Genomic DNA, 72,089 nt, shown 5'->3' on the forward strand with positions numbered 1-72,089 from the left:
TAAAAAACAAGGAATAAAAGATTCTTAACACTAAAATCTTATCTATTTTTAGGAAATTTTAACAAAGGCATTTATCTAATGTAGTATAGTCGTGATATAATTTTTAATATCTTTTCGTTAATGCAAAAGATTTTTATTAGAATGACGCAAATAAATAAAAATTAGAAAATTTTATTATTTTAAACAGAAGATTAGAAATAAAATAAAAGATTGAACAGTTAATAAAAACACGATGCAATATTATTAAAAGTGTTTTCAGCAATGAAATTTGGTACAGCATAAAGAGTATTTCACATATTTATATAATACAATATTTCACAGTTTATTTTGTACGACGATGGTTTTTAGCTTCTTCAAACAACTTTGAACTATTTTTTAACAGTGGATTAAATTCGTAAACTTCTCTGGTTCTATTCAAAGCCGCTTGTGCTTCTCTTGCTCGACGCTTCTCTGCTTCTTTGATAGTAGCAGCTTCTTTAGCATTTTTGAAACCTTATAGAACAATAAATATAAAATAGAACGGAATAAAACACACACATATCTATATAAATAAATATATCGGGGTGCACAGTGGGCCAGTAGGTGGACAAAATGGGAAAAATTTTAGTTGTCTAATCTTGAAAACCTATTTAATTTTAGTATCTACATATATTAGGAGAAATCTATTGATAATTTATTTATATTAAATCCCTTAGTTACCAGGACTCTAAGCATTTGAATATTGAGATAAAATAAAAAAATAAAAAAATTATAAATAAGTAATTAACGGTGACATCAACGTTGTGTTATATTTCAATTACATCTACGTTTTTGAAACAAAAAATTAGTACATGTTATTCTAGAGTATTTAGAGATAAGAAAAACCAATGTGTGAAATAAATTTGTCATAGCATGTTATCTCAGTTATACTTTGAAAATCACAGATTAAAAAAAAAAATTTCTTAAGAAACTTATTTTTTGCCGCACAATAACTAATAATTACCACAATTTGCCATGTGTTGTCTTATATTTATTTGAGCTATATGATGCTTCAATCGAGTTTTAATTGATTGCTCGTCCCCTTAAATCCCCGTTCAGATTTTATGTATGTTTTAACTTGGTTGCTATGGTACTAAATTTTGCATAGCAACAACTCATTTTTACATTAACGTTGTTTTAACAGTATTTTACTTGCGCTAAATACACAATATTGGGGGTATGTATTAAAATGAGATTCAGAATTCTTATGAGGTTAACTTTTTTTGGTTACTATGGATACCTTACTTTGCATAACATAGCAACAACATATTTTCGGTAGTTGTTAGTAATTTAATTACTAACACTGACAGTAATTTAATTACTTTTAATTTTAATTACTAACACTTGTAGTAACTTAATTACTAACAAGTATTAGTAGTCCAGGCGGCATATATATTATAACATTTTACTTTTAAATACAAAATACTTGTTACAATAATTATTTAGATATGGTTTTGTTAAACTTAGACATTCATAATTTTCTCCAAAAAAAACAATCTTAGTATTTCAAAACAAAATATTACTGAAGATATATTAAAATTTATTCAGCCAAAATTTGCTGATTTTAAAGACGTTGATTTTAGACATGCTGTTCAACGATTTGTTTACTTGTATAAAAAAAAGTGGAAATCTGCAAACTATACTGTGAAAAATTTTGAAAAGAAGTTTGTGAACTGGCTTAATGAATATTTAATTGTCAGAAAAAAAGACAATGAACCAACTGCAAGTAGACGTGGTCGAAAACCAGTTGCATTTGATAATAGTTCTAATAAAACTAAAAAACAGCGTGTATCTTGTTTAATTGAATCTCATTCATCTAATGAATTATTTTTTGCTGCTAATAAAAAATTTAGAGATGAATCTGTTGTTATTGCTGCCAAGAATGTTTTAAATATATCAAATACAGATAAAGCAACTAAATATTCAGCAGACGAAGCACTGGCTTTAATAATTGATGCAAGTCTGACAAAAGCTTCCTATCAATTGATTAGAAGCGGAGCCTTGGAGAAAGAATATAACATCTACCCCGCTTACAATGATGTCAGAGATGCAAAATTGAAATGTTATCCTGCAAACAAAACAGTGGAGGACTATTCAGCTTCAGTTCCTTTAAAAGATTTAATGACTCATACTTTGCAAAGAATCTGTGCAGTTCAGGAACCTGTGATAAGGCACTTGATATTGAACGACAAAGCAATAAAAACAATGACACTAACGTGTAAGGCTGGTTTTGATGGTGCTACTGGCCAAAGCATTTATAAACAAGTTTTATCAGAACCCGACATTAACAGAGATTTAAAGCGTGAAGAATCATTATTTATTACTTGTCTTGTCCCATTGGATTTGACTGGATTTAACAACAGCAACGAAAAGGTGCCTATTTGGAGAAATCAAAAGTCGTCCTCCACAGCCTATTGTAGACCCATAAGATTTGCATACAAAATGGAATCCAAGGAATCTGTGATTGAAGAAGATCAGTACATTAAAAGTGAAATAGAAAGCTTGGGTATGATTTTATTAGAGGTTTGCGGATCTTCTATTGAAGTGAATTGTATTATTGAACTTACAATGATTGATGGGAAGGTTCAAACAATATTATCTGAAAAAAATAACTCATACCAATGCTGTTCAGTGTGTGGTGTCTCTCCAAAAAAATATGAATAGTCTTGATATCCTTAATATAGATTATACTAACAGAGAGTTCAAATATGGTCTTTCCAGTCTTCATGCATGGATTCGATTTTTTGAGATGTTATTGCACATTGCATATAAAAAAGAAACAAGAAAGTGGCAAGCAAGATCTAAAGAACACAAAGAAAAGGCATCTGTAGCTAAACAAAAGATTCAGACTGATTTTATGAACAAAATGGGACTTGTTTTTGATTTCCCTAAAAGTGGTGGTTCTGGAACAAGTAATGATGGCAATACCTCAAGGCGTGCTTTTGCAGCATATGAACAAACAGCTGAAATTCTGGGTATTGACCAAAACCTTATATTCAGATTTTACATTATCTTGGTAACGCTCTCTTCAGGATATGAAATAGACTGCTTAAAGTTCAAGGATTATTGTTTTGACACTTTTAGACTATATGTGTCCCTTTATCCATGGTATTACATGGCTCAATCAGTTCACAAAGTATTGATACATGGACATGACATAATTAAAAGCCTTACATTACCCATCGGACTTATGTCAGAGGAAGCTCAAGAGGCTAGAAATAAAGACTTTGAATCTTATCGCAAAAATTTCAGCCGAAAAACATCCAGAAAAGCAACAAATACTGATCTTATCAATAGACTCCTAGTTTCCAGTGATCCTGTTATTTCATCATTGCGTAAATCAACATCACACCAAACAAATCATAAAGCATTTCCTTCAGATGTTTTACAATTACTTAAACAATCTTCAAACGATATTATTGTTTTATAATTTTTTGATGTAATTTAAAATTAATAACGTTTTCTTGCACTATTTTTTGCTTTTATTATTCCTAAAACATTATTTACCTAAATACTCAATTTTTATTCAATATAGGTGGGTCAAAAATCCGATAAGATATTCAAATATCAATTTACCACTTTGTAACTAAGGAAAGTATCCGGTAACTAAGCAATATAAGTATCCATAACAACTAAATTTAAAAAATTATCACTTTTGTAAGAAGTGTGATCTCATATTGGTACTTATGCCAAATTTAGTGAATATAGAACTTATAAAATATCTGCAGATAACAAAAGTAGGTTGTTGCTAAGCAAAATAAAGGTATCCATAGCCACGAAATAAAAAAATATTACCTTCATAAAAAGCGCAGACATCATATTAGTACTCATACTAATTTTAGTGAATATAGCTCTAATATTAAATTAGTTATGAATTTTGTCCAGTAAAAGTGCATTCTGGCCCACTGTGGGGTGGAGCGAAAACTATATTTTTTGAAAATATCTTCTGTTACACCACTAGATTTGTTCTATATAATAGACAAAATTTTTCAAAAAATTAAAAATCAATTAAAACCTAAAATAAAAAAAAACATTTTCATGACAAAAACAGTTTTCATACAGCAGCAGTTCTCATTACATGTTTTTTTAAATCATTTAAGATTAGGCCAAAAAACACTTCAAATAAAACAAATTTTTTATCTTATTCAGATCTTGAAAAGGGTCAAATTAAAAGACTGTGTACCAATGCTGCATATTTAAAATCATTTCTGATTGGAAATAAAAATTTAAAAAATATACAAAAAAATACTCGTTTATTTTATTATTTTGAACATTTTTGTTTACTTATTGTAAACATTCATCTCTGCTTGCAGATTGATCGAATTTTTTTTTACACATTCCAGTGGTAAAAAACAATTTAGTGAAAAATTTTACTAAAACTTAGATAAATTTTACATAAATTTAATGTCAGAAATGATTTTCAGATTTTAAAAAATAAGCCTTTAGCCCATTTAATCATTTAGGAAATTGCAATTCCTGAAGTAATAATAACCTTGACAGCCATCTATGAACTATTATATCTCAATATTCTTCGTTATTAAATTTTAGAAAAATTTGAATTGAAATTATCAATTCTTAAAATGATGGAAATATTTAGTTACCCAATTTATGAAAAATATTTTACCTGCTTTTAAATTTTCCATAAAAGTTCCGGTTTTTATGTTAGGGTCCATCTTTACAGGTACTACTTTAGGAATATTGAAAAATGTCATAACACCTGGCACTTTTAAAACCATAACTTGTACCAAAGATAAAACATTTGACGTCATCCAATAAAGAAAAATTGCCTGAAAAAGAGAGGGCAAAATTTAAAGCTTAAATCAAATTTTGTTTTTGTAATTTACTAAAACAATCACGTACAAGACTTAAGATAAAACAAAAGCGATCGCTCAAAGCAAGTGCAGAACACACACAAATGAAATCTCTAAGACTTTGTGAATAACTTAAAAAATGCTTATTAGTATATAACGAGAACGCAAAATGATACTATAAAATTATGCAGGGTCTCAAGAATTTCCGGGAGATTAAAAATGATCAGTTTAGTTAATTTAAAAAAAAATATTTTTAATAAATTTTTTTTAAAAAATACTTCAACTTGCCTAATTAACACGTAAAGTTTGCATATTGTTAAAAATTCAATACATTAATGCACTATATTAATAAAAAATATGGTTAAAAATATAAACTTTCATCATTCACTTTAATATCATGCATCATTCATTCAGATTAAAAATTTCTGCTTTGTACAATGAACTGAATAGAAAATTTTTAAATCATAGTAATAGTAAAGATATTTTCAAGATTTTGAAAAATGGAATCTTTACTATTGACACGGTTAGAGACCATCCTACAACTGATACAATTGTTTAAATGGTCTCTTCAACTCTTTTTCCATTAAATGTCTACATAAATTAGGAAAATCATTTTATAAAAATAACATTAAATTTACTATTTTAACATATTATTTACTAATAAATACTGATAATGATTTAAGATTATTTTAAATCATTATCAGTATTTACTTATGTGTTTAATCTAAAGTGTGTACACGAAATAAATGTGAAAGTAGAAAAACAACTAAAAAAGAGTACTCCTCAATTTTTATTTCGAACCAAGTAATAATTTTAATACAATAATATAAGAAGATCAAACATTAAAAAAAAAATTAATTATTCCAGTGGGAATTTAATAAAATTTCGATTTTATTAGATTCCGACAGGAAAAATTAATTTTCTTTAGTGGTAAATTTCTTTAGTGGTACCCATAAGCTTGCACACAGAATATGAATCAAAACTATTTAATGCTTTTTTAAATGATATTTTAATATCTTTAATGTTTCTGCAAAGGTTTTTTTTTTTTTTTCATTTTTCTTTTAATAATAGCCCAGTACTTTTCAATAATTCTGGGCAGTTTGGAGGATTTTCTGTTTTAGGCACAAGTTTCACATTATTCTTTCTATACCATTCCATAGCTAGTTTACAATAATGAATTGAAGCTAAATCAGGAGAGAACACAGGCCTGTTATTGTGTGATTTAATGAGAAGTAAAAGGTGTTTTTGTAAACATTCTTTAACATATATTTGACCAGAAAGTGTGGACTGAGAAATACAAGGTACTGATTTTTTTGCCACAACTGCAAATAGCTTACCAAATCCAAGCTTTTTTAGCGAACTTGTCATGTTCTGTGTATTTAAATTTCTTATCTGCTTTTCCTCTATATTTGGCAATATAATAAACAGCACCAGGAATTTGCTGATGATCGTACTTGATATAAGTTTCATCGTCTTCAATAATACAGAAATTTTTAGAAATAAAATTGTCATACAACTTTCTGCCGCGGGTTCTTGCACTTTTTGTTGAGTTTCAGAACGGTTGGGGACTTTTTGTGCTTTGATTGAAAGCCATGTTTGATTCTAACTTTTGCAACAAAACTATGAGAAAATCCATATATTTTTGCACATTCCCTTAGTGAAAGACTTGGGTTATTCTTAAAACTGTTAACCAGTTTTCTAACTAGTTTTATATCTTTAAAACCTTCCTTTCTTCCACCACCAGATTTGCGTTTGATCGATTTTGTTTGAGAAAAACATTGAATAACACGACTAACGGTGTATGGATGTATTTGCAACAATTTTGCTATCAAATTGTAGCTACTATTAGGATTTTGTAAGTATTTGTGCATAATTTTTTCTCTTATGTCTTGTTTTGTCATTTATAAAACTAATTTCAAGTTAAATCCAAAAACCAACATATTTTTTTGAAACCACAACATGTTGTAAACAAAATACAAAACAATTAAAAACATTTTAATACAACCACTGAAAAAAAATGTAGTGCTTATTCTTTTACATTTATTTCGTGTACACACTTTAATTAATTTATTTTCAGTTGCAAAAATAAATATAATTAAATATCAGTATGTTGCCTATGGTATGGTTTCATATAAGATGTCCTCCATAAAATCATTTATATAAGATGTCTTAACGGTATTTCATATAAGATGACCTCTGGATATGGTATGGATATCTTAGATATGGTATGGATATGGTTTCTTCTTATCTAACTAGCAAATAAAACATCTTCTACATTTTAGTATTTTAGTTTCAGCTTCCCGGCTCTGCCTAAACATCAAGCTGAAGATAACATATTGATAAAAGGAAGAGTAAGGACAATACAAAAAAAAATTACCTTTTCTAAACATGTTAATAAATAGATTTAGTAAAATTCTTTAACAATATCGAAAATAGTAGAAAACAGGGTAATTGCTAAAATAAGAGTTCTTAAAGTAGCGAGACAATCTTTTTCAAAAATAAGCATTAGAAAATTATTTTAGAGAACTTTCCAATAAAATAATTTATTGTGATATTACCAAAAAACATTTCAGATTTAAACAAAGGATACTGTTTTCTACTTTTATTTTTTAAGTATATGGCTTTATCTACAACCGCCAAATCATACTCATTTTTCCATAAATTCTAAAAAATTTCTTTTGGTTTTTTAACAAACGTCAGAATGTCAACACAAGATGTTCTACAGCTGATTTACTAACAGTAATAACCGATAGGTTTCATCGAGCATTAGATAGAGGTTAAGGCTGTCGCTCTTGACATTTCTAAAGCTTTTGATAAAGTTTGGCATGCTTGTCTTCTCCATAAGCTTTCTTCTGACGATGTATCAGGTAATATCTTTGAGATTATTGTCTCCTTCCTTACTAATCATAGTATAAAACTTGTCCTTGCTGGACAGCACTCTACATTATATCCTGTAACAGGAATTCCTCAAGGTTCTATCCTTGGCCCTATACTCTTCTTAATTTACATTAACGATCTTTCGGATATTCTCACATCTAAGGTGGCATTGTTCTCACATCTAAGGTGGCAAAATTCATTCTCATACTTTTACTGTGACTGTTCTTAAGTCTCATACTTTTACTGTGACTGTTCTTAAGTCTCATACTTTTATTGTGACTGTTCTGAAAACTCTTATACATGTAGTTTTTTTCCTAAAACATCAGTTCTTTGGAATTTGCTTCCTTCATCTTGCTTTTCTGATTTATATTATTTGCAATCTGTTAAGTTGACTGCCAATCGTTATCTTGCTCTATAAACACCATCTTTTCTATTTCAGTTACTTCCAACTCTAATAGTGGTTGCTTACAGCTTTGTTGGAAGCAAAGATGGCCCCAGCCTTTGCTAAAAATGAGACTTTTTGCAAACCTGGCCATGGCAAAATTGTAAGATTTAGCTGTGGTTGAATGACAGGGCTAGAAAAAATTTATAATACTTATTATATTATAATTTTTTTACTTACATTTACTGTTTATTAAATACTGGCATATATTTATATATTTTTAAACTCTAAATTACTTCCAACAAGGTTGCAAGCAACCACTATTAAGTTATGAGTCATTTCAAAAGAGAGGATAAGTTAAAAAGCTAGAAAACGGTTAACTGAAGACATAACAAGTTGCAGGTTGTATAAAAAAGGAAAACATGAAAATGAGTATGAGTTATAAGGTTTCTTTTATGCGCAAATTATAAAAATGGATTAATAAAAGTTTTTATAGCATGAAGGGACAAATACAGTAAAAAGATGCAACTTATTGAATAAAAAGCCAAGCAAGAATGAGTTTTGGTTTACTGTTATAGAGATAATAGCTCATTTGAGCATTGACCATGATTGTATTTGTAGAAAAAACTAAGAAATGCAACCTTACAACAATGGGAGAGTGGCTCAAACTTGGCTGATAAAGCAGGTCTAATTACATTTACAATGAGCATGAAGGGACGAAAAAAAACAGTAAAAAGATGCAACTTGTTGAATAAAAAGCCAAGCAAGAATGAGTTTTGGTTTACTGTTATCGAGATAATAGCTTGTTTGAGCATTGACCATGATTAGAGAAAAAGCATATAAGAAGTAGATGATGATGATTATGATCATGATGATGATTATGATGAAAATGTTGATCATAATGATGTTTATACATGCATATATATATATATATATATATATATATATATATATATATATATATATATATATATATATATATATATATATATATATATACTAATGGTATCATAAATTTTGAACAATAAAAAATACAACTTAGGATGCATAAATGTTTAGCTGTGTCCATCTTTATAATTTTTTATTTTATGGTAATGCTTGCACTGTAATTAAAACTGAAAAAGCTTTATTAAAAAATTAAATTATATGTCAGGTCAGGCTATCCTGCTACTGGTAACATGTAACCCAGTAAAATCTGCTTCATGTCCTGCTGCATTTAGGATACGCCTTTTTAGGCAAGGGCTAGGAGATGCCAACTCCGACTTAAAACACCCCCTGCCTTGGGGTTCTTGGTTAAGTAAAGGCTAAAGATGGTGTCTCGATAAAAAAACTCATCTTGGACATGTGTTGAATGCATCCAGCATTCAACACCTCCTAGGCAAAGACTTAAGGGGTAAACTGATTCTATCTGTTGACCAGCCTCGCACTCCTTCATCTATTAGGCTGGCGCAGATGTATTTTTAATACATTGTTTCCAGTTTAGGATGTTAAATGTTGAGTCTTCTTGACTCAAGGCATGGGTTTTGCTTGTGCCTCTGTTTTTATGACTAGGCAACTCATTCTATTATCTCCTAATGAGGGTACAGCTCTAAAACTCAGTTTTATGGTTCTGAGGCCGGCTGGTAGTCAGGTTTCCCGAACTCTGTGGTAGCTCTCAGAGAGGCTGATTCCATCAACAGCTGAAAAATATCAAAGTATAATAGTGCCATGTTGCGCATAGATGGTGTCCCTGTTTGTACTTTTGGTGTGCATTGCAGAGGCCACATTTGGAGCCCTTTGTTATGGCTTAGGGTTTATTAGTAGTAATTAGGCAATTGCTTGGGCTATTAAGCGGTGTTCTGAGTACTATCTATGCTTTGAGTCAAGTTCTTCAATCCAATTTAAAAATGAATAAAGTACCAAAAACTATAAAACACAAAAAACCATCATCATCACCAAGTTCTCTAAACCTATCATTCACTAATATTCGTGGTCTTCGAAGTAACTATTCTTCTCTTGAGTCTAATCTCTTGCAGACCTACTTACTCTTTGTGAGACTAATTTGAGTTCAGCTGTCTCATATTGCAATCTTAGTGTTGATGGTTATCTTCCTTTAATTTGTAAATACTCCAATAGTCACATGCTTGTCCTGGGCATTTACATTCGTAAGAATTAACCCATATGTCGGAAACTAAGTGTGAATCCACAGACTATTCTTTTATGTACATTCGTTTAGCACCACGTCACTTGATTGCCTTTCTCTTTGTTCTATATCGCTTTCCTTCATCTCAAGACTGCACTGTTTTTAATGTAATTTCTGATCATATTGACCAAGCCCTCTCTCTTTATACATCACCTAATATAGTTGTTGTCGGTGACTTTAATGCTCACCACTCTGAATGGCTTGGCTCTAGTGTCAGTGACTCTGCAGGCATTAAAGCCCACAATTTTTGCCTTTCTCAATCCCTAACTCAAATAGTCAACTTTCCAACTCACTTTCCAGACAACCCGAATCATTTACCTTCTCTACTCGACTTATGTCTTGTTTCTGATCCTAGTCAGTGCTCAGTTTCTCCACATTCACCCTTAAGTGCTTCTAATCATGATTTGACCTCTCTAAAACTATTATCTCATTCTTCTGCATCATCTGAATCCCCCTATCATCGTACCTCTTACAACTACCTTAACTGAATGAGCTGACTGGGATTCTTTCCGTGATTTTCTTCATGATGGCCCTTGGTTAAAAATCTTTCGTCTTCCTGTCGACAAATGTGCATCTTACATAACTTCGTGGATTCAGGCTGGCATGGAATCTTTTATTCCCAATTGATGATTCCAGGTCAAGCCTCACTCTCCTCCATGATTTTCCTCACACTGTGCTGCTGCAATTGCTAATCGAAACCGTTACTTCCATATCTATCAGCAAAACAATTCTCCAGAAAACAAATGTCTGTTTATTACTGCCAGAAATCATTGTAAAAAGGTTTTGTCTAACGCCAAAGCTAACTATTCTCAAGTCATGAAATCTTGTATCTCATCTCGAAAATTAGACTCTCGTGACTTCTGTAGATTCTTCAATAGTATAAATAATAAGGGTAAATCTTTAATTTCACCTCTCTTGTATGGTTCAGAATTTGTCACCTCACCTAAAGACAAAGCTGAATTGTTTGCTAAGAACTTTTCATCAATATCTTTAGATTCCACTAGTTGCTTTCTACCTGATATTGCCAACAAACTGGTTGATCCATTGCTTGACATTCATATCATTCTAGCTTCTGTATCTAAAGTGATTTCCTACCAAGACACTTCTACAGCTTGTGGCCCGCACAACATACCTGTTATAGTCTTGCAGAAGTGTTCACCAGAGCTGTCGCCTATACTCTTAAAACTATTCAAAAAGTTCTTATCAGAGTCTTGTTTTCCAGCCTACTGGAAAGCGGCATCTGTTATCCCTATCTTCAAAAATTCAGGAGAGCGATTTGATTCGTCTAACTACTGTCCTATTAGTCTTCTTCCTATCATAAACAAGGTTTTTGAATCTTTAATTAACAAACACTTAATTTCTCATCTTGAATCTAATAACTTACTTTCTGACCATCAATATGGATCTTCTCGTTCTACAACTAATTTGGTAACAGTAATAACTGATGGATTTTATCGTGCATTAGATAAAGGTGGAGAGGTTAAGGCCATCGCTCTTAACATTTCAAAAGCTTTTGATAAAGTTTGGCATGCTGGTCTTCTCCATAAGCTTTCTTCTTATGGTGTATCTGGCAACATCTTTAATATCATTGAATCCTTCCTTTCCAAACGTAGCATAAGAGTTGTCCTTGATGGACAGCACTCTTCTTCATCTTCTGTAACTTCAGGGGTTCCTCACGGTTCTATCCTTGGCCCTATGCTCTTTTTTATTTACATTAACAATCTTCCAGATATTCTCACATCTAAGGTGGCATTGTTTGCTGATGATACTACCATTTACTCTTGTTGAGAAAAGAATAAGAATAAGAAACCAACACTCTCCGATTGTTTGGAGGGGGCATTTGAGCTTGAAAAGGATCTCACTTCTGCTACAGCTTGGGGCTCAGAGTGGCTGGTGAACTTCAATTCAGATAAAACTCAATTTTTTTCAGCCAATTTTTATTGCAATAAGTTAGATCTTGCTATATTTATGAACGGTGATGTACTTGATGAGTCATATACTCTTCATCTTCAAGGATTAACTCTTACTTCCAATCTTTCTTGGAAACCATATATCAAATCAGTTGCAAAATTAGCATCTGCTAAGGTTGCATCTCTTTATTGAACTCAACACTTTTTTACTTCAGATTCTGTTCTCTATCTCTATAAATCTCAAATCCGGCCTTGTATGGAATAATGTTACCATATCTGGGGCAGATCTTCTAATGATACCCTTTCTCTTTCAGACAAGGTGCAAAAACGCATTGTAAACATTGTTGGACCTGCTCTTGCAGCCAACCTCTAACCATTATCACATCGTAGTAATGCTTCTTTTCTTTCTCTTTTCTACAAATTCTATAATGGGTACTACTCTAAAGAGCTAGTGTCTCTTGTGCCATCTACTAAAATTTATTCTTGTGTTACTTGTCATTTTATTCAGTCTCATCCTTTTTCTGTGACTGTTCCTAAGTGCTCCAAAAACTCTTACTCACCTAGTTTTTTTCTTTGAACATCAGCTCTTTGGAATTCGATTCCTTCATCTTGCTTTCCTGATTCATATAATTTGCAATCCTTTAAGTCGTCCGTCAATCGTTATCTTGCTTTATAATCTTTATCTTTTCTCTTCCAGTAACTTCCTACTTTAATTAGTGGTTGCTTGCAGCTAGGGATGGTAATCCCGGGATCCCGAAGCTGCTTATTCTCAATGCAATGTTTTCCTTTTATTTTTTAAATTCTTAACGTTGGCGTGATTGTCACAAGTTCTTTAACATTAAAAGTTATCAAATACAGAAGGTATATTAAATAAACTTTATTTATTAATTCGAAGTATAATTGTTTTCACATAAGTTCATTTTGAATTATGAATAAAGATAATTAGTCAATAAATAGCTTAAAATATAACTTTTTTTTTTCAATAAGATAGAAATTAGCCTAATATCATGACTAACTACGCTGAATTCAACAGCACAAATCTCATATGGAAACATTTTTTAAAAGGAGCAGATGAAACAGCCTTATGGAAAGTAATTACATGCGAAAAAATATTAAAAATTGCTGGTGGTTTAACGAAAGGTCTTCATACCCATTTACTTTCCATACATAAAATTAAATTAACATCGCAGGAACCAAGTTTATCCACGACACCTTCAACTTCAAAAGAATTATTAGAACCGAAAAATAAAAAACCGAAAATCACAAGTTATTTTCCAACAACATCGAAAAAAGATGAATGCCTACCCTGAAGTATTTGCCCATATGGCAGCAAAAGATGGTATATCATTTAATACAATTTGCAACTCTTCTGATATACGAGCTGGGTTAGTTGCACGAGGCTTTAAAAATGTCCCAAAATCACGAAACACTATTCGAAAAATGGTGTTAGACTACTATGAACAGGTTAAAAAACTAGTTATAAAGGAAATAATTGATCAAATATCAAGAGGCTTCAAGTTTTCCTTAACGCTTGATGAGTGGACTTCTTTTGGAAACTGCAGATACATAAATGTGAACGTACACGAGTTGAAAAGTTATTGGAATTTAGGTTTGATTCGCATTTTAGGATCTATGCCAGCAGAAAAGTGCGTTTCACTTCTAAACGAAAGACTCAACAATTTTAAAATAAAACTTGAGGATGATATCATTGGTATTACCACGGATGGTGCAAGAAGAAACTTGGAAAAATTATAGAAAGTGATCAACAACTATGCTTTGCCCACGCTCTACAGCTGGCAGTAATATCAGTTCTTTATAAAAATGACCCCAATTACTTGGAAATCGATGAAATTTTAGTTGATGAGCACACTACCTTTGCAAGTTTAGAGAACCACAGTGATGAAGAAAAAGATAATGATTGTATTAATGACTATGCTTCTGAAGAGGAAGATTGTATTCAAGATTCAAATAATTCATTTTTGTTTAATGAAACCTCTGAGGTTACTATTAAACACCAAGTTTTTGGACCTGTTATAACAAAGGTCAGGAAAATTGTAAAAATCTTTAAAAGGTCCCCAACCAAAAATGAAAATTATTTACAAAAGTACGTAAAAATTGAGTTTGGAAAGATCATCCATTTGAATATGGATTGTAAAACCCGATGGAGCAGCTTATTGCTTATGCTTGAAAGATTTGACAAATTAAAAAATTGTGTTAAAAAGGCATTTCTAGATTTAGAATTGGATTCCAAAATTGACGATTCAATTAAGATGGACGAAAATGAATATAAAATTGTATCTGATTTAGTAGCACTTTTGACTCCTGTTGAAGCCACTGTGGAAGCACTTTGTCGACGAGACGCAACTTTAATTACAGCTGACATTGCATTAGAGTTTATGTTGACCAAAATAAAACAACAAAAATCTGAAATCGGGAATAAACTGTATGCTGCTTTGAGTCACCGAATTAAAGAGAGGAGAACACCATTAAGTAGCTTAGTTTATTATCTTCATAATGGCCAGGTTACATCAACGAAAATCACAGATGTTTTTGTACCAAATACAAGTAATCAAAATAAAAAGATTATAGTAAGCATGATAAAGCATTTTCATCCCGCAGATATAGCATCAGCAGCAGACAGCAGTTGTGATGTTCAACTAAACCAGGTTTTAAGAAGCGACGAAGGTGATAAGAAAGTCAAAACAATTAGTGAACAATTAAACGAAGTTATGGAAAAAGGATTGATAGCTATACGAACAACACCTATAAGGGTAGAAAGTATAACTTCTAAGATTCTAAAAGAAATGTTTTTATTTGAAAGTGGTGGCACAAGAGGTGATCACCTTCAAAAAGTGTATAACTATATTCTATCTATACGACCAACAAGTGTAGAGTCTGAACAAGCATTCTCAGCCGCTGGGTTTTTATGCTCTAAAAATCGAACACGATTAAACGATGAAATGATGGACGCTTTGAGTTTTTTAAGGTGGAGCTTTCAAAACGAATTATAACTCTTATATATTAATGTATACTTATATTATTTTTAAACATTGTTATTTTGTGTTATCGTTTAAAGGTGTTATTTATAGTTTAAATTACTTTACTTCATCAGTTAAATTAATCATATAATAGTGTTTGATAATTAAAAGTTCTTCGCAGGCTTTATCTTCTATGATTGTAAGTTTTTCATTCAATCCCGGGATTTCCCGGGATTCTATGATTGTAAGTTTTTCATTCAATCCCGGGATTTCCCGGGGACAAATTTGTAATCCCAAAATCCCAGGATTGAGAATTTCCGGGATTTTTGCCATCCCTACTTGCAGCCTTAGTGGAAGTTAAGATGTTTAAAAAAAAAAAAAAAAAAAAATTACCACAGGAAAATTATAAGTGAGCGGTACCATTAATACAGACATTCCTCGAAATACATTTTTCATAACAACCATTTGAGAGTTACTAACACTGGCTTCAGCTCCAAACTGTAAAACACAAACTTTTATTAAGCATTTTATAAAAACAAAGCATAAAAAAGAGAAAAAAAGAAATAAAAATTTTCCCATAGATTAAAATAAATTTAAAAAACAAGACACTTAATAAACACTTTATGAAACATACAGAGAATATAACTGAAACCACAAGACTTGAAGTAAAAACAATAAATATAAAATAGTAAAAAAAAAAAAAAAAAAACCAGAGCAATGCAATTTATCATTATATTCAAACATTTAAGTGTTAAAAAGTTAGAGTGTGTTTAGTTCAGAATGAACAGAAATTAGATTTATTAGCCAAAACCAATATAAGTATGCGTGTATTTTACTACTAATAAAGACACAACAGATAACTTTGTAAAGCAAAAACTCTGCAACAAAATCCTTAGCAAACTTTAAATTTATTTTGTCCATCATTTGTTTTCTTTTTAACTTCATATATATTCATATATAATAAATAAATATAAATATTGATTTATTATATATGAATAATTAAGTGCCCATTTAGGAATCACAAAAAAAAAAATAAAAATAAAAATAAAGGGTCTTCCATAAAGTATGTACACTGGTATGGTTGGAGGGATGGTTAACCAAGAAAGTAAGAATGTGTACAAGTGTTAACCAAGAAAGTAAGAATGCATATAAGGGTATTTGAATGTGTTAAAGACAGCAAGTAAGTATACAATTTGACTTCTTAAACTTGATTTTTTTAAGCATTGAATTTCACCAGTTAAAAAAAATAAATACGAAGTTACTAGCTGTCCCGACTCATTAAATACTTTTTATAATTATAATCAAATAATTTTTAGCTTATTGACTTCTATTTCTATACTTATTCCTCTATTTATTTATCATCAACCACTATTATTATACTTTTTATTCAATTCAATATTTTTATGGTATAAACCTATAAAAATAACTCCCTTAAATAATACTCTCAGAACAAAAAAAATATTATGTGCACTTTTTTCTGCATACTTAAAGCATATTAACTCTCACCCAATTTATTCATTTTGAAAAAAAAGTATAAATTTTACATCTTCCAACTTTAAAATAGAAAATTGCTTCTTTATTGACTTGAATGTAAACTGAGTGAGTTTTTAATTACTTAAACATTTAAGATAAGTATCTCATAGATAGCAATTGTGACACTTCTCCAAGTGCTTTTTGAAATTAATAACTATAATATAGTTTCAACCTATAATATATATTTCTATATAGTTTCAACATATAGAATATATTTATTTACAAAGCAAAAGAGGACCAAGAAAACTGGTCACAGGGAGCTAGGTATGTAAAATAACTCTATCTGTTAGACATTTCTTGTTGCAACTTTTGAAAAAAAAAACTATTTACAGAAAAATATTTAATAAAGCTGTTTTGATACCAATTTCGGCATTTTATTAGATTATGATTTAAATTTCAGCGTGCAGAACTATCTAGAGAGAGAGAGAGAGAGAGAGAGAGAGAGAGAGAGAGAGAGAGAGAGAGAGAAAGAAAGAGGAGGTGGTTGGGCAGGGATGGAGAGTTTTGGCAAATTAATAACTATCGTGATAAATTTTTATAGAAGAATTTATTTTTATATCTAAGCAAAACCATTAGTAGCTTGGTAATTAAATGCTATGTTCTCTGAGTGCTAAGGTAATGTTCACCAAAGGTTCAAATCTGTCACTTAGTAAAATATTTGTTTGGTTTTTAATTTTAATAATTTTTATTTTAATACAATAACATAAATACAAAAACTCAAATCAAAATAGTATAAGCAAAAAGACTTAATTGTTAAAAAGCTTGTAAAATTTTGTTTATATTGTACATACAAGATCCTTAAATAAACAATCTGCAATCTTAACTTACCTACTGTCAGAATACTGATGCTTACGCTTATAGATGAACATATTAGTGAATTTTTTACATTTGAATATCTTCACATTATCCTTTACATTTGCATATTACATCTCTAATAATAATAAAACTATATTTAATAGTAATGTAATTTTTTTCCTCTTTTTGATAAAATATTGTGGTTTTTAAATATTTCTTTTATAAATTTTTATGAAACATGTTGATGTTTCTACACAATATAGTTGCACTTGTTGATGCAATATAGTTGACTTATTTAGAGTACACGCTTGAAAAGTGTTGAATCATTACAATCAGAATAAAAAGCTTATTAAATGGTTTCTTTTTCAAAATGACAATATGTACCAAACAAATTTGTGGGTTTAAATCCGCTGCTAAGCATAAAAATTTTCTCAGTTTTTTGATCTTGCCGCCTTTTAAAATAAAAAACAAACCAGTTTAAGCAAAAGGCTTCTATTTTTAGAAAAAATTTAAGTTATCTTATATTAAACATAAACTATAAATGATTGTTCCAAATACAACCAAAAACTTAACTTAAACAAGTGACACTTACAATTACAGATGTTTGTACATAGGCTATACAAATGGAGTTTTCACATTAAATGAAAATGACAAATTACTATCAATTTACCTCAATTGTCAGGAGCATGGTAAAGGCACAAGCAATAGGGAAAATCATGTATGGATCTGCAGCACTAAGGTCAGAAAACCATAGTATTCCACCAGTTTGTAATGATTCTACAGGTAAATTACACATTTTTCGAATAGCAATAAAAAAAGATATAAACAATGGAAGTTGAACCAATGGGGATATGATGCTCTAAAAGTAATAATATAAGGCATATGGCTGACATTTATTTTATATAAAAATTTATAAATAGAAAAATATTTAGAATTCAATTCTTAATAAATTACTTACAAAGTGTGAAAAGAGTTATAGAAAAATAAAAAAAAAAAGAAAGAAAAGATTTAACAAAACATTTAGAAGAGTTAAAACATTTACTTACTTTTAATGGATTACAATTATGTTTTTTGAAAAAGTCTTGCAGTTCTATTGAGGCCTGTGCTCTAATATTAGGATTATGATAATTTGCAGCTTCTCTAAGTTTTTCCTGTAGTTTTTCTAATTCTGGTTTAACAGCTGCTAATCTTGCTGTGTTAGCTTGTCCTTTGATCATTAAAGGAAACACCAAAGCTCTGAAGGCAACTGTTGTGGCTATTATTGTTCCCCACCAAGGCAAACCCACTGACAGATGAATAAAATCAAAAATATTATGAACGAAACCTACTGGTGTGTAACCTCCTAACCCTTCAAGTGTTGTTATAGGAACATCAACTCCAGTAACAAATGTGTTTGTGCTTGCCACATCATTAAGAATCTCATTTACTGTTTGTGGTTCTATTGAACTTTCACTGTTCCCAGGTTCTGCATCTGCTATTCCTAAAGATAAAAATTTTTAATTGTAAATAAAAATTAAACATAAAATTTCTTAACTATAATCAATAGGACTATAGCGAGCAAATATATTTAAAACGTTATGATCCTTGGACAAATATCTGAAAAACAATCGTTGCTGACAATTGTTTCTCTGATGTATTTGTGATATGATACAAATCATTACATTGTTACTAACACTTAAACAATCTTCACTTAAACAATCAATTTTCATAATCATTATATTTTCTATCAGCTTTTTAATCTAAACAGTAAAAAAAAAGGCAGCAAAAAAGCGATTCATCCAAAATGTTGACTATTAATTTTTATATGCAGTTCTAGTATTTTTTTTTTAATTCAAGAATTCTTTAAAAAGAAAAGTAACTATCTAAAATAACATTAAAACTATATTTTGAAAGTCACAGTGCCAAAGTTTGTTTTCCACATTTTCTATTATTAATTAGAACATAAGAAAATTGTAAGAAAACATTAAAATAAATACCTCCTGATTAAAAACTAGGAAATTTTATTGTTTAGACAAAAATATATTTTATTTTTATTTTTTTACAAATTTTATTTAAGGATTTAGAGATAAAGTAATAGAACAAATTGGTCGAAAAAAAAAAAAAAACTTTGACATGCCTTGTTAAGAAGTTTAACAGCTTGCATTTTACGTACACATTCAGAAGTTATACGTCAAGTCAAAATATTTTTATTTTAGAATACTTAAATCATCTTTTAATATTGTTTATTCAGAAAATATTAGGTTATAAAAAAAAACATTCAAAAACAACTGTAAATATTTTAAAGAAACAAATTATTTTATAAAAATATTTTTATCTAAAAAATTTAAATTTAGTTTTGAAGGAATGTAATATAATAAAATGTTGAAAGTAAAGTTTAATTTTAAAGGAATGTAAAATAGTTTTGCAATTTTTATTCAAATTGCTAACTAATTCATTACATAAGACACAAGTCTCTCCATCATAAATTAAATAGATTATTATTATTACAAATAAAATAAAAAAAAAGAAGTTTTTTTGTTTAAGAGAATTCTTTTCACAAATATATTTAAAATTTTTTGCTTCTTAATTTAATTCATTGTCATTTAAAGTTCTATTGATGTAATGCAATTATGAACTTCAATTAGGTTTAGAAATATCTTATTGGTAACTGATAAAATCAATATATAGATTTTTATAATCTATATTAAAAATACATTAAAAATACGAAAAAATTAAAGTAAATAAAATATTATAAAAAAATAAAAGATTATGTTTAGTATAAGATTATCTTAAGAAATAAATTATAAGGAAATATAAATTTTTTTTAATACTATATAAAAATAAAATTAAAAAAGAAATTAAGGAATTTAGATTCAATAACTTTTTCAGATACAATAACTTTTGTTATATTAGTTTAAATATGATTTTTAACACAGTTTAAAATTAAATTCAATTACAATGCAGTACTTTGAAATACTTTAAAAAATCAAGAGTTTTCAGGCTCCTGTAACAAATAAGATCTTTAAAATTACAGCACTTTAAAAGCAAAGGGTTTTAAAGTATTTGTAAATTGTTTTTTTATATTTGTCAATACTTTGTTGCTGTTAAAAAGAACGCCTATTTTTAAATATAAAATAAGTTCTCAATTAAAGTGAAAAAACTATCGGCGTATATATCGGCACGTACTTTATCTGAAAGTTGAAAGGGAATGTTATTAATAGTTTACAATATTATTTTTATTTACGCAAATTATTTTTAGTCTACACTTAACCCTTCATTATTTTTAATTATTTATTTTATCTGATTATTTATATTCGACACTTAGATAAGGAAAAATGATTAGAATATGCAAGAAAAAAAAATAGAGATGGGAGACTCAAAATGTCAGCGGGCAACCAACATTAATTAACTAGTTACTTTTATTTGCCCTTCTGGAGACCAACCAAAAGTTAGAATGTACACCCCTGATATATAAATTAGTGATGCACTGATAGCACATTTGTGGCCGATGCTGATACTGATGCCAATGGATGGGAAAAGACCAATACAGATGCAATGAATTAAGTAATTATTAAAAATTAGAAAATATAAAACTATACAACTTTACAAATACTTGAATCCAAATCAGAGCTAAGCCATTATTTTAAAATATATTAAAAAAACTCAGTTAAAAAAAATATATATTTTTAGTATTTTTTACTATGAAAAGAAAACTTTCAAAAAAAAATTACAAGTTTAGAGGAACAATTTTTATTTCAATTAAAAAAAAAAAAAGGTGCTAAGATAAGCAGCTTACTTAGTTATTAATTTATTATTAATTTATATATCTAAACAACAATCATATAGGGGCATTCCACATCAAGTGAAACCACCCATCCGACATCACTGACTCAGATTTTGATAAAAATTGGCTCACATGTTGGGCATATGAACAGAAGAAAAACATGTAAATTTTTTTGACTTAGGTCAATTATTTCCTGAGATATGACCTTTCAAAGTTATGACCTTTTCACTTAACCTTGGTTATTTAAAATGTCATAACTTTTTTGCTATTACACTTAGGAATTGATTTTGGTGGCAAACAGTAGCTCTTGCGCAGACAAACAACTTTGTGTCTTTACAAAAAAGTGATAAGTTCAATAGAAAAAAAGTTATTGGTCATTTGACCTTTGACCCTGGTGATGACAAAGGTCAAAGATCATAGTTTTTTTTTACACATTGCTTTTCTATTGTGGATGTCCTATGAAAAAATTTTTTTGGGATTCCCATAAACAGCTTTGGGATTAATATTAAAGTGTAAGTAGGTTCTAAAAATTTAATATTTACTGACCTCACAAATGCGGTATTTTGAGGTCATTTTCTGTAAACAGCCTATTGTAGATATATATTATTAAATATTTACTTTTTTCTTTTATTTTCTAGGTTGTAATTTAATTACTAGTACTATATATACATACTAAGTCAGTATTAAATTATATGAGGCATAAAGCTATATATATTTATATTAAAATAATCAATTCATTTCCATTGAATTAGTTGTCAAAACACAACTTAGGAAGAAGTATTTACCAACTTTTAAACTAAATTTAGATTAAAAACGGTATTTTAAGCGCAATTAAAAGAGTTTAAAAAGAGACAAAACTATCGCTATATCCAGCAATATGAGAAAAAATAATATAAAACCTTAAGGGTAGTTACTAATCGGCAGGTAGCTATGTATCCCTCAAAACTTATGGCTGGAGCAAAATTATGTGATACTTGCCAAAAGAGGATTACTGGCTTACCTTCTGAAATAGGATTATGTGATGATGAAAATTCTGCAAATTGTAATAGAGCCAGATTCTCAAGCCAGTTCCAGATCTCAAGATATTTGTAGTGACAAGGGAGATAATAATTATCAGTGCCAGAAAGAAGATATTTCACTTTTTAAAAAATCCTAGTCATTATTAGGTGAGTGAGTAGTTTCACTTTTTAATAAATCCTTGTCATTATTGGGTGAGTCACCCTTGGATAAACACAAGTTACAAACTCTTAAAAGTTATATTCCGGATAAAAAAAAGCTTAAAAAACGGAAGAAAAAAGGAAGTTGAACCTTTTATCACTTATTTTAGATGCTATTGCCATTGGCACTTCAGAGGATGATGAATACGAAGCAACTATAAAAAAAGTTTCCGGCACATGTGCTGATGACATTGTTAAAGTGCTCCAGGATAAGTATAAACCAACAAACAAAGTATAAATCAACAAGCAAAAAGTAAGAGTGAAAAGATAATGATTTTGACAATATTTGTTGCTCAATGGAGTAATCAAAAAGATAATTCAATTGTTGAGATTGAGAATTCAATTGTTCGCATCGACTTGTATCTCAAGCAAAAGAAGTTTTAATAACCAAAGGTGTTTTATCAACCCTTAACCCAAGAAAAGGGAAATCACTAACTGCACATGTGAAAGATATGGCTAAAGAGTTTTATTATTCTGACACTGTTAGCCGTGTAATGCCGGAAAAAAAGATTTTCTATCTGTTATGGAAAATGGAAAAAAAAAACATATTCAGAAAAGATTAGTTTTAAGTAATTTGAAATTATTTTCAGAAAAGTATCCAAATATCAAAATCGAGTTTTCGAAGATTTCAGAGTTACGTCCAAAAGAATGTGTCTTTGCAGGAGCAAGTGGTACTCACTGTGTATATGTACCATTCATCAAAATGTTAAGCTCATGATAGTCGGATCACATATGGATGATTTACAACTAGAAGATTAACTAGAAACCCCTATTAAGAACTACAAACATGCTTTGGCTAAAATCCGATGCAATCCTTTCTTGCCAGCATGTCCTCTAGGCGAGTGTAAAAATTGCCCTGGAGTTGCTATGTTAAAGAAATGGCTGTTGCAATGTTTTGAAATTAAAGAAGTTGAAGAAATTGAGTATAAACAGCGGAATACAACGGATAGGTTTCAGCTTCATACCTTTATACAGTCCACTGATGAATTTTTTGAAAGATTTTTAGGGAGCTTGAAAACACTTACTAGACATGATTTTATTGCTCAAGAGCAGGCAAAATATTTAGACTGGAAGAAAAACAATTAATCTGATGGAGAATTTCTGGTTATTGGTAATTTTTAAGAAAATTATGCATTTATCATACAAGATGCAGCACAGGGATATCACTGGACAAATAGTCAAGCAACTTTACATCCTTTTGTTTTTTATTATAAATATAAAGGAAAATGGAACTTATGTCATATATGTCATGGAACTTATGTGCTGCTTTTGGAATGTAATACTCATGACACAATTGCAGTTCATCTTTTTCAGTATAAACTAATTATTTTTTTAAAAGTGAAATTTGAAGTATTAAAAAAAAACATATTTTAGTGATGGCTGTGCAGGACAATACAAAAACTGCAAGAATTTAATAAATCTGTGCTATCACAAAGAGGACTTTGGTATTCCAGCCAAATGGCATTTTTTTGCCACAAGTCATGGTAAGGGCCCTTGTGAGGGAGTTGGAGGAACAGTTAAACGTGATGCGGCAAAAGCAAGCTTACAATGTCCATACCATGACCAAATAATGACCACTTATCAATTATATACGTTTGTTAAAGAAAACATCTATGGAATTTCCTTTGAATACCTCACTGCAAATAATTGGCAAATCGAATCCACAATATTGAAGGAAAGATTTTCCTTTGAAGTAATGAAGTATGATACCAGTTGTAGTTTGGGTTCGAATAGATTTTTCGAACCCAAAACTACAACTGGTCGGTCATACTTCATTACTTCTAAGGAGTCTGAAGGAATAACCAAAGCGCTTAACTTGCATCATCGTTAACTATTATAGCTTTTTTAATTCATTATGAGCAAATATGTATTGCAATTGTAATGGTGTAAATTATACACTGCATTCAGTACAGTAATGCCATGTAGTTAAAACTGCTAAATAAGGCATTTTTGTTACTTTTCAACAATATATATATATATATATATATATATATATATATATATATATATATATATATATATATATATATATATATATATATATACATATATATATATATATATATATATATATATATATATATATATATATATATATATATATATATATATATATATTATAGGCCAAGTATCACCAAATTATAGTATATTTGGTAGGTAGCTATTATATAACCTAGGGCATATATTCAATAAACTACCTTAAAATAATGCATGATTATAAGGTATTTAAATATTAAATTTTTAGAACCTACTTACACTTTAATATTAATCCCAAAGCTGTTTATGGGAATCCCAAAAAGATTTTTTCTTGGGACATCCACAATAGAAAAAGCGATCTGTAAAAAAAAAAATTATGACCTTTGACCTTTGCCATCAACCAGGGTAAAAGGTCAAATGACCAATAACTTCTTTTCTACTGAACTTATCACTTTTTTGTAAAGACACAAAGAAGTTCGTCTGTGCAAGAGTTACTGTTTGCCACCAAAATCAATTTCCTAAGTATAATAGCAAAAAAAGTTATGACATTTTAAATAACCAAGGTCAAGTAAAAAGGTTATAACTTTTAAAGGTCATATTTCAGGAAATAATTGATTTAAGTCAAAAAAACTTACATGTTTTTCTTCTGTCCATATGCCCAACATGTGAGCCAATTTTCATCAAAATCCGAGTCGGTGATGTCGGATTTGACCAAAAAGTGGTTCCACTTGATGTAGGATACCCCTATAGAAATATAGAAGGCTATACCTAAACAGATAGATAACAATGCTTAAATAGGTTACTTGTAAGTATAACAATAGAAGAACACAAAACAAAATTATTCTAAAAGCAACATTACGGTAATAAAAGCATAAGCACATTCAGCTGTTAAATTAAAGCTTATAAACTCCATCTTAAGAATAAACAAATTTGCCTGTAAACAAAGTCAAAATAAACAATATGTCAAAAAAATTTTAAGTAATGCATAAAATTTAGTTTATTTTTTATTTAATTATTATATGCACACACACACACACACACACACACACACACACACACACACACACACACACACACACACACACACACACATATATATATAATTCCTAACTGGTTGTCAAAAAGTTTTTCCATATTTTGTTGACAAAAAGTAAAAATCAAAATGCAAGACCGGAATTTTTTTTTTATTACTTGATAGACTGCCTGCCCCAACCAAATCCTCAGTCGATCTAGCAGCACTCCCTTGCGAGTCAGGCTATAAGATAGTCGATGTAGCAGTACTCCGTTGCGAGTCAGGCTATTTGTCAAAAAAAAGGAATAGTGTCACAAATAGTAAAAGGAATAGTTGCAAATAGTAAAATCGGAATAGTGTCGAAAATATTAAAAAGGAATAGTGTCACAAATAGTAAAAACAGAATAGTGTGGCAAATATTAAAATCGGAATAGTGTAGCAAATAGTAAAAACACAAGAGTGTCGCAAATAGTAAAAATGGAATTGTAGTCAGAGAGAATTTGCAAAAAATAGGGTCTAAAGTTTAAAACTATTTAATTGTAAAACATTTGTTGTTTTTGAAACAGTTTTTTAATTTCTATTTTTTTACTGAATAGATAAATATTATAATTTTTACACAGTTAATTTAAAAGCAATTATTTATTCGCTGAGAAGATAACAAGTAATGAAAATTTTAGGAGTTACTGGCTTTTACGAAAAATACAAATTCTTATTCTATATGAGGCATAGACACAAATGATGACATTTTTCAAGTTGAAGTATCTTTTAGAATTTCCAAGACCAACTTATCGTCCATGAATTTTTTTTGTTTGTTGAAGAAACAATGGAGAATGAGGAAGAAAGTTTTTTTTTCGTAAATCTTAAATTTTGAAAATGTTTTGAATAGTTAGTTATATTTTGTTTCTTGAATATAGTTCTAAAAGTAGAAACATTCTATTGCAAACATTAAACTAGTGATTGCAAAAGTTAAAATAAAAATTAAATTATAAAAAATTAAAATTAATAAATTATTTTACTTCTGTTCAAAGAAATTTTTTCAAAAAAAATAATTTGAGCATATTTTTAAACTTCAGGAAATATAATTGGATTTATTAAACTAAATATTTTTTGCTTCGCTTTTTATTGGGAACAATTTAAATAAAAAAATTAAATGGAAACATCAATATAAAAACCATTTGAATAAAAAACTTGATTAAACTTAAATTTTTAATAGTAAGCTAGATCAAGAAACAATAAAAAACGTGGTATCTAATGTTTTTTGCTTTGATCTTACTCGTTTGGTCTATAGATTATAGACTCGTTTGGTCTATAGATTATAGACTTGTTTGGTCTATAGATTATAGAATCGTTTGGTCAATAGATTATAGACTCGTTTGGTCTATAGATTACTGACTCGTATGGTCTATAGATTATAGACTCGTATGGTCTATAGATTATAGACTCGTATGGTCTATAGATTATAGACTCGTATGGTCTATAGATTATAGACTCGTATGGTCTATAGATTATAGACTCGTAGGTCTTTGAGGTTTTTGCACAAATATAAAGCTTTATGAAGATAATGTTTTAATTTATCAATTGGAACAATTTTATATATTTGCTTCATTTTATTCTAAATGTGTTTTATATTATTAAAGTTATAAACTGTATAAAACAGCACGAAACAGCGCCACAAAGTTGTTTTACATTAACACAAGCTCTTTATATTTTTAAAACTTTGCATTTTGTTTTATTGTTGTTTTATAGCTTTTTGCAATGACAATTAAATAATCTTTAAAAAGAACACGTGCTTTATCATCAGCATGAACATATTAAATAGTTTTCTATGACTAATTCAAGTGGTTTAAATATTGTAATGTTTGCGTTTTTACTCTTACTTTTTAAATATCATGTTAAGTAAAAAAATTACTAAAAGAAATATCTTAATACTATTAAATATGTTACTTTCTCATTACACTATAACTGCAACTCAAACTTTAAATAATAACTTAAGCTGTAAATTATAACAGTAACTTTCGCTATTTTAAACTCTGCTAAACGAGAAACTTAAAAGATAATATTTAAATATGAGATAATATGTTAAAAAAGTAACAATAATGTACAAAAGATTATCTTTTTAAACAATTTTTTTTTTCAACTTTTTGAAAATGTTTATACAACTTTTTAATTTTTTTCCTCATTTAAGTTAAGCTTAATGTTTCTTTTTCAACGCATTTCAGAAACGTTTAAATCATCAAAACATCTAAAGATTAGTAGTCAAGTTGTAAACAAAAAAGATCATTTGCGTGGTCAGCAATAGTGTTCAATCGCACGCCATTTCTTTATTGTGTAGAACTTAATTCTCGTCAGTCAAAACATCTGATTACTTTGTAAATTGATCGGACAATTTGAGGATTTAGCCAGACAATGTCCGACCATTAAATTGAGCCCTGTATATATTTTTTATTATGTCTTTGAACAAAAAAAAAAAAATTATATCAATCTTTAAATGAATGATTTAATTATTTTTTCTTTTGTTTACGTTACTGCGAAGAATTATTAGGAATCTTTTTGTATGCATATAGGCGTTTCCATTTTTAATTTTTATTACATGGGCAACAACTTTATCAAATATTTGCCTATTTAAACTGTAAATTAAATTATTAGCTATTTTGTATGAAAGCAGTTAGTCTGAAAAATAAAATAAGCTAAAAAGTTTCAAGTCTGGCCAAAAAAAGGGCAAACTTATTACTGAAAATGCTATTTGACTTACATTTTGCAGAAAACAAAATTTCAAAATTCTGACCTAAATGTTTCAACTTTAATTTCAGATTTTTACAAATCAGTAAAGAGGATTGTATTAGAAATTTTCACAAGATGTTGAGAATTTTATACGAATTAAAATAATAAAAACTTGTTTTTTAAATACTATATATTTAACTTAAGTTACATCACTTATGTTAGGGGTCGTTCATAAAGTACATATGCTTTTTTTTGACCGCCCCCCACCCCCCACATTTTGCAATACGCTTTTTTGAGTACCCTCCACCTCCCTAAGAGTACCTACGCTTTTAACCTATTTATCTAACATTTTATGATATTTTTTAAATTCAGGGTCTCTTTTCTTTCATAATTGACCCACTGCCCTACCATCTCATATACGCCATTTGCAGACCCCCTCTTCTCCACCGAGCATACATACTTTATGGATGATCCCTTACCAAGCGATTAAGCCATTTAAAAAAGAAAATTTTTAGTTAGTCAAAAATTTTACATATACTTCTTATGTTTATACATATTGCCTTATTTTCATTAGGTTAGATTTTCAATTGCTTTAAAGTATTAACATTTAAATCTTTTAAAATAATTTTGACATAAAAACTACTATCAGAGTTAAGAAGGGCGAGGGGATGCAGGCATATGCGATCATTTGTGACAGGAGGGAAGTAGGTAAAAATTGAAAAATAGAGGGTGACATACTTTATAGATAACCCCTCCTTAATTGCATTTGCAAACAATTTTTTAATTGAAATAAAAATAATAATCCAAATTAGTTTTACATTAAAACATAAGTGTTCATTTGTAAGCAACAAAAACTTTATAAAAAAGCAACAGAACTTTAGTAAATGCATGTAGTTTTATGAAAAATGCAAGTTCTTTTGTTATTTTCTTGAAATATATTCTTGTTTCAAAAAATATAATAAAATTTGACTACATTTTTATTTTCTGCTGTAGAATTGCTGATATATGTGTGCGTGTGTGTGTGTATATATATATGTGTGTGTGTGTGTGTGTGTGTGTGTATATATATGTGTGTGTGTGTATTTATATGTGTGTATATATATATATATATATATGTGTGTGTGTGTGTATGTGTGTGTGTATTTATATGTGTGTGTATATGTGTGTGTGTATAATTCATAGGGCAGCTAATTTTTTGCTTGCAATTGCAAATGCATTGTTTCCTCGCAAAACAACCCTGATAAACAAGATATTGGCTTAACCGAGGGCGAATGGAACATAGGTTATGCTAACCACAAACAATCTTTTAAACAAAAAAAAAATACTCAAAAGAGACTATGCTGTCAAAATATATTTGACAACTAAAAGAAAAAAAATATGAAATTAAACTGGTCTATTCTGAAAAGTGTGCCTGCCTATAATAACATTTCCAAAAAATTTATGTATGTTTACAAGAAAAATTTGAAATTATTACTCATTTGCATCAACAAAATTTACTAAACAATAAATCTGAATTAATATCTAAATGCAGACATGAAAATAAGTAAATAATAAAAACAAATGACCAGATTAAAACTATCCTAATTCTAAAGAATTCTTTTCATGATTGTTTAATTTTAATGTTGTTGATACAACTTCCTGTTTGCAAAATAACTACAGTTATTACATAATTAATTAATCAAATTCCCAACTTCCTGTGAAATATTTTTACTATAACTTAAATTTTTTGATGTTTAGATATTCTTCCTAATGAGCCTATTGATGGCGAAACAACTTGTTGAAGAAATTTAGATAAGAGTTTTCACTAATTTATTATTGCTCTGTTCATTAAGAACATTGAGCACTCTATTTGTAGAAATACACTAACATAATTTTTATATATGTATATGTATATATATATATATATATATATATATATATATATATATATATATATATATATATATATATATATATATATATATATATATATATATATATATATATTTATGGGTCATTCTATGCCAATTAGAACAAATTTAGGATTTCAACATGGACCTCCTCAAATTTTGATGAAACTTGGTGGCTTGGTTAACATCAATGAGAAAATTGATTCCTGAAAATTTCATCATAAAATATTGTGATTCATGAGATATAGTCATTTGAAGTTTCCAATTTTTCCAAAAACAAAAACTCAGTAGCAAAAACATGTTTTGTTCAACTTTAAAGATTTAAACAATTTTTTTTTAAAAAACAAAATTTCAAAAAAAACTGGTTTTTTTATTAGAATACAACTCCAGCTTTTAATAATTTATTGGCATTAAACTTTTTTATGCTACCTTTTATTCATAAGGGCTACCTAAATTAATCATTTGCAAATATGAAATTTGATTGATTTTTGATGGGTCAATATTCAAATCAGCAATTTAAGAAGGGAAAAGATATTTTTTATACTCTCTCTATATAGTAGGTTTCCTAATTTTTAGAAATTTGCTGATAAGATACAGTTCATTTAGAAATTATTAACTCCTGAAAACGGTTTTCGGTAAAACTTAAAAAGTTGAGCCTTCATTTTGAACCACTAGCAATTTATGATCAACATTAATTTTAATAACTTTTATTTAGACTGATTTAATAAACTTTATTACGGTGATTTCAGAACAAAAAAAAAAGCAAAAAAAAAAAAGTAGGTACTCATGCCCCCATGAGTTACAAAACCAGAACAATCAAATTTCCATAAAATGCCTTAAAAACAATAAAACCAAAGTTGCATCAATGCACTTAGTTTGTATTATATATTGCAATAATAATAATAAAAAAATTACAAAACCATTTCCAAAATCAGTAATAAAAATATATATTATGGTAATCCTGAATTAAAATCAGTTTTTAAAAAGCCTTAATCTCCTACCCCTGTACATTTACTTTTTAGCAATATTTTTGCCAGAATTTTTATCTTGAAAGCACTTCTCTTAACTAATTTTATTAATTGCTTATTGAAGGAATTAGATAAAATATATGAGAATTATATAATAAATAAGAATGAAAGCCTATATATATTTTTCCTGTATGCTATCATATAAAACTATGATAGCGTACAGGTGACCATTAAAGTTGTACAGTCACCTGTATGCAATCATAGTGTTGCAGAAATAGATATGTACCATTTTACCTGAACTAGACCCCCCTTCTTCAATACCAGCTTCACCTGTACACGCTGTTGCATGTAAACCACAAGCTTGAATATTACTTAAAATGCTGGTTGATGAAAAGAAAGGAAGATATTGATTTTGCTGCAAAAGTACTGTAGAACGTGTACCAAGAAATAGAGATGAACACTGAGGCCGCCTAGTAGAAGTATGTTGCTAAAAATAAATATTTATAATTTACATTTAAAAACTTAAATGATTATAAATAAATAAATGTATATACAGTTGCCCTAGTATATTAGGATGCACATATTTTTCATAAAACTGTTAGTTGTTAATGATAAGCAACTGATTAGTTTAAGATTACATTTACAATTAGAAAAGAGTTATCCTAAGACAATTAGACTAAATAGATTACAATAGATTATATATAACTAAAAGTAAAATAATAAAAAAAAAATTAATACAAATATCAGCATTTAAAGTGGAAATTCAAAATTGAATATTTTCACTACTGCTAACAAACAAACAGAAAAATAACTAACATATTTTGACATTTTTTCTACTGCTGATGAAATCCTAGTTACCCAAATACATTAATGAAAATTCTATACAATTTTTAAGTTAAAATAGCAATCAGGGCTAATATTTGATTAAGACTGGTTGGTTACTATGCAAAAACTTTAAATATTATTAATTTGTTAATTTATAAATCCTGAGAAATTGCTAAAGTAATTTAAAAAAATACAAAGGTTTTTGAAGGATAGATACAGCAAATGATGCTTCTTTTCTAAATGACAAGTCAAGCAAAAGCAAGTTTGGTTAACGGAACTAGAGAAGAAAGAAGGAACTAGATGTCGCTGCTTGTTTGAGCAGCGACAATAGTATTTGTAGGAAAGATAACCTTGCAACCATTGGAATATGTATGCAGTAAAACAACTGGCTTAAGACCCCATCCCCCCTTGCATATGTACACATTGATTACAACTTCAACCCCCCCCCCCCCTTCCCCAATGCATAAGTTAAAACAAAAACTTTTAGTTAATTCAACATTTCTGCTACATAATATAATATTTAAACTTGTGAAACTTGATGTGTTTGTTAAAAAAAAAATATTTAAGTTTTACGGAAGATTAAGAACAAGAGATCAAACCAGGTTGTATTCGCTGACATTAGCACCCTCCTGTACCTATTTGTACATTTTTGGATAACAAAAAAACAATATTTGTTGTAAAAAGCATAAAAAAACAACAACAAAGTCCCCAAATTTTAATTTAGGCAAATACGGTCGATGCTGTCAAAAGCAGTCTAGAATAGCCCCTGTTTATGGAAGACAGTTTGGCAGAAATATGTCTTACCATATATACAATAATATTTTGAACTATCAAAAAGTGAAAAAACATCTTTAGAGAACCAAATATAACAACAGTACTCTATACATATACATATAAATATAGTACTCTAAACAGGACAAATAAGAGATTTAAAGAGGTAGAGAATGAAATTGGAAATTAGAAAATAAGCACAATAAAGAGAGACAACTTTAGAAGATGCTATTTTTGCAATCATTTGCATATATGCTTTCCATGAAAGGTGTTTAGCGAATAGTAATTTAAGAAGACGTAAAATAGAGAACACAGTAAGGGTATTTTCATTTATCATAACAGGAATGTCAACAGTTGTGCAATAGTTATTTGAAGTAAAAAAATGAGTTTAGATGGATAAAGTTAATAAATTTAATAAGCCACTACAAGACCCAAGCTGTTACAGAGAAGAGATTCAAGGTCAGTTATAAAAGATCAAAAAAGTGATAAACCTTTGTAAAAACAAGAGTATATGGTTGTGTAAATTCTGCAAATACTTTAGATAAAAGATTATCAGGAAGATCATTAATAAAGATGAGAAATAATACAGAACTAAAGGTAGAATATTGTGGTACTCCAGAAGTTAGTTGAAAAAAGAAGAGTATTGATCTATTTAATACTGCTGTTAGAAAAGCATGATGTAATAACCTCTTAAATTTTAACTGATACACCATACCAAGCAATGTTATGGAAAAGACCAGCATGGCAGACTTAAACAAAAGTTAACCTTTATTTGATAGGAGCAGTAGCTTTCTGTTATACTAGTTAACAAAATAGCTATAAAGCATGAGATTGCAAAAAATGAGAAACGGAAACCACTATAAAAAAAACAAACTAATAATAATATTTTAATCAAGTAATAGCAATGGTTCTTAAAAAACATTAAAAATAAAAAATTCAAGTCAAAATTTGTTAAAACATCATAGAAACAAGGGGTCTTTCATAACGTATGTACTTAGCTATGTGGAAGGGGATTACCCAAAAACATTCAGATGCATACAAGTGCAACCGTATGTTTGCACTTGTATGAAACCGTACATGTGTTAAATACAGCGAGTATGTAGGCAATTTCATTCCTAAAACTTGATTTAAAAGAAAAACAAACAAACAAACATTTTTGGTTGAGGAAAGTGTTAAGAAGTATTACAACTACAAATCTTTCTAAACAATTAAAACTAAAATGTTCTAACAAACGAAATTCCATTCCCAATAAACAAGCATAAAAACTTTACACCAAAAATTTGACAAAACTAAATGGCTGCACTTTAGCCATTTTCCTGGTGAAAAATATTATACTTCAGTTTTTTTTTTAAAAAAACATGTCAAAAAATACGACAAAATAATGCTTTTATAACAAGCAATTTGTAGTTGCAGAAAAAAGAGTAAAGCTTTTGTGATGCCATCAACTTTAAAACTTATATTCAAGAGTGTCTTCAAAAGTGACTTTTGCCATTTATTCGATTGCATGACATATTTTATTTTGGTTGAACTACATGAAAAACTTTGTTGTATTAAAGTAGTTGTATAAACAAGAAAGGTTAATTTTATACCCAAATAAACTCAAGCAACCATATTGCCTACAATCTCACCGCATGTAAAAAATATTGAGGTATTGGGAATAGAGATTAGCATAAAACAGAAAAGACTATTAATTCAGTACAGAATTTGGTGTCAGGTCGGGTGTATGATTACCATGATCACCCTGTGACTGGCAACACGTAATCCAGCCTGTTCCACTTCCTGCTGTTATGTAGGTTTTGCTTTTTAAGCAAAGGTTAAAAGTAGTGCACTTTTTGTTATCAATACTATCTAATATCTGTCAACTACATAAAATAGGATAATCTGGGGCACTTAAATGAGTAAAGGCTAGAGATAATGTTTTGATAAAAATACTTATAATAGGCAAATGTTAACTGAAACCAGCTAGTGTATTGTAGAAAATCTCTGGTATGAGACTTAAGGAGCAAAATAATTGTGTTGATCAGCCTCACATATATTCTTCATCTGTTATGCTGGCATAGATGTAAACCTGCATTAAATTGTTTCTTGCCAAGGATGATGAATTCTGGATCTTCTTGATGCTATTTATAAATTTTTACTTGCGCTTTCTTGATAGTGGTTATGCAGCTTTTCCTGCACAGCAATAGAACTCAGTGGAATGGTTCTGAGGCCAGCTGTTAGTAAAGTTTCCCAAACAATGTGGTAGCTCTCAGAGGTTGATTTTGTCAACAGCTGTACAATATCAAAGTATTAACAGATCCATGTTGTGCATAGATGGTGCCACTGTTAGTGCTTTTTATGTGCATTGCTGATGCACATCAAAACTTGGGATTATTTAGCAGGACTGAGACAACTGCATACTCTATTGCTAAGGATGTCATACTCAATTAATAAGTAAATTTCTTTTAAACTTAAGCCATGCTTAAAAAAGTAAAAAAAAATAGTAAATTTAAGAACCATCAGCACCACCTAACTGTTTCAGTATATCTTTTACAAATATTTGTGGCCTTCAGAGTAAGTAAACTTACATGCTCTTTGTGAGACTCCTCTAAATTAGGATGTTTCTTCTTCAGTTCTCAGCATTGAGGGCTATTGTTCTTTGATTTGCAAAGACTCTATTAGACACAGAATTGGCTTGGCGGTATGCTTACTCGAAGATTCTCCTATTTGTTAAGAAATCAGATTTAAATCCTCTAAGCTTTCTTTTATGTATTTCTGGTTTGCACCTTTTCACTCCAATCACTGTTCTCTTTATTGTTTATTTTTCTCCTTGCACCCTTTTAGATGTAATTTCTGAGCAAAATTAACCAAGCCCTTTCTCTTTATCCCTTTGCCAATATTGATATTATTGGTGACTTAAATGCTCATCCCATTGATTGGCTTATTTCTAACACCACTGACCCTGTTGGCATTAAATTCCATAACTTTGTATTCTTAAATCCTTTACTCATATAGTGACTTAATTTCCAGAATACCTTAACCACATACATAGCTTGTGTTCAGTTTCTCCATGTTCTCCTTTAGGGGGTTTCGACTATACAGTGATCTCTATATATTTTTATCTCATACTTCTTCTTCGGACTCAACCTTTAATCGCAATATTAATTACTACCCTGGCTAGGAGTCGTTTTGTGGCTTTTGTTGTGACAGTCCTTGGGGTAATATCTTTTCTCTTTACGCTGAAAAATGTGTATCTTACCTAACTTCCTGAATCCAGGGAGGTGTGGAACCATTTACTTTTTCGTGTCAGTTTTAAGTCAAGCCATATTCTACTCTATAATTTTCTCCTACTTGTGCAGCTGCTTTATCTAATCTTATTTTTCTTTTTTTTTAAATAAACAACTTTCTTTAGAAGGCTATTTTATTAATGCAATAAATCAGTGTAAAAAGGTGCTGTTTATTGTTAAGCTCCATTATTCCCAGTTTTAATTTTGTATGCTATCTCAGTTTTAATTTTGTATATTATCTGTATATGCCTCTTCATGTTCTAAAAACTTTTATTTGTCAAGTTTATATTCTTGCACTTTCGTTCTTTGAAATTCTCTTCCGTCTTCATGTTTTACTGACTAATACAACAGTTGTGAAAGTGATAAGAGTTGTCTGAGTCACCAAGTCAATCATATGAGCAAATAACTATATAATAAAAATAAATTTAGCTTCAGATAAACTTTCAGTTCACTGAAAAAGCAGGTCAACTACTCTTTTTAAAATAGAGGACAGCAATTAATGATAAAATGTCCTTAATTACAGTTATGTTAGACTTAAAGAGAGCATTCTAAAAATCAATAAAGTAAAAATTTGTGCTAAAAAGTAGGAGGCATATTACTCTGATGGATTTTAAGTATAGGAAGGACTCAAAAAGTAAAAATTAACTATTAGTTATTATTTGAACTACCTTGTAAATCAGTTATGCCCAGTGATCAGTACTGATTATGATAAGACACATAAACAGTACTTTAAGTGATACTAGATATGAAAACATAGACCTCTTTACAGATCAATCAATATATTTTCATTTTAATATTTGAATATATATATATATATATATATATATATATATATATATATATATATATATATATATATATATATATATATATATATATATATATGTTTGTATATATATGTTTGTATATATATGTTTGTATATATATATGTTTGTATATATATGTTTGTATATATATATATATATATATATATATATATATATATATATATATATATATATATATATATATATATATATATATATATATATATATATATATATATACATATGTATATTAGGGATATGACTTTTTAATTTTTTTTCAAATAAAATGTTTCCTGTATCATAAATCGATGAACTTTTACCTAAAATCATGAAAAAAGGCCCAAATAGCTTTCTGCAACAAAAAAAGGTCACCCCCAAAATAAAAATTTGATTTACCATTTTTATACATTCATTTTTGACCGATGTTTTAATCTTAAGCTTAATTCTCAGCTTAATTCTATTTATTTCATTATTTTGTTATGAATTTATAAATATAACGCCACACGTTACCATGGCAACGAAACGGCCGTGTGCCGGCAAATACTTGGAATTGTTATGTAATGACGTCATTGTGTTACCACGGTGATATAGACGACTGTAACAGACTGTAGAAGATTATAGAACTTAGTAGAACATTCTGGAAGCTCTAAATAATTATATAAGCGAGCTGCTGTCAGAGCTCAGTGTTGATAATGTGAATAGTTCTATGAAGTACTCTGCGTGTAACTGAGCTAATAAGGAACTACTGTAGCGAACTAAAGACGCTGTAAGTGTACGAAGTATAAGTAGTTGTAGCATTATCGTTAGGATACGGACTGGATTATCGAACTGTTATCAACATTGACTGGATTATCGAACTATAATTGGATTACTATACAGTTAAAGTATTTTATTAATTAAACGACTTTATTAAACGGATATTTACGCTCAGCTATCCGTAAAGTCGTAACAATATTATATGATGTCTCACAAGAAAAGTCATACCACAGTAATAAAGAACAAGAAGACTTGGACTAAAAATTTGGTGAGATTTCAAGAGTCACACAGAAGAAGAGGAAGCGTGGCTGTAGAACAACATTCACTCGATGAAAAATCCAGAATACCACTTCAATTGCAGATCGTAGGAAGATACCAGTTTCTCGGAGCATATGTTAAAGGAAGAAAAGAACGAATAGACCAAATTTCTAAGGAAATTACAAAATTGTGGGACAATAAACTGAATTTTCCACGTGTGTCTGATCAAGTGATAAGAGCAAAGCTTATGAAGGTGCTGAAGGTCTATGATGAATGTGTCAAGCGTGGAAAATATGATGTTCTCAATGCATTATTTGACATCACGAAAGTGAATGGCCAGTGGTTATCCTCGGAAGATAAACATCTATACCACCTACAAAAAGAAAGTAAAGGACAGGTGGGGTACTCAACAGGACAAGTGGCAAGTAAAGAAACCATTCACCCTTCCAAGAGAAGGAAAGTCCAGTCTGAAACAGCAATACCTTCCACATCACAAGTCCTGTCTACCACAGACAGTGGTACTGAATCTGAAAACTGCAAAAGTAAGAGTGAAGATGATGAAGACGACGACGGTGATAAAGACGATGATGAGGACACTCAGAAAAAAACTAGAAAGCACTACAAAAGTAAATTTGCTGTAAGTATGGTTACATCAAGTGGAGTTTCCACAAAGAAAACTGCTAAAATATGCAATGTAATATCACAACAAGGTATTGATATTCCAACTCCAAGTCAATCAGCAATTTACAAGTCCATATTCATAGAGGCAGGAAAATTAAAAAAAGAAATGATACAACAACTTAAAATGGAACAGTGGTCCTTACACTTTGACGGCAAACGAAAAGATGATAAGGAATATCAGGTAGTTGTACTTCAGAATGAAAGAACTGACGTGAAACTTGATGCACTGCGTTTAAAAGATGGCAAAGCTGAAACTGTTGCTGAAAAAATTGCCAAACTTATTGATGAATACAATTTGTGGAATTCAATTAAGATGATCATTACTGATACAACAAACGTCAATACTGGGAAGAGAAATGGAGTTGTTGTGAAGTTGCAACGTATGTTTAAATTAAAGGGTGTCACAATACCACAATTTATCGGTTGTCAGCATCACGTACTAGACAGGATTCTCCGTCTGGTGATGGACGAAGAACTTGGGGGTGATACCATATCTCCAAACATTGAATACCCATTTGTGTCTGAACTGTTGAATAAGTATGATGAACTGAAGGATAAGTTTGTGAATGGAACTGTAGAAATTCTTGATAAATCAGGGTGGAGAGACGATATGAAGTTTTTGTACCATTTAACAAGAGTGTTTAGGTTCTATGAAGAACAAAGAAACTTCCCTCTGATTCACTTTCAGAACATTCCTAATATGAGCAATGCCAGATGGAACTCAAGAGCCATTCTCGCCATTCTGGCGTTCATTCTTATGCCTGAAGCGAGAAAGAATTTGGAGAAGGTTTGCAGGTTCATTTCATATGAGTGGGCAGAACATTGGTTTAGTAGTCAAAAGTACAATGACAATGACTTCAAGAATTTATCTGATGTATTGAAGCCTTACAAAAAGGAATTGCAGTCATTCAAAAATCACTGGAAGAAAGAGCCATCCGTCATCGACATACCACGAAGTAATCAGATAGCTGAACGTGCAATCAAGGTGATGCAAGACCTGTATGCTTCCTGCAGAAAGAAAGACAAACTGCAACTTCGATTCATTCTAAGTAATAAGCGCTAGACTCTTTATGAGACGTGAGCATCATGTGACCCATGTACTAAACACAGTAGGCCTATAGACACAGACAGTTATGTATATTGTTGTACTAGACGCTTTGATACTGTTAATTTTGTAATACTTGTATAATTATATATCACATAATGTTTTTTGTTATATCACAGTACATGTTGCATAAATAAATAAAATAACAACAGGAGTATGACTCTTACAACATCTTCAGCCTTTAATATTCATTTACTGTACAAAAGTGTACCTATTGAAAATTCGATTTTTTGGTTTTGGGGTGACCTTTTTTCAAAATATGTCAAAATGAAACATCTATTCGTTCTTTTTACATAAAAGTTCATTGAATTACGATACAGGCCTAGTAGGTTGCAAAAAAGTCATATCCCTAATGTATATATATACACACACACAAAACAAATACAAACAGTTATAAACTGACGAGGCGTAATGACCTAAAATAGTATAAAGCAATTATTGTAAGTTAATAGTAATAATAAAATTATTAATATAACAGTAATAATAATAATAAGAATACTAATACTGTAAAATCTTGATTATAATACGCACTCGAGTATAATACGCACACACATTTTTTCGGAATAAAATGTGAAAAAAAAGTGCGTATTATAATCAAGATTTTACGGTACTAATAATAGCAATAGTAATAACAAAAATAATTATAATTATAATACAACCCTCAGAATTATGAAAAATGACCTCAATCTTTTAGAGGTCAACATCAGGTCGCAAAAATTATTTGATACAAAGGTCTTCCCATAAAACATAGAAACGAGGTTGGCAAATCTTTGCTGACCTCAAACACTTTTAAGTCAGCATTGCCGAACCTAATTCCGAGGGTAGATAATAACAGTAATAATTTACCACAATAACACTAATAAAAACAATAATGTTAATTATAAAGATAATAATACCTAAATAATAACAGTAAGGGCATAGGGGTGGTCATTTAGGGAAGTGCTATAAACAAGAAGCTATACCTAAATTTATACATTTAGTCACTCTCAAACACAAAATCACACACAAAGAAAGGCACATATACAAGCCTTCCCAGAAAGCATGGGCAGTCGCAAGTATTGTTTGCCCACATTTAAAGTAACTTTATTAGACATCATGACTACGCAAAATAAGCAAAATAAAGTTATAAGAAACTACAGAGAATAAAACAGCAATACTCGAAAAAAGGAAAGGAATACTAAACAAAATAGAAAATCTAAATAAAATAAACTAAAAAAAGTGAAAATTAGAAAAAGGAAAATTTTGTCAAAAAAATAATATACCTAAATACATTACTTTTGTTTTGTTTTTTGGAGGTGAGGGAGGGGGAGGAGGAGGGGGGAGAGGGCGGCATTTATTATTTTCCATTAACAAAATTGATACAACTTAAGGAAAAAAGCAGATAAAAATATAACATTTTCTGATATAAAATCTATTCGCGACTTTTGTAAGTCAGTATATTAAGGAAATACTTTATTATTTGCGCTAGAAATACAAACAATTTTTAAATTTGTTTTTAAAATGTTTTTGGTGAACTTAACTGTTTTTATCAATGCACAGGAAAGCCAGAAAACTAATTGCTATTTATTTGTAAAACTTAGTTTTTATTTTTTAACAAGTTTTTTAAATTTAGTTTTTTAGTTGTTTTCACTACCCCTATTGAAATAGTCTGCACTTTCGTTGGATTTTCCAAATTGTGCATTTAAGCCTGAAAGTTTTTTTCCTGATGAACTATTGCTCTTAAAGATGCTTCAAAAGCAGTTAATTTACTGAACTTTTTCAACAAAATTTTTAGGAGCCCAGTCTGTTTGACAAGCGCTTTCGTGCTCTTGCAGTTTTGCGTTTGCCCACACATGTTTTTAAATTGCAACAAATCTTTTTTTTAAATCCAATTCTAATTAAAGAGGTACAAAAAACAAATATTTTTTAAAATCACACACGTCAGACAAATAATTACTGTCCGGTCAGCGCTTTTTCGTACGCTGGCAGTAAATTTCATACGGAGAAGACTGGGAGCTATTTAAAACTTTTTTTCTAAGTTTTTAAATACATTTTTTTAAACAGAGCAATCATTTATTTCATTATCTCTCTTGTAATCCGTATTAACGAAATTGAGCAATTAACGAAATTGAGCAAACAGGTATCAAATATGGCAATTACATTTATAAAAGAAACGAGACTATTTTTATTTGTTTATTTCTTCTGTCATAATAAATTTTTTAGAAAAATACTAAATAAATTACAAAAGTATAGAGAAATAACGTCATTTATTTACATTTTTTATTAAGCCATATAATTAAGAAACTAATTTGCTATGTGCGTATAGCAAATTAGATCTAGCGTTTTAAACATTTTTAAAAGCGAAAAGACATTTCTCATAGTTCTATAGAACTATGAGACTATAACTTGATAACTAAATAACTATAATTATAACTTGATAATTAAATACATTAATTAGGTCATTAAGTCAAAAATTAATGTACGAAAAAAAAATGAAAAAAATTTCTCATATTTTCTATAGAATTGTGAGAAATTTCGTTAATTATTTTTCTTATGTTTATTCGCTTTCACATCTTTTCACTTTTAAAAACGTTAATAACGCTTGATCTAGTGCACATAGCAAATTAGTTTCTTAATTATATAGTTTAATAAAAAATGTGAACAAATTGCAATTCAAAACTTTTAATTGTTGCTAAATTGTTATAAAATATATGTAAAAAAAAAGTTGTATTAAAAATTTTATATAAAAATTTTTTTTTTTCAATTTATCTTTTTTTAATTATTAAACTTTTTAAGTTTATTTCGTTAAAATTTGCTATTAAATTACAATTTTGTCTCTTTTTTTTAGTATAGATTTTTCTCAGTAAATAATTTAAGCATTTTGCCGCAAATTATTGAAATGCTTTAAAAGTTAAAAAATGCAAACTGTTGCGGACAGTGTGTATAAAAAAAATTGCTTTAAATGTGGACAAACAAAGTGCAAGACCACGCTCGCTTCCTGGGAAGGCTTAATATATAAACAGACACACATACACATATATATTAAATATTATGTATTAAATAAACGCATATAAATAAGTAAATATATTATATGTAAACATACATATTTTTATACGCACAGAGATATACACACACAATGCATGCATGCATATTAATATACAAACAGGTTCATACATGCATACAAATATGAAAAAAAGAACTAAATGAATAGGTTTAAAAATAGGGGAAAAATAAAAACTGTTATAATTTAAAAAAAATGGTCAAAATTATTTTAAAATATAGGATAGTGATAATGATGTGCTAAAACTTTATTTCAATATCAATGAATGCTTGATTTGTACAGTTCTTTTTGCTGAAGCTGAATTGAAGGCTATTAGATTAATTTAAAAAGTTTTCTAGTCTGTTAAAAAGGAATCTTTCAATTAGTTTGCCAATATTTAAAATTGAAGAAAAAAGAGGATAGTTACAATGATCAAGTTTGGATCCATTTTTGAAAATAGGCACAACTTCAGCAGCTTTAAATAAATCAGGAAAAAAGAATTTGAGCATTTTATTTGTTTATTAAAATACTCAAAGAATAGCTTAATTCTTTTGATAAGATAAATATTTGTCTAGGAATGCTATTTGGTCCAGTGCTTTTGCTAGGGTTCATATTGGATATATAATTATTTATTTCTAGGGGTGTAACAGGAGTTATATAGAAGGAGTTAGGACTTTGGTTTTTAAGGTAGTGCTCAAAGTTATGTCTGGGAGAAATGATTGTTTTGGAAAGGTTTTCTGCAATTGTGGAAAAAATCACACATTGGTCTGCATTAAAGGTAAGAAAAATGAAGAATAGATTATAATACTAAATAATAACTTGGATTTATTTAGAGCTTAGTTGAGTGAAAATGGTTTGAAACTGAATGCAAGTAAATAAGATTGTTATTTGCAAGTAAAATCTAATTATCTAAAGAAAATACTCAAGTATTACTGAAAAAAAAATATAAATATGCAATACTATTATATAAAATAAAATGGCATTAATACATGATACTTTTCAACTACAACTTGTCTATCTTTCAAGGATTACATATAAAAACAGTGAGAACACATTTATTTTACAAGATATGTAAATAATCATTAAACAGTTCAGAACATTTAAAGTGGACAAAATGTACCAAATAAAATTAAATTATTTAAAAGATAAAAAAATTCAGGAATCAAGTTGTGAATTATATAAAAAAAAAAGGACGTGAAAGAAAAAGTTTTAAATAGCAATCTTTAATGATTAGCAACTTTTAGTGATTTTAAATAGTAAACTAGCTAATCATAAAAAATATAAAATATGGTACTTATAAAATCGAAGACATCGTTTGCTCTTTGATATTACTACTTTTTTGATTATTGTTTTTGGTAAAGTATAAATTTATTAGTGAACTTTCTGCAACAAATATCTCAATTAGTTGCAGTTACAATTGCAAAAAATTTCATGTGAATTCTAAACATTATAAATTGTTTTATAATAAAAGAGGAAATTTTTTAAATCTTCCATGGTACGTCGGTTAAAATAAAAAGTTTAGAAAAAATTGAAAACTATTTTGAATCAATGCTTTTCATTTAAAGTAGCAATCATATTATAGACTGAATTATTAACAATATATTTAAGCATACTTTTCTACAAAGTGTTTTATTTCCATTAGATTTACATGCATTTGACAGCCGAGATTGTTTCATAAATGTAGAACTTCTACTTGAACATCGGCCATAAGCACGTGAGAAAAAGTATCCAGCAGCCATGTTAAGTTTTGTACTTTCGTTAGGGTAGGTTTTAAAGATATTAGAGATACCGGTATTTAATAAGCACTATCCTGTTTTTTGATATTTTGATAAGCACTACCCTTAGGAGCGGACGCCTGATTACCACGTCAAAAAGACAGGTGAGTCACACCATTTTATAAGTAACTTAATTACGCCCGCTATGCAATAAATGAATAAAAAAACTAAGGAGAGTTAGGTTTGCCAGATTCTATTTGTCAGCCCGGGACATTATAACGGAGGACGAAAGCCCGAAAAAATTTTTGTCTACGAGACTATGAATTTATTTAATATACTACTACTTTTCCTTCTTCATTACCGTAATTAACTCTGACTTGAGAATACAATGGGCGCTAAACCCAAAAAATTTGTCTTGAAGCCGGTCGTTCAACTTCTTGCGTAAGTCATTAATAATATTATACAGCTCGTAAAAAGACTTATCTCTTTCCAGAACAAGAACAGTTTTTTCAAAGACACAAAAAAGGTTTTGGATGAAAAATAAATAAACTTCGGTGACTTTCAGTTGCAAATCACTGTAATCAATGTCGACCTGAAGACCGAGATGTTTTCTTAGTCTTACTGGACAATCTTCTCATAGTGATTTGAAATATGAAACAATGGCCGGCCATGACTGCAACAAGCGTTCGATTACAGGACCCAAACAGAGCCAACGCGTGCTTAAATATCTTATTATTTCCTGAAATTCCATATCCTAAAATGTATAAAATTTTTGCAACTTAACTCTACGGTTGGCTGAAATACTTAAATGACCATAAACTGTAGAAACAAGGGTTTCCACGTCACAATTGAGTAAGTCAACAACTTTTCTAAGAGTGTTATGATTGATCTGTAGATTGCAGTTGGCTTTCACAAAATTTTTGTTTAGTGCTTTTAAATCTGTCGGACGCCATAACTGACACTGGCATTGTCGGTCGAATACGCAAAAACACTTTTGACATTAAGGCCAACTTTATTAAGCCTGTTTTTATCATTTCACCAACAACAACTGAGCACTCATCATCTTGCTCATCAAACACAATCAATTTTTTGTTGACACCACATTCAGTATTGAAATATTGTACACAAACCGGAAACATCGTTGTCCATTTCCGAGTTAGAATCAGTGTCACTATCATCAATAAAAAAAAAATATTTTCATAGATATTTACACATAGTAATTCAACTAATGTTAAGTAAACATCAAAAAATGCAGATCTTTATATATATATATATATATATATATATATATATATATATATATATATATATATATATATATATATATATATATATATATATATATATATATATACATTTATATATAAAATACAACAAGTAATAATAAAAGCAAAAAATAAAGAACAATAGTAACAATAAAAAGTAAAAAAAGGAAAGAAAAAGATTCAATTAAAAATATATTTAGGGAAAAAAACGAACAATTAGATCAAAAGAATTAATGATAAAATTAAATAAAAGTTTATGTTAAAATATAATAACTATGATATTTAGAGAGGAAAGAAATAACAAGTACATATTTGTTATTTACCATTAGGTTACATGTTTGTTTTTTTAATAATATTACAAAAACAAACATGTAACCTACATTAATAATATGCACTTTAAATTGTATAAATTATATATTCTTAAATTAAATAATATATTGTTTACATTATATATCATGTAACAATGTCAGGTTTAAAATGTCAGATAAACAGTTTTGCATGAACAGAAACATTAAATGGCAATAAATCTGTAAAAAGCAATAAAAAATGTTGTTTCTGTAGCTACTGCTTTGGTTAACAGTTTCCATGTACATGGTCTACCATAAAAATCACTGATCCAAGAAGAAAATTTGTAAATGAAGTAAACACTTAAAAGGAAATCCTAAGACATTAATCCTAGAAGACAAAGGGAAGATAACTCATTGAGTACATTACCATTCATGAATATAGGAAGATCTAGATTATTGCAATAACGATTGGCTAAAAAAAAGGAGTCGTATCTGAGTTAAAGCTTACTAGCAACTGAGAGCTCTATTCTGTAGCAGAATTGAAACCCTTTTCAAGCTCAGATACCCTCCCCAGGCAATCAGAGAGTGTTGGCTTCTTATCAAGACAAGAATAAATGGTAGTATCATCAGCTAAAAATCTCACCTTAGAAATGAGAACTTCAGGGGAATCAATAATGTAAATTAGAAAAAGTGTAGGGCCAAGGATAGCACCTTGAGGAACTCCTGAAGGTAGTAAAGTAAATTAACAGTAAATAAAGAAGAGCGCTTTCCATCAAGGACAATCTTATACTACAATTGGTAAGAGAGGATTCAATAATCTAAAGACGTTACCAGATACACTGTAAGAAGCTTATAGAGGATACCAGCATGCCAACCTTTATCAAAGGCTTTAGAAATATCAAGAGAAATAGCCCTAACCTCTCCACATCTATCTAATCCATGATAAAACTGATTGTTTATTAATGTTAACAAATTAGCGTTAAAAAAAGAAGATCGAAATTCATATTGATGATCAGAAAGTAGGTTATTAGATTCAAGATGAGACATAAGTGTTTGTTAATTAAAGACTCAAAATCCTTGCTAATGTCAGTAAGAAGATTATAGAATGGTAGTTAGATGAGTCAGGTTGCTCCTTATAATTTTTGAAAATAGGGATAACAGATGCCGCTTTCCAGTAGTCTGGAAAACAAGACTCGGATAAGCATTTGTTAAAGAGTTTTGAAAGTATAGAACACAGCTCCAGAGAACACTTATGCAGGACTTTGACTGTTATGTTTTAAACAACAAGCTGTAGATGTGTCTAAGCAGAAAATCACTTTAGACACTGATTCTGGAATGATACAAATGTCAAGCATTTGATCAACCTGTTTGTTGGCTAATTTAGGTAGAACGTGATTAGTGGAATAAGTCCCAGTCAGCTTTGTGTTAGTGAAAGACATACAATAATAGGGAGGTTGAAAAGTTGATTATTTCAGTTACAGATTGAAAAAGGTAAAAGTTGTGAGGTTTAACATCTGCAGAGTTACTGGCACTAAAGCTAAGCCATTCAGTGAGATGAGCATTAATGTCACCAACAACAGCGATATTTGCTGAAGGGTAAGGAGAAAAGGCTTGGTCGATTTGATCAAAAATAACATCGAATAGAGTGCAGTCTTGAAAAGAAGGAGAGCAATATAGAAAGATAAAGGTGATAGAGTGAAGTGGTGCTAAACGAAAGCACATAAAAGAATATTCTTTGAACTCAAATCTAGTGTCTCGTCAAATAGGGGAGTTTTTACAAATCGAAATTTTCAGGCCAAGCATGTGACTATTGAAGTCGTAACGAATTAAAGGAAGATAACCATAGTTAAAATTATTCTCAAGAGCAAATAGGGCTGGTGAACTTTGCACGAAATGAGACTCAACGGAAGAAAAGTTACGTTGAAGACCATTAGTCTTAGACCATTGAAGAGTATTAGTAAATGATGTATTTAGAGAACTTGGTGATGACGATCATTTTTTATGTTTTATAGTTTTTGGTACTTTAGTCATTTTAGATTTGTTAAAGAATATGACTCAAAGCACAGATTGTACTCAGTATACTATTTGATAGTCCAAGCAATTGCCTCATTACCATTAATAAACCCTAAGCATAACAAAAGGCTCCAAATATGGCTTCAACAATGCACACCAAAAGTATGAACAGGGTCACCGTCCATGCGCAGTATGGCACTATTAGAACTCTTATACTTTACAGCTGTTGATGAAATCAGCCTCTCTGAGAACTGCCACAGAGTTATGAAACAAGCCGTACAAATTTATTTTCCTCATAAATTTATTTCCTTGGCACAAGTTTCAGTTACTAAAGAAACAAAATTATGCGACTAATGCATAAAATTGTTTCCTGCTATAAATTTATTTCTGAAGAGGAAAAAGATTTGCTAAATATTCTGCTGTAACAGAGTAAAAAATTTAAATAGTTACGAGATAACAAAAATAATTTTATTAATAAAAAATTTAATTCAAAAGTAAACTAACCTAGAAATTCTCAAGGCTGGATTAAGAAGATATAGTGAGAAAAGTGGGAAACACTGATTTTGGTCACATTTTGTTCATTTTTTATCTATATTTTGATTTTTCAATACTCTAAATTAGTTTTTTATATTAATAACCCCCCAATTAGGCATTATTGCCGTTACTTAGTCCGGGTACCTTAGCACCTTTATTTGAGCATTTAAATATTAGAGTATTGTTTAAATTATAAGCTTCTACGTTCACTTCATTTATAAATTCTCTTACTGGATCAGTGATTTTTATGGTGGACCATATGTATGGAAACTGTTAAACTAAGCAGTAGCTATAGAAAAAACATATTTTATTGACTTTTACAGATTTATTGCCATTTAATGTTTCTGTTCATACAAAACTGTTTACCTGACATTTTAAACCTGGCATTGTTACATGTCTTGATATATAATGTAGACTATATATTATTAAATTTAAGAAAATATAATTTATACAATTTAAAGTGCATATTATTAATGTAGGTTACATGTTTGTTTTCGTAATATTATTAAAAAAACAAACATGTAACCTAATGGTAAATAAAAAACATGTACTTAACCCATGCTTCCAAATCAGATGTAATTTACATCCAATACTATTAGAGTTGCAACTCAAAAAAACATGTTTTTTTTTGCAAAAAAAAACAAACCACCCCTAAAAACATGTTTTTAATGGTTTTTTTTGGTTTTTGTTAGTATTCATTAAATTTTACATATCAATTATCCTCGAAACAGTTACAGTGTCATTAAACCTTCAAAATATACATGCTTTTAAACAAATGTAATTCATTTTACCCTATATAATAGTTGATACAAGATTAAACATCAATTTAAAAAAAAAACACTGCAAGGTAATGTTTTAAGTATAGCTACTATTTAACTATAGTATTGCATTGAATTGAATTTTTCAAATTGAAATAAATTTTTATTATTTTACTATAGCTTTGTAAAGATTGAATTTTTTGAGTCTGTAACAAGCGTTTTTGATCTTACATGAGGTGATTCATTTGACATCGGAAAGTTGAAATTACTATTTCACAAAGTTTTTATTTAGTATAAATTGCATAATATAAACAATATATTATATTAGATATTGTAAACTCTGAAAATTATTGAAATTATGATGCTGAAAATATTCCAGCAAATTAAGACAGGAAATATTTTAGGAATGAATGTCAGATTATAGATTTTTTGTTTGAATTTATTGTTAGAGAATATTGTTTATTTTATTTTTCAAAATTGTTTTTTTTTGGTTAAAATAGGGAGGGGGGCAATTTTATGACATTCTTTTCAAGGGGAGGGGAGGGTATGGGAAAAAATGGCAACTTAGAGGGGAAGAGGTCAAAAATAAGACGACTAGAGGGAGGGGATTTAGACGACTAGACTAGACTTACACGACTTAGAGGGGAAGGGGTCAAAAATTGCTTGAAAAATAGTGATTTCAAATATGGATAACCCCAAAGTATGCCACGCTATTAGGAGAAAGGGCAAGACTGGCTTTTGTGACAATTTTTGACATGGGGATGGGCCAATAAATGTAACATCACACAAATTACACAGGCCTGCAATGGTTTTCCTCTTTAAAATCTGAGTAACGTTTTTTATAGTTTCTGATGTGCTGATTACAAGAAAAATAATAAAAAAAATCCATCACGTCAGGATTTTTTGATATGGAATATTTAAGATTTTGCTTTAAAATGTTTGAGCGTCTACCTTTTGAAATGTCTAAAACGTTATTAATTTACTTCAGCTCAATTTTTATTTCATATAATTAGTGTAAGGGAACATAGAAATTAACGCCAATTAGTAATTTGTTAATGACTACATAATAAGTATTAGTAATTCGCATTAAACATGTCAAAAACGGGTCATTTTGGCTCAATTTAGTAATGAGCTCATTATTACATAATGATTTGGAAATATTAACTAATTGTTGTGAATATTATTAGAAAAGGATGTAATTAAGATAAACCAAAGGATTTTTGTATAAGTACCCGCACTGATTTAGAAATTTAACAGATGAAGTGCGCATCTTGCAACATAAACTTTAAAATGGCATCGCGAAGTTGTTTAAACGCTCCTAATTGTTTCTGTTATATTTCCGGGAAATTTATGGTGATAAAACAACGAAACAGTATTATAGACTTTGTAAAAAATATTTATAAAAGTTATTTTGGACTCGTTTTAAGTAACCAAGACAAAACTTGGGCACTTCATGAAATTTGTACGACTTGTTTATTAGAACTTCGCAAGTGGTCAAAAGGACAGAAAAATAGCTTCAAAATCGTTTCGCCTGTGCTATGGAGAGAGCCTTACGACCATGTTAAAGTTTGCTACTTTTGTTGTTGTGACATAATTGGATACAATTCAAAAAATAAAAGGGACATAAACTATCCAAACGTGTCATCAGTTACGCCTGCAATATTTGGCGATTCAGAAATGGTGCAGCCCCCGGTTCCAGCTCTACAAATTGAAAATTCTGACTGTGATATAGAGGAAGAGGATGTACACCAATCTGATCCTGAATTTCATGGAGATTCTGACGCTTGTCAGCTCTTTTCACAGTCACATTTAAACGACTTGATAAGAGATTTGAATCTTCCCAAAGATGCAGCGGAACTCCTCGGATCACGATTAAAAGAAAGAAATATGCTGGCACCTGGTACTTCATTTTCATGGTACCGTCACAGAGAAAAAGATTTTCTTCCATTCTTCGCTGAAGATGAAGATTTAGTGTTCTGTAAAGATATTCCAGGCTTGACGAAATTGTACGACATTGAATACGATCCTAACGAGTGGAGATTGTTTATTGACTCCTCAAAAAGAAGTTTGAAAGCAGTTCTTCTGCATAATGGGAATACATATGCCTCGTTTCCTGTTGCACATTCTGTCCATTTAAAGGAATGTTATGAAAATTTGGAAAAGCTTTTGACTAATATAGCTTATGAGCAACACGGTTGGATGTTGTGGAGAGATTTGAAAATCATAAGCATGCTACTAGGCCAACAAGGTGGTTATACAAAATACTCGTGCTTTCTTTGCGAGTGGGATAGCCGGGATAAACAACATCATTGAACCAAAAAGGAATGGACTCCAAGAACTGAACTAACCCCAGGATTCAAAAACGTACTTAAACAGAGTTTGGTTCCCAGAGAAAAAGTTTTACTGCCACCATTGCACATCAAATTGGGTATAATGAAGCAATTTGTGAAGGCTTTAAATAAAGAGGGGGAAGGCTTCAAATATTTGCATTCAGTTTTTCCATCTTTATCAGAAGCTAAGATAAAAGAAGGAATTTTCGTCGGCCCTGATATTAGGAAATTAATGTCAGATGAAAAGTTTGATGAAAAACTTAATGATATCGAGTTGCAAGCATGGTAGTCATTTAAGGAAGTGGTGACAAAATTTTTGGGGAACAATAAAAGCTCCGACTATAAAAAAATAGTGGCCAAAATGATTTCCAATTTGGGTGTAATGGGTTGTAATATGAGCATTAAACTTCATTTCTTAAATTCTCATATTGATTACTTCCCAGAAAATCTAGGAGCCGTTAGCGAAGAACAAGGCGAAAGATTTCACCAAGATTTGAAAGAGCTTATAGTCCGGTATCAAGGAAGATGGAATACCAACATGATGGCGGACTATTGTTGGTTAAGGAGCCGTTAAATACAGGAATGGCTCCCTATTTTGATTGGATGAAAAAATTTTGTTTCACAAAGTCCGAAAAACATTTTTTCTCGTTTGCCGGATATCGTGATTTGTATATGTTATATATGGAACATGTATATGAAATATTATGAATATATTCTTTAGATCGGAGCAAATATTTCGACCAATCAAATTAGGGAGCCATTCCTGTAAAAGTCTTAGATTTTAGGTTTTATTTACGTAAACTTTATTTACCGCTATTGTTTTTAATTTGTTTATAGTATTAGTTAAAGTTAGTTTACTAACTTTGTTAATTTGTTTTTATGTTATTCTTAAGTAAAACATATACCGAGAGTGTTAAGTAAAACATGTACAGAGAGTAAAACATAAAATTATATTATTTTTTGTTATACATTCAATGTGTAAATAAAAATTTTATTTATTTTTATTAACTAACTTTTATTTTATTAATTTTATAAATAATTAAATAATAAAAAATTTTTTAATTTTATAACTGTATTTTATTAAAATACAGTATTTTTTATTAACACATTGATTGTATAATAATATGTTTTGTTATTGTAAATGTATTATAATACATTTACAATAGTTACCCTGTGTGTTACACACAGGTTTGTGATAGGTAAATGTAATAGGTAAGTGTATTATAATACACTTACCTATTACATTTACGTGTTACATTATTGCATTTAATAATTAACCTGTATGTAACACTCAAATTAATTATTATAAATGTATTATTATACATTTGCAATAATTAACATGTATTATTATACATTTACAATAATTAACATGTATTATTATACATTTACAATAACAAAGCAACACAATTTTTTACACACTGCTACTAAGGCAATACTTTTACATTCTAAGCTATGGCAATAATTTCAATCAGAGGTTTGTTGGTTCAAAATAAAATTAAAAGTTAAATTGATATGCTTCATAAAATTATATTGTTTAACTTATGATTCTCTATTAAATTGTTTTATTAACTAATAAAGTTAAATACATGTAGGTTAAAAGTTAAAATTAAATTAAGTTTGTAAATGATGTAGTTTTCTATAATTAAATTTTATCTTACTATTAGGATGTCATTATTGAAAACTACTAGTTATTCTAACTGTAAAATACACTATGTAAGCTAGTGTATTCTAAAATTTGAGTGCTCAATGTTTTTAAGCCTTACGTTTGCAAGGAAAAATTAGTTCAACTCTATTTGCATTATTCAATGACTAGATTTGTTCAATGTTGGAGTAAGTTTCTGGCAAATTTTCTGATACCACAACAACAATATATCTCTTAACTAGTGTCTTTACCAGTCCTTTGAATGAGAGGTTGATTTTGAGGTGGTAAGCTGCTATCTACTCTTAATGCAGTACAACAATGCTTAGATAAAACTTGAGAAAGCCTTTACCACCATCAATTCCAAGCTTAACAAAATATCCATCAGAAAATTTGCAAGTGAATAACTGATACACAAAACTTGACAAATCATTGCATTGAGCAACATCCCGAACTGTACCAGAATCTCCTTTCCAATGGTAATTTTTAAGTCACTGCGGGTGACTTAAAAGATATTTTTGGTTTAAATTAGTAAAAACACTCATCTAAATATCCTCTACAGTCTGTTTTACTTTCAGCAGGATCATCAGGAAGCTTCTTGATAAACCTGCTGAAGGTGAAGCAAATTGTAGAAAATATTTTGATGTGTTTTTAAACTTATATATATATATATATATATATATATATATATATATATATATATATATATATATATATATATATATATATATATATATATATATATATATATATATATATATGACATCTTACTAAAATGATAATTTTAGTTTATTTTCAAATTTGTGAGCTTCATAAAATATTATTGTTCAACTAATGACAACTAGTGACATTTAAGTTAAGAGTTCTATAGAGTTTTCTATAGCTCAACTCTAAGTTATTCCAATGATGTGTCTACACTATACAATTTTATACATATATTCATACATAGTCATGAGAACTTTTTTAACATCTGAATATCATTAAACCCATCACACAAGCTCTCATGGCACTTTTTCAACGTTAACAAGCAATAGGAGACTCTGAGCTCTATTAATAGCTCTGATTCTACTTCACTAAATTAAATTACCTTTGTATACAGCTTTTACTTTTTTTTGAATGAGGAAACCTACTTCAATAATATAATTGTTGTTACTTTATCAGCTTTATCTTAAACACACTTCTTTTTCTGAAAAAAACTTATAAAAAACACCAATAACACAATAGAGTGAGCTAATTGAAACTTAAAAGCTGTCATATTGTTGATTGTGACATGTTAAACAATATGCTAATTAGGTCTGTTGTTATTTTTATACTAAATAAAAATTCTTTATCTATTATTCAAATTTATAAATTTATAAATACTTTTGAGTCCTTAATACAAAAGGGGCAAATTAAAGGTATAAATAAAGAGGTAATAAAAGGGTGGGTGGGAATTTTAGAGGGGGGGTGTCTTATTAAGCTTAAGGTGGATGGGAAAATTTCCCAAAAATTAACAAAAGTCCCCCCTTTTTTTATCTAGGACTCGAGAGTATTTATAACTATAGAGCAAACATCTATTTTCATTTCTTTTCTTTTTTTATAAACTTGTGTGTTTGTGTTAAGCTTGTATAAAATTTTAAAAAGGTGTTGCCAATTTTTATGTATTCTTTATATGTTTATCTTTTAGAAGGCTTCATAAGTAAAATTCAAAAGTAAATGATAATTAAATCTATATAATTCACTCCAAACAGTTATACATGAAGTCTAAGATGCAGATGGTGAAGATTTGCTGCACGTCACATCAATCAGAGTAATGTTTGTGATTACATCAAACACCTTATTAGAGTCATGATTTAGTAAATCTTGATGAAAAAAACTGTTTGGTAAAAAGACTTTTACCAAAAAAAATCTCTGTTAAATTTAGAATTTTTCAACTGTCTAAAAGATTACTTCTATAAAAAAGGTGTAGTGCATACACCTCAATGTGTTTTTTTTTATTAATTCTTTGTAAATAAAAAGTTAATTTGTCAATGCAATATATATCAAGTTTAGCCCATTTCAAAAAAGTGTGATTTTTTTAATAAAATGTAACACTAAGTAATCTAATGCTGAAAGTCCATAAAGTGCGCTTTGCCCATGCGCTTTGAAGTTTAGAGTTGCCAAAATAAGAAAATTTGTTTTGTCATATATTATACTGCAAAAAAAACACTAAAATCAAGGTAAATTGAAAATATTAATTGCTCTGGTTACCAGCGAAGTCAGAAGCGATTGCCATAATAACAATGTCAAAAATGCATGCTGTGTGCATGCAAGTGTTTGTTACCTTAATGAATTTATTTTTTCTGCAATTTATTTTTATGTTAAAATGCTAACGAAAATTAAATTCTTGTTGCTTTTTTAATATTCACGAATTGTAAGAAGGAAAAAAATTAAAAAGCGCATTTTCAACTTCCATCAACTAGAAAAAAAGTTGATATCAAAATTTTTAACCTTGATTATAGCCAGTTATTAATTTTTTTTTTTTTTTCAATGAAATGATTAGGGGTCGTCCACAAATTACGTCACGCTATAAGGGGCAGGGGGTTTGGTGGTTTTGTGATGACTCGTGCAAAACTTGCTTCTAAAGTGTTACGATTTTTAGACAAAAGTGGTGGTGGGGGGGGGGGGGGAGGAGGGGTAAAGAGGGTTAAAAACGGTCAAAAATTGCGTGACGTATTTTATGGACGACCCCTTATCAAAAAACTACATTAGACTTTATATTCATTAGTTAACCGAAAAATTAAATTGACATTTAGTTTTGGAAACATTTGCATTATTCCAAGAAAAGTTTATTTTTAAAGTTTTAAAAAATAAAAATCATAAATAATGTAATAAAATTATTTTTAGTGAATTTTTCAACTCAAGATATTAACTGTTCTAATTACTCAACAAAGAAAATCAGCAATCCTGATTTCAACAATGCTTTGGATTGCATAACTTCTAAAAGTTGTGTGAAAAATGATAAAAAAAGAAGAATTTGTGTGCAACAAATTTTATTTTTTTTATTTTTAAAAACACAGTTACAAAATAAAGTTAAAATTAGCTCATCAGTTTTTTAAATTTCCATATGAAAAACCATCTGAATGCAGAAACGAACAATGCTTGCGACATCGTGATTTACATGCTCGCAAATGTTCTAGACATGCCAATTTAAAAAACTTTTTCGACCGTGCAAAGAGTACCTTGGATATGATATACTATAGGAATTTTTTTATGCTGAAGATTTGCAACCCGTTTTTTTTAGCAAAAGAATTAAAAATTTTAAAAGCAGTAAGCTTAACCGCTTCGCATCTATCTCGTGCGCAATAAAACCAATTGGTTATTACCGTTAGTAAATCAGCAGTATATGAGAAAATCAAAATCATTAAGTTATTAGCTTTAATCATTAAGATATGATCTTAAACTATTATTTATTACAGGGTTTATTCCTTTGAGGGCCGTAAGGGTTTTTGTTTGTTTGTTTTTAAGCATAGTTGCATGCTGCTTTAGCTATCCTAAAACTCGGAGAACGGTCAAATAACATTGTTTCAAAAAACAAATTAGTATTAATGTAAAATAATTGAATTTGAAAACATTTTGACCGAATGGGTAGGCAGCACGCTTAATAAAAGGGATGTGTCCTCAAAGGGTTATACGGGTTGTTATATGTTGGCAATTCCGCGAGAAAGAGGAAAAAGCGCAAAAAGTTATGACACATACTAAACTCCAAAATCATTTTTTTTACCTATTTAAAAATATTTTTAAGGAAAAAAGTTATTAAAAAAAATCATTTTATCATACCATAGCATGGTTTTAAAGTTGTAAGGGTCGTATAAACATGTTTTGACGCTTACTTACAGTCCTGTTGTGTAGTGTTAAAAATCGTACCGTATATCCATAATTAAAAACTTTGATGTTTTATTGCATTTTTTTAACATATTATATATGGTTGTTAATAATTATTTATACTTTTTTTCTTATATCATAGATTGTGTCGTTATATTTGTAGTTTTTAAGCATTGGATTTTTCGTCACGACCGTCACTAATAAAAAAAACACAAAAAAGCTTGTAAAATTTCAAGTAAAAACTATGAAACTCAGCATATAATAACATCGATATGTGCTAAATACACACACCAAAGGATTTTCTTTTTACCACGCCGTTCGCTGCATCAAGTATGACAAAGTTGTTTTCTTCAGAAGTGGTAAAAAGGTCATTTTTAATAACTTAAAGATTGTAAATTGTTACGAACGTCACTCTCGCGGAATTGCCCATATGTGTGTATATATATTGCCGTTGTTTTTTTATATGCGTTGAACCTATTTATACTTTTAGCACCTTGGTGATTACGATGCTGATGGTTTTCATTGCATACTTTTTTTACTGCTGATTTTCGCCACACAGCAGCTATAATATTTTAAATTTTGCCAAATTTGGTATTTCCTCTACCATTTTACCTACGATATGCTATTAACCTGAGAATTTTCCTTCCTCTAATAATTATTTTGAAAAATAGCTGGGTTTCTCCCATAAATTAAATTAGGCTTTCAACAGCAACTTAAATAAAGCATAAACAATTTTTGTTTTTTAAATAATACCATATGCCATACTTAAAACATGCTTACTAAATATATTTTAAGTACGACATACTTAAAATTTCAAATAATAATCAGCGATTACTTGATCATTATTATTATTTTTTACATACCAAGCCTTCTAGAATCGAGGTTACTCTTTTTTATTTTGATTAAGTTGCAACCATTAGGCTGTGTTAGAAAAGCGTTACTCTAAAGCACATAAAATTAATGTGACCCCTCACAAAAAAAAAAGTTGATGTCTGGTACTGCGAACGTAGGTGGGGGCTGTATGAACTTGTATTTATTGTTTTAAAGCGGTCGTTATACAACGACCGCAAATTTTTTATCAACTCTAACACATTAAAAAAACCAAATCTACGAATACGAGTAGGTGTTAAACACAAACCCTGAATTCCCCCGTAGTAAGCCACCCCTTCTGGCTCTAGCATACCCTCTTCGCCACGTAAAAGACGGTAAGTCTCACCCACCATTTCCGACCCAAAAATGAAACGCCCTTCTTGTTTTTGGCCCTGGGTGATTCTGGCGCCATACCATAAAGTCATTCCACGTCAATTCTAATAATAAAAAAAATAAGTATGTAATTCAACGCGGTTTCGGTCCAAGTTCATTTGACCAAAGAAATTTTACTAACATTCATGTCTACAACAAATTTATAACTACAGTTATTAGTTAAAGCTTCAAAATTTAGAGATTATAAAATGTAAATATATTACCTTTCTCCAATGCACAGTGTATCGCTTTATACAAGCTAGGTGGACAAAAGTCATATCAAGAAATCAACTAACTGATAATATTTTCACAATAACAGTTCCGCATTGGTAATAACTTGCGGTGTTAATTATGAAAAACATTCCAGAGCAATGAGTCATAAGCAATTAAAAAGACATTAAAATGTAATTCCAATTTTGAAAAAATTTAGTTCAAATTTACAGCGTTTGCAATACGATTAATCAGGAATTACAGAAAGCAATCATTTTAATGCAACGATGGATTTTACTTTAGAGGGTAAATACTATTTAATTACATTAAATATTTTATTCAAAAGAGAAGCAATATGTGTTAAAACTTGATTTGAAAAACTGCGCTAAAATTGTAAAATCTTTTTATGTTTTTAATTTTGAAACCTATACAACTTTTTGTATCCACATGTATCCAAGCTAATTTTTTAACAGTGTATAGCTAAATTCCTAAGGTGTACAACGATGTAAAAATTTTCACCACATAAATCCACAATTTTTTGTTATTAAATTTCTTTTAGATCATGTGCGCTCTTTTTCAAAAATGGAGTTATTTGAAGAATGGCTAAGACATAATCAAGAAGAAAGAAATTCTCGTTTATTAGATTTTATTTTGCAAAGATTTTGTGTTACTGATATAACTAATGTGACTAGAGATTCTGAGAGGTCTTTGCAGTTAAAAATTTCATGTATAGCTTCAAAATTCGCAATAAAATGGTCAGAAGCATATATGATGATGGACCGTTTTTTAAACAAAAATAAAATTTGGTTAGAGGGAGCACATGTAGAATTTGAAATAAGTATACATCAGCAATGCACTTTTTCACCAACTGGAGGAATTCAAGGACGGCCCAAAAAGAACTTTGAAGACTCGTCGTTTAAAACCAAAAAAAGAAGGCTGAAAAACTTAGTAAAATTGCAAAGTGCAACTGAATTGACTACAGCTGCTGAAATAGCATGTCGTGCGTCGGGGCACAGAAACCAAGCTACTTTAATCAGAAAAAGTCTGGAATCATCAGAAAAAATAAATTCAAAAGACTTTGTGGTGGTAGGCAGTTGAATCGTGACGAGGCATTAGCTTATTACGTTGAGTCTAAATGTACAAGTCATTCTTATAAACAGACGAGAAAGTGGTCTTTGAAGGCAGGGCATATAGTATTTCCATCTTATTATAGTCTATGCAAGTCAAAAAAGTTATCCATTAGATGAACATATTTTTATTACAGAAACACGTGCCGAAATTAACCTACAAGCTATACTTGATAAAACTACTGAACGCTTATTTGAAGCCCAATGCGAAGTTCTTAAAAATATTACTTTTAATACGCCATTAACATTATTTAGCAAATGGGGATGTGATGGGAGCTCAGGTCACAGCTCATATAAACAAAGATTTACAAACTCTGATGCTACTGATGAGTTTCTGTTTGTATTTTCATTTGTTCCGTTGAGACTGAGTGACGGCCAAAATATTATTTGGCAAAATCCACGTCCTTCATCTACACTTTATTGCCGACCAATCAAATTTATTTTTTCAAAAGAAACAAATCTTTTAACTAAAAAAGAAACTAACCAAGTTTTAAAAGAAGTATCTCAACTTGTCCTAACATCTATAAGACTCGGTGAATCTCAAATTACTGTTAAACACGACCTAATACTATCAATGATTGATGGAAAAGTTTGCAATGCTTTGACTGACGCAAGTTCCCAACAAAATATCTACTTTGCATGCGTGGATTCGTTTTTTTGAGTGCATGTTACACATTAGCTATCGTTTAGATTTAAAAAAGTGGCAAGCTAGAAGCGAAGAAGATAAAGCTAGTGTCCAAAAACGTTCAGAAGATATCAAACAAAAATCTAAAAAGCATATGGGACTTATTGTAGATAAACCAAAACCTGGCTTTGGGAATACAAATGATGGGAACACAGCTCGCAGGTTTTTTATGAAGCCAGAGTTAAGTGGAGAAATTACTGGTTTAGACGTCAATCTTATTAAAAATTTCAGTATTTTATTAAGAACGCTTTCCTCTGGCTTTGATATTAACTATTGTGCATTTGAAAAATTTTGTTCTGAAACCAAAACTCTTTATATTAATTTATATCCGTGGTACTATATGCCTGTTACTGTGCACAAAATACTTGTACATAGCACGGAAGTTATAAAAACATGCCTTCTTCCGATCGGACAACTATCGGAAGAGTCTCAAGAAGCCCGCAATAAAGATTTTCGTCGATTCCGCGAACACCATACAAGAAAAAATTCACGTATTTGCACAAATATAGATTTGCTCAATATGCTTTTGGTAACATCAGATCCTGTAATCAACTCACATAGAGAATTAACATGTAAGAAAACAGTTAAATTACCGTTAGAAGTTTTGAATTTAATTGTCCCACCTATAATACCACCACAGCTTGTTGAAAATAGAATTATGTGTGACGATGAAGATTATTTAGGGTCCGATTCTTCGGATAGTGAAAACAACAATGATTCACCCGATGATAATTAATAGTTAATAAATAAAGTTTTTTTTTAAGTTATTAGCTTAATTTTAGCGAGTAAATTTTTATTTAGGGAAAAATTTTATTACATAATTTAGTGCTGAAATTAAGTATTTATTTTTACTACTTATTTAACTTTTTCATTACTAAAATTTTTTTAAACTTAAAAATAATCAAAATATCGCCTTTTTACATTAAAATTAAAAAAATTACTTTTTATAGTAAAGTTGTCTTTTTGGCGCCCCTTTGAGCTTTCGCGCCAGGGATAATTTCCCCTTTGCCCCCTCTGGCTACCCTACCGCGTAACTAATCAATAATACACCAAAATATTGTTAACTTTATTCTTAGGAGTCAAATTACAGAACAAAATATTTTTGTCCACCTAGCTTATATGAAGCGATACACTGTGCAATGGGAGTAATGCCGGTGGCGCTACTACTGGTGGCTCTGGTGCAGAAAGCGTTGGTTCTGGAAAGGCTGATTTCTCTAAATAATATAATAGATCGAAATTGATAAATAACTATTTTTATAATTAATTTTGTCACGATTTAAAGTTAAAGTAAAAGTTAAAGTAAAACAAAATTATATTTACTTTCTCGAGGTTTATCTGTTTTTTATCTAAAATAAAATTGAAATTAAAAGTGTTATTTAAAATAATTATAATTATCTTCTCTAAAACAGTAAACTTTATTATATTGCCTTATTTATGATTAGTTTAAACTTCATTAAAATATTTATATATAAAAAAAAATAATTATATATCTCATTACAACATATACTAACGGTGTAAAAATTTAGTTTAAGGGAAGGGTAGCTACTAGACTACCCCCTTTCCTCCTTCAAAACAATAATATTTTAGACTTTATAAAGCACCTCCATATAAAATAATACATAACAGCAAAGCTTGTTTTTTTAAACAAAAAAATAAAAATATATTTGAAAGTTAAAATGCAACGTTTTACTTATAGCAAGAATTTGCTAATACATGTTACCTAAATCCAAGATCTTTTTGTCTAGAAATCATGTAAGCAGAATTAAAATTTTTGTGTGTAATTATGAATATTTAAATACGATATTACATTAATTCAACAGGTAATAATTTAGATAATTTGGAAGACTTAAATTAATAAATACCTAATTCCTTTTTTGCTGCCACTATTGAGAGAAATAAAATATATTTATTATGAATTTTCAATTAATGGCCCAATAAATTTTTTGCATTTGATAAATTGCATAAATTATCATAAAACAAAATAATCAATCATAAAAAACAGTAAAGAATAACATTACTTAATTTAATTCTTTCCTCCAGTTGAGCTAAAAAAAATAAATAAAATTTGTAAACAATGACTGTAAAAGATTTTTGGAAAACAAGATCATTATTGAGTTTTAAAATATTTGTTTTATACCAAGTTTCAGTTCTTTCTTTTCTAAAGAAAAATGAAAATGGATCAGAAAAAAAATCTAAAAAAATTATAAAATAATGTCATAAAGAAACTTTTCAAATAAAGTTTTTTTATTACCAACTTCTTTCTTTATCATATCCAAATCTAAAAAAAAAATATCATATAAAAATGGAAAATTCCAATCTTTTTACTTAAAAACACATTTTTTTTGGAAAATATAAAATTTATATTTAAATAATGTCAAATAAAAAATTTTAAAACAAACATTTATTTGAATTACCCAATTCTCAGCTGTAAAACAAATCTTATTCGCTTGTATATATCTACTTCCATTTCAAGATGGTGTACTTTTTTATGCAATTCTTCTCTCCATGCTTTATCAACATGCCAGGTACACCAGAATTTCAGAGGCGCACATAAGTAAACATCACAAAATGCTTCATAGTATTGGGATGCCAAATCACTCATTACCCATTTTGGACAAAAACTTCCAGAATGTTCATGTAATTTTATAAAAAAATTTTTTTAAAATCTAAATGAATCACTGTTTGCTATACACCATCCAACAGGTTGCCCCTCACCTAATTCATCTACAACTAATATTGAAGTGAGAAGAAAATCATATGCATTTGTGCCATGCGTAGAATCAATACAAACACTATTTTTTCCAAACTGTTGCAGCATTTTTTTTTGATGTTCTGTTTGCATTATAATTATAAAGTCTGATTCTTTAAATGTATAACATGTATCTAACTCACCCTGTAGTTTATAATATAAAACAGGACTATTTCCCTTCATTTGCCATTCTTTTAGCCAAATTGCAACACTGTCTTGATCATTGGCATGAAGTTGTATAGAATTAATGTTGAATGCTTTCTCTAGATTTTTGATATCTTGAAGCGGGTTAAATGTAACCTGGATTGAACACAACTTGTTTCATCTCTAATATCATCTAGGATTCTATTTTTGGTTGCACCCATTTTAAGTTTGCTAGCAATTTCTTGCCTTTGAACACTTGATAGAGAAATATGTTGAATTTCATTTTTATGTCCATAGTGTGAATAACAAGCATTAACAATAACATGTCCATCTACGGTTTGGGTAACTTTAGGTGTGGACGTGCAATTTTTAGCAATTTTTCGAGTACCTATTAAGTAGATATTTGAGATCATATAGATTAAAATAATATTCGTATATCATATATATATAATACATAAAACTCTAAATATAGTAAAGATAATCATCATATGCATAATTTTAAAAGATTTTTAAAACAAAGTGACCTATAGCACGCAAAAACTAAACATGTTTAAGAGTTTTTAGATATTTACATTAGGTGTTCTAATATTATTTGAAATAAATAATGTATTTAACAAAAATTTAATAAGAAAGTGGTCATTGAATTAAGTCTTATAACAGTAATTAGATAAACAATGCTAATAAATTAAAATTTGTGGCAAATACAAATATTTTTCTTCTTCTAAATATCGCTATTTACTTGATACATACCACTACTTTTAACTAGTCTTTTCTTCGCATGCATTTATAAAATCCACTTCTGTTGCATTGATAGTATGATACTTTCCTACCATCTTTATCAATCTTTTCACCAGAAGGTAAAACATATTGTGTTGCATTATTACTATCAACATCTGATTTCCACATTTCAAATTCTAAAAAATTATTTACAAAAATCAAATAATCACTTAATCACTACAAGACAAAAAAGGAGAAAATGAATTTGAAAACAATTATCATTGTGTAACAACTTATATAAAAAAAATTCATAACATCAACTGGACTAAAACATAGGCAATAAATATTTTTTAGAACCTATTCATGTTAGTAATTATGTTTGAAATTATTACAAATTCAAAATCATTTTCACGACACATAATCACTAACATATTAAAAAAATAACAAAGCAAGAATACAAAAATTTGTATGCAAAATAAATGGCACTTTTACTCTAAACTATATTTAAATAAAACATTATTTACTTTTAAAAACATTAAGCATTACCTTGATAATTAGCAAATGATAATTTTTCTTTCAGAAAGGTATAAAAATGAACTGTAGATAAATGTTTTCTTAAATCCTTAATTCGCCTACATTTAAATCCACATTGAAGACAAAAAGAATTTCCTGATTGAATATTTTCTTGTGCTTCATCAATTGATTTGTGTTTATTTTTCATATGCCGCAGCATGTTTTTTTTTTGGGTGAATGAGATATTGCAAATTGCGCATTTTAAAGATAAAAAATTGGTATTTTTTACATTGGCCATATTCTTTTTATTTATGTTGGATTCGAAAACATTTGTATATATGGCATCTTCATCAGAATCAGTATCACATACTTCAAAACTGGTGGAAACTTCACGCACAATAGTGGTAGGAACAACAAAATCAAGATTTGTTTCTTTTGAGATAAACCATGACATTAAAACTAATCTTAAATATTTAGAATATTTAGTAAGGTCTTTTAGAAAAATGTAATTATTGTTCTCTATTTGACCATTATTTATCATACAGTTAAAGTAATCATATTTTAAGCAAGAGATTGCACATACTATTATGGTAATAACTCCACAAATATTTCCGCATGTCTGCATGGGATAATTTTCTTTGCAAAAAGAACTGCATTTTTTAACTCCATTCATTGTGTCTTTGGATCATGACAATAAGTGATATTAAAGCTTTTGCTTATGTGATACAATTTTCTGATTAATAATTTAACTTTAGTTAAAAAATCATCTGGAGCCGTCCATCCTAAAGAATCTCCATAGTAAAAATTACCTTCAATACTATTATAAACTGCAAGTGGTGTCCAGTGGCAACCTGCATTTAAATCTGTGCCAGAAAATGTTTTCTCATTGTTTCCTCCAACATTTATAATAAAGATCAGCTTTTCGGGGACAACAGTTATTCTTGATACATAATGCTCAATATTTCCTAAAAAGTTAAAATAAATTACCTTTGAATGGCCTTGATTAGAGTTTAAAATGCTAGAAATTTGCAGCATATGATCTGATGAAAGCCATCTAGCACAACATAACTCAGCCAAAGTATTAGGGTTCATCCCATATTCTGATATTTCTTTGTTAGCTGGCCTTCTAAAAAGCACTTCTTTGAATTTTTCTATTAAATTTTGAGAAGGAAAAATACTGATTGATTTTGGTACTAACTTGGGAGAATTAAACCATGTTAACTCTTGATCAACTGCTAGCTTCATTTCTTGAACCCTATGAAGAGCTATTAGATGCTGAACACTTTTATACATGAACTTTCCTAGATTGCATTCTATATAATGGATTCCACTCGCAATATTATTGCGCATAGATAGTTCAGTGGACCATTTCATTAACTGATGTTTAGATGGTAAACTTTTAAGAGAAAATACATCATCAGTTATATCCACAGGAGACTGGCTTGTTTTGATAGAATAATCTTGAACAGATTTAATAAACTGTTTCTGTGACTCGTAAGCATTATGTCGATTATAATTGTTGATCGTAAGGTGATTAAGCTTTAACTTGTTTAAGGACAAGCTAGCAGATGCCTAAACAAAAGTTATGTCTTTTAGAAGAAGAAAAATTGCATTATCTTTAATGAAATAAAACTGTACTAAAACTCACCATCGTTAATGCATATTAGAAACTAGAATCTAGTAGCGAGTTCTATCGCATTTATATTGTACATATATTATATATATATATGTATATCCATACAAAGGCATAAACTTTTTTTAAATACGGCAACGAGAAAAAATTGTTTTTCGGACTAAGGAAAGCAATCTTTTTTCGTCCAATCAAAATAGGGAGCCATTCCTGTATTTAACGATTAGTGTTGGTTATTGAAGCGCGACGATCCAAAGCGGAAATTTAAGCGAAAATCGCACAACCGAAGCTTCCAGGAGAAAAGGACCAGGTTCCACAAATGAAATTTAAATGTTATTTAGACTAGTGTTAAGTTGTTATTATAGTTTAGTAGTTTTTTAAGTTAAAAATAATGTTCTGTTTTAAATATATATTTTTTTATGTGAAATCTTCTGTTTTTTTGCTATTTTCTATCTGTGCCTTTTTTGAAAAATCTGGAGGTGATAGAGAAAAAGTAAGTACATATTCGTAATCAGCGCACCAAAATACCCTAGAATCAGCTATCAAATTCCAGAGAGGAAGTTATGACTCTCATTTTGAATGGCCTGTGTTATTTTAGTATGTCAACTTTATTACTTACACCTCTTATATTTATGTCTATTGACGTATTTTTATTAGATTCAAGTTTTACAACGCAGTGAAATATTTACTTAAATACATTTGAATATTTTGAGGGCTAAATTATTTTATTTCATTCAATATTGAATGCAAAACTATTTTTTTGAGTTGGGGGGGGGGGGGGGAGGCAGAAATATGTCATACTTTGTGAAGAAAAGAAGGGGGGGGGGGGTGCCTACTAACCATCGATTGTTACAAACAATCAATGGATAGTAGGCAGGAATGGTATAAAAATGGTATAAAATTTTTTTTCTACATTTATGAACGTGTAACATTTATGTATGAAATTTAAGACATTTTTTAATAAATTAATGTTATCTTTATATTATAATAATATTCTGAACAGTGTTTCTACACAGAATTTAAAGTCAGACTTATCAAAAACTTATTAAGATTCTGAAGAATCTGGATTTGACTCTTCAATAGAAGATCATACTGAAAAGGAAAGCTAGGATACAGAACCAGATGTTTCTTAAAAAACTATTAACATTTATGATCAAATCAGAAAGTAAAGTAAACCTCCCCCCTTCCCAATTAAATCTAACTTTTTATCAACTTGTTTGATAATTTTCTATATAAGGACATTCTATTAAAACTTTAACATTAAACAAGAAAAATGAAATTTGTATTTTTTGATGGCAATTCAGTATATTTTGTCTTGTCACGTTAAACCACAGTAAAAAAAAATTAAAAAATTTCTTGTTAAAATAAAAAACACACAAAAAAACATGTTTTTTTTGTAAAAAACAACATGGTTAAAAAAAAAGTTTTTTTTACAACTCTAAATACTACGTTTTAATTTTATTTTATGTTCTTAATATTAGTAAAAACATAAAATAAAATTAAAACAGTTTTAATTTACAAGGAGTGGTAATACTATTCCTTATTTACATAAGTTACATATTTGTTTTCTTAATAATATTAAGAAAATAAACATGGCTTGTCTTCTATAGTCAAGTAGAAAGAGGTAGATATAATGAAAGAATGCCATAACGATGCTGATGGTGGGACAGACCAAGGTCCTTGGTGTGCACACCAAGTTGGTGTGCCTAACCGCTGTAGTTATAGCATTCTTTGAGCATTCTTTTTACTTGGCTATGTAAGAAAAGTCGTAAAAATTCATCTCTACGACTAAATCTGTCTATCTATCTGTGCAAAGGTCTATGTGAAAATTTAATCATTTTTCACACATAATTCAATTTCAAAAAACATAAACTTAAAACTGAATATTTTATATTGAATGTTGAAAGTTATCAAATATTAGGTTATTAAAATCAAATACATGTTATTATATGTCATGTCATTTTGTCTAACATGTTATTATATGTCATGTCATTTTAGACACTGAGTGTCAAAATGACACTCAAAACAAAGCGTTGTTTTGACAACAGCGTCAAAACAGCAGCGTCAAAACAACAGCGTTGTCGACAACAGCATCAAAACAAAACATGTTTTGACACTGTTAACACAGAACACAAAAGTAAGTTTAATTTTACAATAAATTTTATTCAATAAATAACCTTGCTTTATTTTCTTATTTATTCTTAGGCAATGCCTAAGATTAATATTAAAAGTCAAGAGTTACGTCTTGAAGGGATTAGACAATACGTGATAGATGGAAAATATGCTAATACTGTTTTGAACAGTGAAAAACGCGGACTTAAAATGGCTGCAAAGAGTTTTAAAGGAATAGGTAAGCCAGTTTTAAGTTATAATAATAACTTATCAATGTTTTGAATTAAAATTTACTTATTATTAGATATCTTTCCATTTAATTTAAAATTTTCAGTTTAAGTTAAAGCTTTTCATAAATGTTTGAATTATGATTTCAAAAATGGTTAAATTCCAGATGGATGTTTGTACTACAATAGAGATGAATCTCTGCGACTTGTCTTATATGGTCAAGAGGAAAGAATTAGGGTTCTCAAAGAATGCCATAATGATGCTGGTGGGGCACACCAAGGAATGGTTAGAACACAAAATAAAGTTAAAACTTTATACTATTGGATGTCAATTACATCTGATGTTGAAGCATGGGTTAAGTACATGTTTATTATTTTCTTTTTTTTTAGGTTACATGTTTATTTTCTTAATATTATTAAAAATCGAAACATGAATATTACGTAGTTTGAATTGTACAAATTATATTAGTTTAATTACATGTAGTCTGTATTATAGATCAAGACATGTAAACAATGTCAATCCTTTGAAAAAATAAAAACTATTGCAACCCAACTACACCCTATACAAGTTTCTGAAAGATGGGCAGTTTTAGGAGTTAATCTAATAGGACCATTAACAGAAACGTTAAATGGCAATAAATATGTTTTAATGATAACAGATTTGTTTACAAAATGGATTGTTGCTAGTGCATTACCTGAAAAATCTGCTGTTGCTGTAGCAACTGAATTGGTTAAAACTTTTCACATTTATGGTCCTCCCAAAAAAGTAATCACTGATCAAGGAAGAGAGTTTGTTAATGAGGTAAATAGTGAAGAACTTTACTAAGCTTTTATCTTCTTTGTGCTATCGAAATTAGTTGTTGTTGATTATTCTAACTGTTTCTTTTTGTTGTTTAGCTTAACAATAACATTTTTTAATTAATGGTGACCAATAGTGAGATGAATGACTGGGATAGGTTTGATAGTGCTTATAATTTTAACTTGTTTTCCTTAAAATGTAATTTATTATTTTATTTTTGTTTTTGAACAATTTTTATTAGTTACACATCTGCAATTGCTTATGGGCTAAACATATCATGCCAGAAATCTACTAAGGTGACTCCATTTTATCTAATGTATTTAAGACAGCCTACAGGTATTGAAATAATAAATGTTCAAAATGAGACTGATGATTGTTTAGCTAGTAGTTTTTTTGAAAAAGTTTCAGATTTTGTAGTAGAAAAGCTAGTTGAAGATTGTGAAGCTGTTGAGAAAAAAGTTAGAGAAAATATAAAAATTCCTCAAGAAAAACAGTGCAAACAACATAAAAAAAGTTACAAAAAAAGGTGTAAAGACATTTACATTTCAAGTAAATGATCAAGTTATGAAGTTAAATGCAAGAAAACATGGTCGCAAAGGTGAGCCTTTATCTAAGGAGTGGTTGGGACCTTATACTCTAACTGATTTAGATGTGAAAGGTCAATGCACAAAAAACCTCAAAGGTGAAATTAGGTGAAGACTAAAGTAAACGTTTCTCATCTTAAATCTTATTACCTATGTCAAGACATAAAAAATAATATTCAACATCTGCATGCTACTAATTTAGAATTGTCATTCAGTAGTTATCCAGAAGCAAATACAGTTTAAAAATCTGGACTTGTTCAAACAACATCATTACAAAATCGATCATATAATAAAAACATTGACCAAGACCTAATAAACATTGATTCTTCCTAACCCAAAAAGAGCATTACAGTTACTGAACCAATATCTGCATTTGAGAGTATTCTGAATCAAAACATGTTAACAGAAATTAATGCTGCCCAAGCAGTATTAAGAAATCAATTTCCCGCTATTCAAGGTATGCAAGAGACTTTATTAGGAACTAATATTTTTTGTTCAGCATACAGTCACAGGAGATGCTACAAATTTTGCATGGCGGGTCCTTTCACTGGCTATTAATTAGCATACTTGGTTGCAGCGATGGAATTGTTAAAATTTATGACTCAATGAAGAAGCAAATGCCAAATTTGCATGTACAAAAACAAATTGTTTCAATTATATCACCTTCTAAAAATACAGTTATGTGTCAATACCAAACATGTCAGCAACAAATTGGGGGGATTGACTGTGGTTTGTTTGCACTTGCATTTGCAGTAGATATTTGTATGGGACAAAATGTTGCATCAATTTCATACAATCAATCTGCAATGCGCCATCATTTGCACAGTTGCTTTAAAGCTAAGCATTTTACATCATTTCTAAGATAGTATTTGGAAAAGACAGTTTATAAATGTAAAAGTAGTTCTGCAATTTTCAATGTTTGTTAATGCTCCTGCAAGTTGCCTAATATTGGATTCAAAAATGTTATTCAGTTTATTAGTTGTTAAAATTATTGTTTCTTTTAAATTAGTGCCAGAAGTTTATTTAGAACAAATTGGAAAAATTTTGAATTATTATTTTTTTATTTTACTTCAAGTTTTCCATTGGTTGTTAATTTACTAAGTTATTTGTGATAATTGCTTTGAAAAGATTATGCTTTTTAAACATTTTTTTTTTATTAATGAGTCATTTTAGCATATTTTATGAACATTTACTTTATTTACTAGATTTTTCACTTTTAAGTTACAAAATAAATAGTTTTGTTATTTATGTTTTGAAATTTGAAACAGTTTTTATCGAAGTTTAATCAAGTTGCGCTTCTAAAAGAATTATTTATGTCCTTGCAAGGTTCTTTATTTTCTTCAGGATTTCAGAAGATTTCTTGTTTGGTTTTTGAATCATTTTAATTCTAAATATTTTAGTTGCTTGAATAATTAATGCGAAATACATCCTTCCTAAATTGTATGAAAAGGTTTTCAAATCCAGAAAAGTGAATCATAATAATAATAATAATACTATTATTATTTTAAAAAGTTATTGATGTATAGATGTAACAGGGTTAGTCAGTATTTTTGTAGTTTGCTGTATGTATGAATAGGCTTTTTTTAAATGGACACTAGAATTTTAAGAGCTGAACTAAACATTTTACAAATAATGTTTTTAATTGAATAGATTATATTTTAATTATGATATCTAAATTTTGAGTGTAGTTTTTATTACATAATATCATTATATTATTTATTTTAAGTATTATTTATATTTGTTATATCTTTTAAATATTTATGTCAGGAGCTTTTGTTTAAGATTTTTGTTAAATGGCAATGATTTAATAATTTCAATTTGTGTCCTGTCTGTTTTTTTGTTTTAGTACTACCATCGCTATTATTTTGTTTAATTTGGCCAACTGTTAAAATATGGTTTTAATTAAGTAAATTTCATGGTTTGAAACTTACTTTGTTAATCATTAGCTAACAGCCAGGAAAGTTTAATTCGACAAATCAAGGTAGGAACAGTTTTATTACTGGTAACATAGCAAAATGTGTATTAACCATGACAGTAATACTAGCCATTGTTATTATCTGGCAATATAATAATACTTTTTAATAAGCTTTTTCAGTGAAAGAATGATATTTTGATGATAGATGCCATTATATCTGATAGCAAGATTATTGGCATTATTTCTGATAACAAATCTATCTTTTATTCCAGGAGAAATACAGCTAATATCATAATTTTCACAAAATTCAAAAACCTTTTGCTTGATTTCTTCATTTAAGGTAGTCGCTCTTCTATATTCAATAGAACTTTCGACAATTTTGAAATTTTGTTTAACAGCTAATTTTAAAATAACTGCTTTTTGCTTTGAGGGGCTATTAGGTAACATTATTTTCACTTTATTTGCTGCTCTTGACAGAGAAGAACGTGTACTATATGGCTGCCTGTAGCAAATAGTTTCATTAATTTTATT

The 72,089-nt window shown here is 29.2% G+C and overlaps 2 protein-coding genes across 4 annotated transcripts; both read right to left on the reverse strand.

Annotated features, from left to right (window-relative positions):
* Positions 1-238: 238 nt before the first annotated feature.
* On the reverse strand, positions 239-44,464 carry LOC100211968 (mitochondrial inner membrane protein OXA1L). Its single transcript, XM_065816447.1, has 7 exons — positions 44,134-44,464; positions 31,328-31,520; positions 18,533-18,966; positions 18,157-18,345; positions 15,552-15,656; positions 4,643-4,805; positions 239-492 (listed from the first exon to the last, which is right to left on the reverse strand). The coding sequence occupies exons 1-7, from the start codon at positions 44,257-44,259 to the stop codon at positions 323-325; spliced, it is 1,380 nt and encodes a 459-aa protein (XP_065672519.1). The 5' UTR covers positions 44,260-44,464; the 3' UTR covers positions 239-322.
* A 16,759-nt stretch (positions 44,465-61,223) lies between these two features.
* On the reverse strand, positions 61,224-66,060 carry LOC136090346 (uncharacterized). 3 transcript variants are annotated; one of them, XR_010643370.1, is made up of 9 exons: positions 65,940-66,060; positions 64,325-65,863; positions 63,812-63,975; positions 62,583-63,449; positions 62,420-62,446; positions 62,306-62,326; positions 61,680-62,213; positions 61,489-61,514; positions 61,224-61,382 (listed from the first exon to the last, which is right to left on the reverse strand). XR_010643370.1 is itself a non-coding variant. In XM_065816917.1 (3 exons), the coding sequence occupies exons 2-3, from the start codon at positions 64,962-64,964 to the stop codon at positions 63,824-63,826; spliced, it is 792 nt and encodes a 263-aa protein (XP_065672989.1). In that variant the 5' UTR covers positions 64,965-65,863; positions 65,940-66,060; the 3' UTR covers positions 63,772-63,823. The 3 variants fall into 3 exon arrangements, 1 of the variants encoding a protein (XP_065672989.1); XR_010643371.1 differs by lacking the exons at positions 61,224-61,382; positions 61,489-61,514 and having other exon boundaries at positions 61,889-62,051; positions 62,187-62,213; XM_065816917.1 differs by lacking the exons at positions 61,224-61,382; positions 61,489-61,514; positions 61,680-62,213; ... (1 more) ...; positions 62,420-62,446; positions 62,583-63,449 and having other exon boundaries at positions 63,772-63,975.
* Positions 66,061-72,089: the final 6,029 nt, after the last annotated feature.

Source organism: Hydra vulgaris, chromosome 13 (genome assembly GCF_038396675.1).
Source record: "Hydra vulgaris chromosome 13, alternate assembly HydraT2T_AEP".
NCBI lineage: Eukaryota > Metazoa > Cnidaria > Hydrozoa > Anthoathecata > Hydridae > Hydra > Hydra vulgaris.

Excerpts from the sequence above, each read along its gene's own strand:
- LOC136090346 (XM_065816917.1), bottom strand. The coding sequence starts at position 64,964 with ATGAATGGAGTTAAAAAATGCAGTTCTTTTTGCAAAGAAAATTATCCC. Across the intron at positions 63,976-64,324 it reads ATCATTTGCTAATTATCAAG|AATTTGAAATGTGGAAATCA; the intron begins GTAATGCTTAAT and ends ATAATTTTTTAG.
- LOC100211968 (XM_065816447.1), bottom strand. The coding sequence starts at position 44,259 with ATGGCTGCTGGATACTTTTTCTCACGTGCTTATGGCCGATGTTCAAGT. Across the intron at positions 31,521-44,133 it reads ATAAAACACTTTGTAGAAAA|CAACATACTTCTACTAGGCG; the intron begins GTATGCTTAAAT and ends ATTTATTTTTAG. Across the intron at positions 18,346-18,532 it reads ATAATTGTAATCCATTAAAA|AGCATCATATCCCCATTGGT; the intron begins GTAAGTAAATGT and ends TATTACTTTTAG.